This window comes from Populus trichocarpa, chromosome 6, assembly GCF_000002775.5.
Source record: "Populus trichocarpa isolate Nisqually-1 chromosome 6, P.trichocarpa_v4.1, whole genome shotgun sequence".
In the NCBI taxonomy this organism is placed as follows: Eukaryota; Viridiplantae; Streptophyta; class Magnoliopsida; order Malpighiales; family Salicaceae; genus Populus; species Populus trichocarpa.
In genome coordinates this window covers 12,379,478-12,436,951 of record NC_037290.2, presented here as the reverse complement: position 1 = coordinate 12,436,951, position 57,474 = coordinate 12,379,478, and the positions used below count along the sequence as shown (strand labels likewise).

At 31.1% G+C, this 57,474-nt stretch overlaps 2 protein-coding genes across 2 annotated transcripts; both read left to right on the top strand.

Annotated features, from left to right (window-relative positions):
• Window positions 1–35,169: 35,169 nt before the first annotated feature.
• Window positions 35,170–36,813, top strand: LOC7484648 (formin-like protein 14). Its single transcript, XM_002309167.3, has one exon. It carries the CDS (start codon window positions 35,170–35,172, stop codon window positions 36,811–36,813), a length of 1,644 nt encoding a protein of 547 aa, XP_002309203.1.
• An 8,602-nt stretch (window positions 36,814–45,415) lies between these two features.
• Window positions 45,416–48,434, top strand: LOC7484647 (WD repeat-containing protein VIP3). The gene is made up of 2 exons (XM_002309166.4): window positions 45,416–45,883; window positions 47,693–48,434. The coding sequence occupies exons 1-2, from the start codon at window positions 45,545–45,547 to the stop codon at window positions 48,317–48,319; spliced, it is 966 nt and encodes a 321-aa protein (XP_002309202.1). The 5' UTR covers window positions 45,416–45,544; the 3' UTR covers window positions 48,320–48,434.
• Window positions 48,435–57,474: the final 9,040 nt, after the last annotated feature.

Genomic DNA, 57,474 nt, shown 5'->3' with positions numbered 1-57,474 from the left:
AGTAGATTTTTTTTAAACTGTGCAAGAATTGACCTGACTTAATCATCTTGGCGGGTACAAAGACAACTCAAATAACCGTTAAAAACATAGTTTGACTCAAAATAAATATTTAAGATGAGATTTGTTTCATAAACATTGAATGAATAACAAATTGGATCGATACGGTCAACCAGGATTAACATGCCAATCCAAAACTAAGTCATGAAATCATGATAACCCTATAGAAAACAAATCAAAATAAACTATGAATCTCAATTCCAAATTAACTCAATGTTGAAGTATGGAACTGAAAAAATCAATTAAAAAAAGACCTAAAAAAACTCGAGTCAACCGAGGTTAACTTGTCAAATCCGTGACCCGGATCATGAAAACAAGATAACCAAATAAAAAATAAATTAAAACAAATTATGAAATCCAATTCTCAATCAACTTAGTGTTAAAAGATGAAATTGAAAAAATATCGATTAAAAAAAGAGTACAAAAAACAACTCAAGTCAACGAGAGTTAACCTACTAAACCCGTGACCCAAGTCATGAGATGGGCATAAACTCATAGAAAGCAGTCCAAAATAAATCACGAAGCCTAATTCTCAATCAACCCAATATTAAAGGATGAAAATAGTTAATTAGAAAAAGAAAAAAAACTCGAGTCAACCGAGTTAATCCGTCATGAGCCTAAAAAACCTTCATAAAAATTAAATTAAAAAAAATAATAAACCAAATATTAAAGAATAGAATTGAAATTGAAAAAAAAAAGATTAGAGAAAAAGAAAACCGAAGGAGGAGAAAGAAAATATCATTCCAATAAATAGTATTATGTGAGGAACACTACAATAAAACCGCCACCTTTATTATTATTATTATTATTATTATTATTTGTTAATGTATGGTTTATATTTTTCTCATTTGATATTTAAAATCTTTTATTTTAAAAAGGGTAAATTATAAAAACCTCCCTAAAGTATCATGAAATATACTGATAGCCCAAAAGTTTGAAAGTATTACAAAAATTGCTTCAAGTTTAAGTGAATATTACAAAAAAACCTCTTTTTATCCAAAATACCATTAATAATTTTGAATAACTTCCTTAATATTAAAGGCATTTTGGGTATAAAAGGAGGTTTTTCTAATATTTTTAATTTGTTTTGGTGATTTTTATCATTTTATAATATTCTAGAGGGTTATTATAATTTACCCTAAAAAAAAAAAAAAAAAGATGCTAATTTGGTTACTCCGTAAGAGTACAAGGTGGGATTAACAACTCAAGGAGTGTGATAATTGATGGTTTCTTTTTATTGCAACTTCCATCCAAAAAATAAGTTTTAAGTATTCATAAAGTGATAAGTTCGTAATTGTGAAATAATTAATGCATAAATAAACATAAGAAAATAAATTAGTAGCATACCTGGTATTAAAGGAAAATAAATAAAATAAAAATAAGAAAATAAATATACTAAATTAGTATTAAATAAAATTTATAAATAAAAATAAAGGGAAAAAATGGGTTAGAAAGAGCATGCCTGGTATTAAAAAAATATAAGCAACAAATAGAGAATATATATAGCAACCAATTTGTATTACAAAATAATTCTTTTGATATTAAAGTTTTATTAACTTTGTTATAGGATTTTGTATTCTAATATGATTATTATTCAAGTTCTAATTTGTGATAATACCAACTCAAATGACATTAGCTTTTATAATAGAAGTTTGTGTTAAAAGATAATACTTACGCAATTAATTTTATTTTTAAACAATTAATACTAATTTGTGTAAAAAGAATCTCTCACAAAGCACCAGAACAAATATAAATCTCCAGAAACTCTAGGAAAAAAAAAGAAAAAAAAATCACATAAAGCTTATCAAAAAGAACTTAGGTTGGTCTTTTTTTTTATGGTTCTTTAACAATTATTCATTTTGCTACTGAATCTTTTTTTCATTCAATTTTATCTTTTCTTATTACATCAACAAAATTTTAAACCTCAAAATATGATTCTTCTATCATTATACATTGTACTTGTGATGTTAGAAAATGTCTCTGCATTAAATTAATGCTATATTATACAAAATTGTATTTAATTTTATCAATTCTAAATAACTTAAACAATATGGACTAAATTTGATTAAAAAACAATTTATTTCTTTTTTAACGATTCATGAGGCTCAGAAAAAGAACAATTTGGTCCCTGATTTTTTTATTTACTTTTGGTCCCTTTTTTTTTAGAATTTAAGTTTTCAGTCCTAAACTTAATTTATTTTATGTTTCAATATTTGATATTTGAGATGAGAGATAATGTCGTTAGAAAATAGAGGAGAAGAGAGAAAATGATTGTTTGACCACATTTCAACTATGAAAAAATCAATTTTGGTGTTAACAAGTTTCTCTTTTCAATGGTTTTTATCTCCTCTGAAAAAGTAGATCGGAGTTATGAAAATTTTTCTTTTTTAAGTTATTTTTTTGTTTTTTTTAAACCTATTTAGAGGTGTTTTAAGATTAGCAATTGGTTTATTAAGATTCTTAAGCTGTTTTTAGGTGAAAATATATTAAAAATCTTGGATCCAAAAAACCTGATCTCACTTTCCAGCAATCTTTCTAGTTGTCGAGATCTAGACCAATAGACAACACATTGTTTAGGTTTTGTTTTTCAAATAAAAAGGTGGACGGCATATCATCGATCATATTTCCTTAAACATTTAAAAAACATAATCAAGAAGGTCACACACCATGCCCTCTCTGTTGGGCTAGGTATAAGGACACAATCCTGCACGTGCGATCTTTTTATGGTCTTTCTGTTTTTTATTTTTTAAAAATTTTGATTGAAATGAAATATAAATGAAATACTTAATATGATATGTAAATTATTATTCAGTTTGAGCATAATTCTTAAATAATGTTATAGGTTTTATGAAAATGTTAACAATTTCTTTTTCAATATATACCTAATATGTAAAAAATTAAAAATTTGTTCTTGAATATTCAATGAGAATGCAATTTTTGTTTATGTTATATTTAATATATTTTTGAATGATTTTATCTCATTAATTAATATTTTTGACTTCAATCACACATAAAATATTGGGATATTGTTTTAATATTCTTCTTTTTTATTAAAACTTTCTTTTTAGATCCTAATTTGTTTTTATAAAAAAAAAATAATGTTTCTAATTAAAGAACATACTTTCATTAAAATAATAAAGAAATGCATTAATAAGGAATATAGAGATTATATTGAAGATATACAATTTACCAACTTATTTCAAATGATTAAAGCTTTTATCAAGCCTTTATTTTAATTGTGCTACCTTTTATTCAAAAAACATGTTGATAATAAAAAATTATGCTATTTTAAAAATAATATTAGGTATTTTTTTTTATTATGATATCATCAATTTATTTATGAATAATTATGTATTGATCTAATTTGCATAATGCTCAAAATAATTTTCTAATTAATATTAAATGAGAATAAAATATTTATTTTCTTAATGTTTTCATTGTTAATTTTATTCTATTTCTTCATATTTATTGTTCTCGCAATTTTTTTATATGTGTGTGTAAAAATGATCAATTCATAGTTTTTTTAATTGAAACTTACTTTCACGAAAACAATTCTTCTTATAAAAAACTTGCATATTTGTTTTATCAAAATAAAAAAGAAATGCGAGAATAAGAAAAAAAAATTGATCAAAAATATATATTTTATTTTTTTGGTTCATATCATTATATTTTTATCTTAAAGACCTTTTTCTTAATTATGTTTTTTTTTATTAAGTGAACTATGTTGGTAATGGAAAAAACAATTCGTTGTCAAAAGAAAAACTATAACAAGGAACAAGAAAGACAATTTTGATGAAACAAAATACATGTATCCTTTATAAAAAAAATTTGTATCTCCTTCAAAATTTTATTTTTATTGTCATACAATAAAATAAAAAATAAATTCTAAAAAATAAAGTTATTAAACCTGGTCAGACCCATGATCCTGGTAAGGCCCATGATTTAGGTTATAGGTTGGGCGAATTAATCTTGGTTGATCCATGTCAAATCAAAACATTGTTATTTTTCTTATTTTTTTAATAAAAAAATTAAATCGAAGTCATTTTGAATTTCATTTAAAAAAGCCAAATCAAGTTGTGACCGGATTGACTGGGTTAGGAATTCAACCATCAAGTTAATTGAGTGAATCAACTTCTATCTAGTTTAAAAACCTAGCAACTTGCTCCTATGTGGAGCAATCAGACTTGACTAAATTTAATTACACTATAAAAAAAATTTTCATGATAACACGCAACACAACTAATAAGTGTGTGTAGTTTATATGCATTTACGAGTGAACATTTTGTTAATTATGTAACATCATCATGTCTTTGTTCATTTATCATATAATCACTAAAATAAAGATGATTTTTTTTAAAAAAAACAAATATGACTTAGACACTCAAACAAGTATTTAATTTAAATATGAACCTATATATATGTACTTTTCTACTGTTCATGATATTTACATTTTACACCAAATTAATCCTATCTAATTTTGTTTTTATATAAATTCAATGGTAAAAGATATTTTTGGATAATTTATATATCAATTGGGACTGAATTTTCTCTTTGAATGATCTTAAAAAAGCACATTCACATGAATTTATTACAGGTAGTTGTTATCTCAAGGTTTGAATTCAAGAAATCAATGAAAGCAGCATACTAGTAAAAGTTTTATATTTGTGTAGATTTTCTTAAGAAGTTTCTTATTCAGTGCATATTATGTATAAAATCTTTCCATACATGTTTTAATGAAATATATTTTGTGTTGCATGGTAAATGATGGCATAATAGTAATATGACATGATAATGGTGATAAAATAATAACTATGATGATATTTATTGTACTAAAATTAAAGGATTATGATGGTTAGTGATGTTGATAAGGTAGTGATAAGGTAGCCATGGAATAATGATATGGTTAAGTGATTATAGTGGTGTGAAGATAGTGATGACGACAAATGATCATAGTAGCTAGTGGAGGAATGATGATAATGATGGTGATAATGAAGATAATAGAATAAAATGGTGGGTGGTGGTTGCGATAACTAGGAGGAGGTTGTGGACAATGTGGTAATAATTGAATTGGGTAGATCATACTATAAGTGAAAAATTAGGAGTTGATCATTATCTGTAAAATATTTTATGAAATCTAATTTGATTTAAAATATTTTTCTATAAATGAAATTTATTAATAATAGTGAAACATTAATTATTATTTTTTAATTACAAACACAAAAAATATTTCCTTTAAAAAATATTAGCAAAAAAGCCTCTAAGTTAGGTCATCATCTGCGAATAGGAGAAATCTTTAACTTAATTAAACATGAATATAATTAATATAATATATTGATACAAAATATAAATGAGACCTTCCAAACATTTTTTGTTTTGTCAAAACATCTTGCAATTATCCTATTTCTACATTTATTTTAATAAATTGCATTTCTTTAATCCAAATGCAACTTTGTGATTGCATTTTTTTCTCAATTAATGATCATTTGAATCCTCTCTTTCAAAAAATGACTCAATTAATTAGTTTTTATCCTATTTTTGAGAAAACACATTGAACATGCATTTTAACATCCTATATGTCAAACCCCCTCCCTTTTGGTTTACAATGGAAGAGAACTCGTTATAATGTCATATAGATAATGAAAGTGATAGTCATGTATCCAAATAGCCCAAAACACAAAGGTAATGAGTTAGATATTGACTGCCTGAGCCTACCTTCTCTAGGTACGGGTTTGGTCTTGGATCCTATAAGGACCAACCATCCCGAGCTTAGCTTTCTCATGATAGGGCTTGATATTGGGCATTAGGGACCAACTATCCTGATAGTTGGTTCTAGATAACGACGCCAAACCTACCTTCAAATAAAAAGTGATTGGGCTTAAGATATTAAGTCCAAACCCAACTACTAGGTCAACTCGTGCTCATTAACCCTCTATTTGGTATGTAATTAGCATTTAATATTAGCATGACCTCCTTACCATCATTAGTCCTATAAAACAACGTTAAGACGATCATACCAAGACCTGACCTTTTTTTACACTCAATAATGTCATCACTAAAGACTATTACTCATATAATTATCCTTTAATAGATTACACAATTTATTCTCTTATTTTCCTTTCACTCCATGTAAGTTGACATGATTCATGAATACATAAATGTCTATAAATTACTAGGTAAAGTTTTAAGCTCATTAACTCATATAAAAACACACATGAAAGACATTCATTTCCTTTATATCCCTTGCATTTATCACTCTCATTCACTACTTCTGGAACATACAACATATAATCTTTAAGGATACATTCCTTCTATATTTATATTAATTTATGCATTAGAGGGTCTATTGACTACACATAAGATTTATTTTAAGGAGTTTATGGACTACTAGCCAAAACTTTACCTTCAACCTTTAAAGCCTATCAACTAGCTGTGAAAAAAGCCTAAATTTTTTTGAATTCTTCTCTAGAATTCATCAGTGGAGTCGTTTGGGTGGAGTTGAACAATAACTAGTTCATGCTTTTCTCTTTCTACTTATTTTCAAGTTCTTTTCATGACTAACAACCAAGAAATACTAGAACATAAGAGAGAGTCATATATTTATATATAAGATCTCCATCAACACTTTTACATCTTCAACAACTTGCCTAGCAAGTGAGAATGTATATTGTGGCTTTTTTAAGCATATAAGAGCAACCCAGGGCCTTGTCTCTTAGATAGTAGGTGGCATCATTTAGTTCCACCACCTGCTTTATCAAATTCCCATGATAATTCTAGTTTTTAGAAAAGGCAGACTAAGATGATGTGTAGAAGATTCACCAAAAATATCATTGTTCGCAAAGTCCATCCAAAAGCCACTCTCACCATCATAAATAATTCTTTCAAACTAGGTGCTGAAAGAATGACCTCTAAAATCTAAGGAAAAATCATAAGATAGTTGCATGCACAAAATTAATTGTCACTTCTTTTTAGAGCCTTCATCATTAAGCATTGAATAAAACAGGTCATCAAGAGAAGTGAGATTCATGGTTGTACAGTCTTCTAGGGTGAAGGAATCCACCATTAAGTGAGGGATTCTCTATTGCCTAACTAGGTATTAGACATCTGCCTCTCTAAGAACTTTATTTCTACAAAGATAAACCTAACAAACAATGACAGGCTCATAAATATGAGGGAACATATACAAAATATACACATTAGTCTAGAGTTTATCATATAAGATAATGATGCCATGTAAAAAAAACTCTTCTAACCATATTTTGCAAGTCCATCCAGGCATGGCACCATAAATTGGAGCCTAACTCCATTATTGATTTTAATATATTTGTGCTAAGTTTATTGCCCACTTAAGTACTTAGTATCCAAGATAAAAAGAATTGAACTAAACTCTTTATTACACAATAAAAGGATGAAGGCACTAAAAGTTACTTAAAAAAGGTTCAACGAAGAAATGCTCATAGTGACAGGTTTAATTAAACTCATTTCTATTGATTCATTGATCAATAAAGTCTATAATTCAGCCTTGTGGAAATAATTATATGCTCTCCCAAACCAAACTCTTCTTCAAGTCAAGTAGGTAATGGAAAACCACATTTATGTTTAGGAGATAGTGTGGTCAAGCAAGGTCACCTCCAATTTCATAAGAAAAAGTAAAATAAAGAATTCTACAAGTGTGGATGATCTCTTAATAGTTATCGAACACTTAAAAAAAAAACCCTAAAAGGTTAATTCTCTATCTGCTTATGTTTTCCAAACTCATGGTTACTTTTTTAAATACTACCTAAATTGAAGTGTTTGACACCATTAAAAAAAAAGAATTTATATAGTGTTTACCTCCATAAAACTTGATGCCAATACACTCAAATCTAAAACCACTATTTTTTTATATAAAGATATGGGCCACAACACTAAAGACTAATACGACTTTTTTTAAAAAAACTTTTTTTTTTTTAAAAAAAAGACAGGTCACCAATGGTTATCTCCAATAATTTATCAAAAAAGATGCCTAATCGAAACTAATAAGGAAAGAGGCTGGCTTTCCTTATAAGATATTACCTGAGATCAACGTGGTCCTATAGGCTTTCAATAGGTGATAACTTCAATTTAGAGAAAAAAGCTTATAAAAAACAAGTGTTTGTTGCCTTTCATCTTTTAAGCTAATGATATGAGCCCATCATATTCATATTTGAGGATGGTTAGGGGTTGGCTTTCCCTTATAAATATACTTAAAAATCACCACCATTCTCTCTAACCATAAGGCACATAGAGTCCTTGTAGATTATAAGAATATGTTGAACATTCTCTTTAGATAAGTGATGACATAGATGGGTATTGGCCCCTCTAGATTGAATTTAGTGGAGACTCTATTGATTGGGATTGAAGGAAAAAACATGTCATTTAAGGATGTAATAGAAATATTAGTCTCCATCGGTAGTTATCCCAAATGTCATTCTCAAAAAACCTTTATGATAATGAAAATGGATTTGGCCTACATGCCATCATCGATAAACCATGTTCTTATAAGATCAATGCGATAAACAATATTGGAGTACAATGCCAAGTTGATGCAAAACTCTCTATTAAACAAAGAGTGGCTATAATAAGGGGGAGCTCGATGGCTTCTAGGAATGCACCTCTAGTTGCATCCAGGGCAAAAAAGCCTTATTGGTTGACATTGCAGGGTCCCTAAAAGAGATATGGACTAGATTTGTAAAAGATTTAAAAGCAATGAGTCTTTATGAATAAGATGTAAGCATTATTACCAATATTGGGTCCATTTCAGACCCTAATCAAGAGAGATATCTCATAGAGTACATTAACATAAGAAAGTTTTTTTTATTAGGCCATTAGACATGTTAGGTATTATCTTTTATGTGGCCTTCTACATATTGAATATCAGTCCCTCTTTCCTTTTTATCTACTAGAAGAAAAGAGAATTTAGGAGGGAAATATAAAATGCTATATTTAAAGAAGTTCACAAGTTATTAGGAGTTGGATTCATTTCAAAAGTGGTGCGCAGACTAGCTCACTAATATGGTTATAGTAAAGAAGGCTAATGAGAAATGGTGAATATATATGTACTTCAAGACCTTAATAAATCTTTCCCTAATGACAACTTCCATTCCTTAAGATATACTAGTGGACTCTATAGCTAGGTTTGAACTCCTAAGGTCCTAGGATGCTAACTTGAGCTATCATGAGATCCTCATGCATCTTGATGATGAAGATAAGACATTGTTTATCATGGATAGGGGTATAAAATATTTCAAGACCATGCCTTTTGGGCTAAAAAATATTGGGGGTCACTTATCAAAGGATGATAAATAAGGTCTTTAGGGACTAACTAGACAGGAATATGGAAGCCCACATGGATGAAATATTGGTTGAAATCATAACTTTTGAATAATATCTCTAGTACTTATAGGAGATCTTTTATGTTATATACCAATGTAAAATGAAGTTAAACCCTAATAAGTGCGTCTTCTCATAAAAGGGAAGCAATTCTTTATGTTCCTAATTAGTAATAAAAGACAAAACCTAACCCCGATAATGTTCAAGCCATCTTGGGTATGATTTATCCCCAGTCAAAGAAAGATGTTTAAAGGCTAACAAGAAAAACGGTCACCCTTAATAGGTTCATCCTTCACCTAGGGGAACAATGCTTATAATTCTTCAAGATGTTGAAATCATCTTTAATTTTGAATTGACTCTATAACTCTATTAATCTTTTAAAGAACTCAAACCCTCATAATTCTTTTCAAAAGTCCTATCACAACCTAGGGAAGGTGAATACCTTTTTCTTTGGTTGTATATGATAAACCGACAGACAATATCATGTTGGTTTAGGAGAAGGAAATAATACAAAAACTTGTGTACTATACTAGGAAAACTTTCCATTACATTAAGACCATTTACTTCAAAATTTAAAAAATGGGCTTTACCTTGGTAAGTGTTGTTAGGAAGCTAAAAGCTTATTTCTAAGTATACCAAATCATTGTTTTGACCAACCAGCAGTTTGACTTTTAGCACTACCTTAAGCTTGTTATAAAAGACTAGGCCTTAGTTGATTTTATTATAGATTGTCAATTCATCAAAGCACCCAAGCCCGAACAAAACACATCGCTTAAAATCTATAATAAGCTTATCCATGTTAAATTTATATATGGATAGGTCCTTTAATATCCATAGATAAGGGCCAGGGTTATGTTGATGAGTTATGATAGATAAATCTTTAAGTGCGGACTCTATTTTAAGTTCTTCTCATCTAATAATTTGACTGAATATGAGGCTTTCTTATCTGGACCTATCCTATAGAGGCCTTAAATGCATACTTTTCTAAGTGTATGATGACTCTCAATTTGTAGTTAACCAATATGAAGGCTAGTTTGATGCTAAATATTCATCTATGATTAAGTACTAGTAAAAGGTTTTAGCCCACTTTGTCTCCAATAAAGAAGATAGGAAGACAATCTTCATTGCTATGATTCCCCAACTTGAAAATAACAAAACCAATATTTAAAAGATGACTAATTCCATTCTAGTGGAAATCTTATTTGGTGTTTAGTTATAAAAACTTAAAAAGACAAGTATTGAGCAAGAAAAAGGAATTTATTGGCACCATCTAAACCACTATAGGAATAGAAAACTAGATGACTCCACTTAAGTAATACTTACTCATATATAAAAAAAATTTAGACAAAAATAAGACCATTCATTTGGAAGGGCTAGTAAAAGAATATTTTCTTATAGATGGTGTACTTTATAGGAGAATAACAACAACTTCACTACCTATGTGTTTATCCTACGAGGAAAGCAACTATGTGTTAAAGGAGATCTATTAACGAGTTTATGGTATTTATGTGGGTACAAGGGCCTTGGTTGTCCATAACACATGAGTAGGATTCTATTGGCTCACCACTTTTCAAGATGCCATAAACTTAGTGAAAAAAATATGATAAATGGCAAACATTTTCTCTAGTTCCTCACCAACCATATGCTTAGATGACTGCCATTGCATCAATTGATTTTTCCCTCAATTAGGGATGAACATCTTGGGTCTATTTTTTAAGGCTTTAAGAAAAAAAATGGTTTGAATAGGTAAAGGTTGAAGCCATAACTGAGATAACTATCAACAAAGTTATTTTATTCATATAAAAAAATATAATTTATCTATTCAAACAACCATAACTGAGATAACCATCAACAAAGTTATCTCATTCATATAAAAGAATATAATTTATTTATTTAGACTCTCCAAAGTCCTTATCACAAACAATGAAACCTAATTAAAAAAAAAAAGGAAACATTGTTGAACGTTTCATATAGGCTATAAGTTCTCATTCATGTCCAATCCCTAAACCAGCAGGTAAGTAAAAATCACAAACAAGGTCCTCCTAAACAAGCTTAAAATGAAAATACAAGAAGCAAAGAGGGAATAAGTTAATCTTCTTTATAAGATTTTGTAATCTTATAGAATGACATAAAAGTTATTTGTAAGAGAAACACAATTTATCCTCACTTATAATACTGAACTAATTGCCTTGATGAGAAATGATGCATTTAACATTTAGATATAGAATATTCTAACATTATAATACCAGGGTAAAAAAATAGATAGTTCAAAGTGAGGTACTTGGTGTTAAAAAAATTAGAAGCAATAAATAGTTCAAAAGGAATGGTCAAACAAACTTTAAAATAGGATGGGCAATACAAAGTCATAAAAGTTATCAAGCCCAACACTTATCATCTTTAAGACATGAAAGAGAAGAATTTTCCTCATGCATGACATTCAAATCACTTAAAAATATATTATCAATGAAGAATATTTTGTACTCTATGAATATAATAAGTAGTATTTTGTGCTCTATTTAAATCACTTACCATTATGTTTTCTTCATTAAGATTGTCTCTCTATTACTCTCAATAAAAGATTTCTCCATGAAAAATATCTATGTCTTTATTTAGTCTTTTATTTCTAGGATAAAAAGTAGGTTTACATGGATATAAGCTTGCCTGAATACAAATCATTCCTATTTAGGCTAAAAAAAATGAGCTTATCTATATACTCAATAATACAGGGCATCCTCCATTCTCTATAAAAACATTAAGGGCTATCTTGCTCAAACTAGATGACAACACAAACTTAGAAAATTTTCTAATTAAAAGATATACACTTAAATTTGGTAAAAACATGTAAACTTCCCATTCGAGTTAGGTTAAACTCTCCATTTAAAAGAATTCCTATTTATGTAAACTTTCTATTCGGGTTAGGGTAAACTCTCCATTCAAACACACTTCATTCAAGCAAAAAACCATTTAGGTAAAATCCCTTTCAAATAAACTTTCCATTCAGATAAACTCTTCATTCAGATCTAAGAATTATTTTTAAGTACGGGGACTTTAGATCCCTTGCTAAAACACATAAAAAAACTTTGAATCTGAATGCCTAATGTTATAATGCATAGAATGATTTTCCATCTCTTTAAAGGAAAACTTATATTATATAAAAGTCAGTTATAAAGCCTAACTTGAGAAAATGTCCAACATAAAAACTAGATAAATCCTACAAAAATAGGGTGAAAGTTAGCAAAATACTATAAATAAAACAATAAGAACTACATCAGTCTTTATCCTTTACGTTAGAATCACTTATTCCAACAACATTAGGCATATGCCCCGTCTTAGTCTAACTTTGCTCCCCTAGCTCAACGATCCTAAAAACTCCTTATTATTAGATTTCTTTCCCAAATATGCATATCAAGTACTGGTTTCAAGATTCTTTAAAAAAATATCTCTAGATTTAGGAATCACATCCAGGTGGAAGACCTGTATGAAGTTTATTTTAGTACTTTTTGACAGGTTAAGGAAGTTAACATCTCTCATTAACATTATTAAGTTGTCCACTAAATTGGCTTTTATAGTGAATGTCCTTTTGAATATGACTTGGAAACCTTTAGGATTATCTTTTAAAGCCTCAACTAGGAATAATTAACCCAAGCTTGATCAACATCACTCATGTCCTTACCAGGTTTAAGTCCAGCTCCTTAATCTTCCTATAATTGGCAAAAAGCTTCTAGTGGACCCTCTTAATAACATTTCTAACAATATCAAAATGCATAGCCTAAGTGTTTTTTTCCTATAAGACTTTGCGGTAAACCTCTTAGTAGTCATATAATGGGTTCTCTATATGCATTTGTACCTCCATCATTGCTTGAAGAGCCTAATAATTCTCCCTAGCCATCGTCAATGTTCAAGCCATCTATTCATGTTCGACCTTCTAACTTTTCCTATAAGACTTTGTGGTAAACCTCTTAGTAGTCATAAAATGGGTTCTCTATATGCATTTGTACCTCCATCATTGCTTGAAGAGCCTAATAATTCTCCCTAGCCATTGTCAATGTTCAAGCCATTTATTCATGTTTGACCTTCTAACTTTTGGTTATAAGCATCTGTGTATGAAAGGCCTACATAAACAACATTATAAGAGACCAAAGTTTAGAGAAAAATAACAAAAAAAAGTAAAAACACTTATATAGAAGCTCATTTGTATAGTTTGTCTTAAACGATGGGAGAGACTTCCTCCACTCATTTCCTTCAAATCTCCAGGGATCTATGATATTTGCCCAAACATATCAATAGATGGCATCACATATTCCTTAAATGTAGAAAGGTTATTCCCAAATAAGACTTCTATGGCATGCTTTTACTTTTCAGTCCACTCCAACTCAGTAGAAATAATGTGCCTTAATATTGCCTCTTAGAATTGGGTGTTAAGGCTAGAGTACCCACCATTTTTTAAGATGTTTGTTGGGGGTGAAAGAGTTGTGTTCCTATGCATTAGAGTAGTCCTAATAAGAATAACTATAATAAAAGGATGAAGTAGAGTTAGATCCTTCCTCGATAATATAAAGAAACATAAAGTACCCCTACCATATGCATATCTCCTCTTCTATGAGGCTAATATAAAAGTATCTTTATTAAAATTCATCTGTTAAATCAGGTTTCTCTTAGAGACTTGTGGATCGAGCTTCTTTCTAGTTGACGAGCTTGCCTTTCCTACTTCATCACTTAGGTTTCCTTAATCTATTCCTTATAAAGTTGAGCATCGATTTCCTATAAGGACTAAGAAGTCGACTCAGATGATGAGTCTGGGAAAATTCTCTTATGATTTATTGGTAAGTATGTTAAGCCACTATTTTTCAAGAATGTGAAATTCAATAGTATACGCTGCAAGTATCATGCTAATAAATAAGCATAGATGGATGTGACTTTATTCCCATAAATATATTCGACAACTTGATAGAAAATTAGATGGTAGAAAAGTTCTCTTTCTTATTAATAATTTCCCCACTCATCTATAAACTATTGAGGGTTTGACAAATATTGAATTGTTTTTCTAGCCACCCAACACAACATATGCGTCATACGAGCTTTTAAAATACATTAACGTCATTGATTTTATAAAATATTTTGGAGGGTTATGAAATTAGAATCCTAAATCTAGAGATGATAAATGTTTTAGATGCAATAAATTTTACAATCTCGAGTTAGACAACAAATGTTCAAGAAAGTACAATTATAAATTGTTTTTGATATTATAAAATTAGATGTATGGATAAAGAAACTTTAGAGAACTTGGATCAACATTCAAATGATGAAGGAGTTCAACAATTGTATGTTAAGGAATATAAGCTGAAACGTCTCTAGATTGGGTCTCAACTATTGGTAAAGCAGTCATACTTCCTTCACCTAAAGAAGAACTTGGTTTAGCGGCTCTTTCTAAAAGGCGTGAATGCAAATAAAAAACATCTCATGGATAAGCTTCACGTCCAAGCGGTCTTCGTAATAGAAGAGACATTTGATGATAAGCTTACGCTTGTTTGGAAAGATCATCATAAATAATTAAAGTGTGTCGTTCACGGTATACAAAATATTCAGCCAGAGTTGCTCCTGTATAAGGAGCGAGATATTGTAGTGTAGCCTGGGAATCCGCCAGGGTTAAAGTATCATAATACAATTAAAGCTCATACATTTTGAACTACCTAAGAGAAAACAAGGCAAATTCAGAGTTGTTGAAAGAAGAACAAATTATTAAGAACATTATAGGAAATGATAAAGAAGATGAAGTTGAAGACTTGAGTTTTGTACTAGAGTTTATCTTGCACAAAGATGCATTCAAAACAACAATCATTTGCATAATTTTCTTTACAATAAAAGAACACTACACCATAACTTCTTAATTCACTAATAAAAGTTAAAGATGAAGTCGAAAAAGACATCAATTTTTTTAAAAAAATAAAAAACATTGAAATTATATTTTATAAAGACCTCCTAATTGAGTCATTTATATATATATAGTTTTCATGTATAAGAAGATTATTAATTTATATATTAAGTGGGACATTTTTTTTTTTATCAAAATGTAACATCTTATAAATTATTAATTTACCATATTTGTCTCAAGTTAGAACCAACCACAAATATTATTTAATCAAGATTATTAATTTATTAATGATATATTGTGTCTTTTTTTTTTATAACAGGTCTCTTCACTAATCTACTAAATTTAAGACCACCTATATCCATAGAAAAACAAATATGGCCAAATAAATAAAAAATAGATACATTACAGTATAAAACAAACACAAATCTAAAGTAAAGTTTCCTACTTACTCCACATATAATATCCTCCAGGGAGTACTTCTTGGCTAAGAGATTGATGTTGTGTTGTTTTGTACACTATTACAAAACTCTTATAAAAGCTTATCTACATCGTTTAGACTCAATCTATAATTATACAAAACTTATACGGTCCTCTAGATTATGGCACACCCTCATATCTTATAGGCCCTAGCTGAAAAATAGTCATCTTATACTTCACCACACGTCATTCTCCACTCCACTCGTTTACATGAATAACTTTTCCCTAGAAAATCTCTTCCATGAAACTCTTAAGCCTATGAGAGAATGTGTAAAACTAGGTCCCCTTCAGTATATCCCATCAATTAGTAACAACACTAAAATATTCAAGGGACGAATCCTCTCTAAGGTTTCTTATATACTTCTTTAAGGAGGCAAATATTACCTCTTTATTCTGGTATAACTAGCTTACACAAATATTATAATGGATAACTAAGCCAATAAGAAATAACTCATACTTATACATAAAACATGCAAATATATATTGTTATCTTTAACCAATCTATATAAGTCCCCTTCAGTCTGTTTGCTAACACTTTTTATACGAAAAGGAATTTTTGTTATGTATCATATCCCTAATCAAGAATTAACATATGCAACTTGAATTAAAGTGGATGTGGTAGGTTAAATGTCCTTTAAATAATCTCTAGACTATCTAATTGTCCTCTGAGGGTGTCCCCTAGTCTCCATAAGGGTTCCCTACCTTTATCTCTAATATTATTGTGCCTGAACTTGTATGGCCCCTCTTATCTTGTTCTAGTCTTATCTTGCCTAACCTTATCTTTTTCTCTTGGTCTGAGCCTCCAAGGCTTTAATCCATCTCTTCCTAGGGTCGCCCCACTAGTTGACTCTTTAAATCCATTTGCTAGCCTATTTAAATTCATTTTCTCATAAATTAGAAGCTAACATTTTTTTTAACCAAAAGAGAAATTTTTAACTTCATTAGAGTTGTATTCCAATGATCTTCGATCTCCAAATCACACCTTAGAATTTGTTTACATCGAACAATACTAACCTAGATTGTGTTTTATCGAGGTCTAGTGCCTAAACAATAAAGGTCTTAGCTAGAAAACCTCTAACACTAGAGGAGACAAAAAGAAAGTCTTTTGAAATATGAATTTATAATAAAGAAAGGTTTTCATATATTTTATATAGGCCTCCCTTCATTAATCAAGGCTCCATTGATCTATACGCATGGTGTCCCTTTGTTAGTTTAAAATTTAAAATTTCAAAATAGGTAGATTTTCACCTCTTTCCCATGCATGCCTCCCTTTCATGAACACAAATAGCCATTTCTCTTCCCCACTTGTAGTTATGATGGCACAAGAAAATAATATAACCCTTGAATATGTAGACCAAATGTAATCTAAGTTTTTAAGTCACATGAATCTTAAAAACTAAGGGGACTATTGATTAGTACTTAAAAGTGTATTTTTATCAAGGTTTTATATCATCATTTTGCACTTGAAGTATCAATAACTTTTTAACTAGAGCATGTTTTATAATAACAAGTCTAATAATATAAGATACCTTTAATTTATGGTAAATGTTCATTTTAAATGCAGGCCTATCACATAAATCAAATGATTGATTGATGAGTTTAACTACTGAAATTGAGAAGAAAAAGAGATGGTTAAGCTTAGAAAAGAGATGTTGGTTCAGTCCAAACTGGAACATCATTCGGTTATGGGATCATAACTGGAGCTGTATAACTTGGATTTAGGTCTGGTTTATATGTATGGAAAGCTAAGACATAGGCCTAAAACTTTCATGAGAGTCCAAGATTTAAAAGTGTCATTTTCGAGTTCAAATGATAGCAATAACAGAGAAGTCGAAATCTGTCCTACAGCCCAGACATTGTTCAGTGTTCAACCTATATCTCGATTTCTAGAAGTCCAAATGTGTCGATTCTTGTTTTGTTGGAAAGCTGAGATAATTTCCCAGAACATTCATGCAGACTATCTATTCAAATTCTGATTTTAGCAATGACGTTTTGTTCAGACAAGAAGATAAGGATTGTCACCAAGTCAAGATGTGGCCACCCACTTAACAATTAGTCATCAAATCAATAGTTCTGAATTTTAGCCTATAAAATGAGGCATTTGTCATGCATTTAGACATCTTGGTTTTCAGATCAAGATCTTGCTCTTGCTCTCTTTATTTTTATTTTGTAATGTTCAAGTTTTATTCCATGTTATATTTTCTTTAATCTCTTATTTATGCTTTCATTTCCTTTACTATACTTATATAATTATGTTCTTATCTTGTTTATCTATGTTTCTCTTATTTATAATGTTTAGTTAAGTTTATTATGTCAAGGTGAAAAGGTTACACTAATGGTGTAAGAATAAGTATAGTGTAAACTCAACATAAACTTTAATGTTTGATACTAACATGTTTTGTTAAATGGTTAATCTAGATTTATGTTGTATAACCCTTAGTACAACAAATACTTGATCCTTTCATAACCAACTGTATGGTATAACCGATACATGTGTTATGAAAGGAATTTAATTTGTTGTTAACATAAATTAACATCATGAATACCTGACAACATTTACAAGTATTAGCATTATTTGAATAAGATAATTAATATAATCATGTTAATAATTTATAATCCGATTGGAACCTTCTTTGTGTGTGGTTTCCAGTTGAGTAACAAAACAAGTTATATTATACTTGTTTGAAATATCATTAGTGGATCCTCTAACCTTGACAATTGTTTTATCCTTGTTTAATCCTTACATCAATATTACATCTCAAAAGTTCTCTTCAACTCCTTTTCATTTATTGTTTATAATTTTATATAGTTCACCTCCATGTGGTTCGACCCGGTCTTACTGGGTTATTTATTACTTCGACACTCCTGCACTTGGGATAAGACATCAATCTTTTGATCGTGTCAACTATTAATAGGCATAGGCCCAAACAGACCTGAACTCAAAGGATATGGGTTTGGTATAGATTGTCTAAACCTACCTCTTCTAAGTGTGGGCTTGGGCTTGTAATTAGAACTTATAGGGACCTACTATCTAAAAAAAAGCTTCATAATCATAAGGTTTAGGGTTAGACCTTAGGAACCCAATATTCTAATAATGGATTGGGATAATGGTACTTGAACCCAACTTTCATTGATAAATGGTTAGGCTCAAGGTCTCAAGCCAAACCCAACCACTAGGCCAACTCGTGCTCATCAACCCTGTATTTCATAGGTACTTAGCATTTAATGCTAATGTGACCTTCTTATCATCACTAAACCAATAAAATAACATTAAGGTATACTCTTTCTAGAATTTGTCCTATCAAGATGCCTTTTTTACTTTCAATAGTGTCACCATCCACCCTTAAGGGCTATCATTGTATATAATTACTCATACTATAAACTGCATAGTTTATTTTTATAATTTCTTTTCCTTCACTTCATACAAGTTAAAGTGATACATGGATATATAAACATGAATTAATCATCAAATAAAGTTTTAAGCTCATGAACTCTCTCTCACACACACACACAAAATACATTATCTTCCTCTACATCTCCTGCATTTATCATCCGTATTCATTACTTATGCAACATATAACACACAACCTTTAAAGCTACATTCCTTTTATGAATATGTTAACATACACATTGAAGGGTCCTTTATACTACACATATGACTTGTTTTGCAGGAGCTAATTAGCTACTACCCAACCACTTCACCTTTAACCTTTGAAGTCAATTAACTAGATGTTGAAAGGTTCAAATTTGTAAAAGTTTGCTCAATACTTTGTCAAAAAGGTACTCATTCTTAATTTATGATAACTTATTGAGTTTTTGGTAAACAACATGATTGATTGAATTGCAAAGTGAAATTCTCATATGAGAGAAAAGAGCAAATTATCAATCGGTGGTCTTATGACGAGTTAGAGGAGATTAAAGCATAATTTATGGCCTGTAGCTATTATCTCTAAAGTTATCCCTTTTACTTCAAATTTCTTCAAAGAAAGTGAATCCTTATTTGAACATGCAATTAACATAAAATTTAGTCTTTCGTTTATAAAATTGGGGCTATCTTATTTGAAATTATGTGGCATTAAAGAAAAAACAAAACACCCTTTGCCTTGATAATTTGAAACATCAATCGAGTTCATGATTTTTGTTTCAATTTTAGTTACACGTGTGGCCCAAATTCCTCATCATCACAAAAAAAAACTTTTTTCATGAAAGTAGATTAATAGTTAAGAGGCCTTTTATACAGTTTACTTTTGCAAAAGGACTCGTACATAAGTGATAGATGAGTGGGACATGAATAAGATAAGGGTTATGCTTCAAAATTTACGAGAATTTGTCAAACTTGAATGTACATAAGTGGTAGTACAAAATGCTCTATATTGACATGATCTTAAAAGATTAGAATATGTCAAACTTGAACGTATTTTTTTCCAAAACATGTCTACGTACCTAAAAGATGATTGCCTATAATTTAGAGAGAGAGGGAGAGAGAATGGTATGCAAAAAGATGATCATTACTTGTCTAACACTTATAAAAATGTAACATGCATTATACAAAGTTGCTCGTTTTCAGTGTTTATCCTCACTCACCAAAACATGCCTCGAAAAGTTTATGATGGAGCTTTTTATTTTTCTTTTTATAAATTTAAATTTTAGGAATATAAAACATTTCCATTAGGATGTTTCATTGCAATAGCCCATATATTGAGACAATGATGTTTTGAGTTGAAACAGATTAACCTAGGTCATCAACCTTATTAGTTTTAATAAATTTGTTTATTTTTAATCTATTTTTTATTTAGTTATATGATAATAAAAATAGCATGCAAAGGAAAGCCATTGAATAAAATTTATAAAAATAGCATGCAAAGGAAAGCCAATGTACAAAAAATAAATGTTCTCTAATGTTATAAAAAAAGTACTATATTTTCATCCAAAAAAAATATATTTAATAAAATAATATCCCCAACAAATTTTTAGTTGATTAATTTTAATGAATTATAATTAAAAATGAAGAAAAAAAAACATAAAGCCAAAAAAAGAACACGCGTATGGCCCTATGCGGGCTAGTACACCTTACCCATTAAAAAGAACGCCAAGCATGGAGGCGTGTAAGGCTAGGCCCACATGCTTGGGCAATTTTTTTTCTTTCTTAAAATGGACGGACAACAAATCATTTGCCTATTTTTATTTTTTTAAAGAAAGTAGACGATGCATTATTCACTCGTTTTTTTTTTCTAGCCATCTCAAGTAGCTAAAAAAATATGTCTCTAATCTTTTGGACCAAAAATACTCATTTTCAACTTGTTTTCCACTTAAAAATGACCTAAGAAACATTCAATAGATCCATATCTAACCTCAAAACAATCATTAATCAGGAAAAAACCAAAAATCAGCAAAAAAAAAACTCTTAAACCCACAACTACCTTTCTAGCAAGATGGGGCGGGTACTCTTATAAATGGAATCATTAATATTAAGATCGACTTTTTTATTGTCAGAATGTGAACAACCGACAACTTTATCTCCTCTTCGTTGTTTTTCAGCGATTCTCTCTCCTATCTCAAACGCAATGACTAAAATAATGTTTTGAACCAAAACATAAAATCTTCAAAAAAAGACCAAAAATGAAAACAAAAAAGTTCTAGAGGCCAAAATTTTAAAAACATGTCGCATGAACAATTAAAAAAAATCTCCAGTCTTGCCTCAATATCAAATTTGGTCCTTTTAGTTTTAGTTTTTTTAAACAATAAAACTAAATTTTATTTTGTAAAATCAATCATCTACTTAATATCATGATGTTTTTTGACACCACAATAGCCTCATATAAAACAAATAAAAATAAATTGTCAAGCTCAATTTCTAATCAATACGATGTAAAATGATGAAATTGAAAGTTTGGTAGAAAATACTTAAAATACCAAAACAAAATGAAAATAGTGTTGTGTGAGAATAGCTAAAGTGTTTTCCCCACCTCTTTTAAATTCCTTTGTAATTGTAACTAGCTATGGTATTGGAATAGGTAAGGGATGAACAATAAATATGTCCTTTTTTTCCCATTCTATATATATTAAAAAAACTAAACGGGCTTAGTAAAATATTGTTCCTTCTTAGAGGAAACATTATGGATTCGCATAATATTTTATGTTTTTTTTATCCTTTTATTTTTTTTCATTGTGATCCTTCCACATTTAGTTAATCTAAGGTTAGAATTGATTATTTGTTTTGACTAACTTCCTTAAGGGTTTTTCACAATATTTAAAAGATTCCAACATTAAATCATGCTTGATTTGGAAAAATCAAATTTAATTTTCTTGATTAAATATAATTAAAACCCTCTCAACCTATGACCTGGGTCTTGTCCCGGTTGATCACCGAGTCGGTTTTAAAATTACAATGATAACAAATTTTATCCTTACATTGATCCTAGTCAATCCGAATTGACCCACCTAATCCATGACCGGGGCCTTACCCCAGGTTGACTATAAAATCAAGTTTTAAAACAATGATAACAACCACTTTTATTTTATGTTGACTTGGGTCAACTCGGGTTGATCCTCCTAACACGCGACCAGGCCTTACCCCAGGTCGACCCTCAAATCAGGTTTTAAAATTATGATAATAATTATTTTTGTTCTTATGTTAACCCGAGTTAATAATCAATCTCACTTGTGACCCGAGCCTTGCCCCAGATCGATCCCTGAATCGGATTTTAAAACTATTATAATAATTATTTTTATTCTTACGCTAAATTGGGTCAACCTGATTCGTGACCCAGGTCTTGATTAGTGACTCGGGCTTTACTCTAGATTGACCTCCTGAGTTGAGTTTGTAAACTATGATAATAATCATTTTTATTCTTACATGTCTTAGTTGGAAAATTTGGCAATTGAGGGTTTTTTACAATGATATTTTAGGAATAAAAAATAATAGATATTATCTCTAGAGACATGTCCTATTTGTGCCTCTTATTTTGGAACAAGAATTCACTCCAAAACTGTCATAGAGACAAATTTATTTTTATGTCTCTACATTTGTCTCTTCAACCAAACATATTTTTGTCTTCTCTATCTCCATCCTTTTTATTTTTTACTATTGTTGAGGCACCTTTTTAGCATATTTAGTCCCTAATGTTTGTTTTTCAATTTATTTCTTTTTACCTTTTTTAAGGTTTTTATATTTTGATCCAGGACTTTATTTTCTTCGTGTTTTAGTTTCTGAGCTTAAGAAATGAGAGAGAGGGAGGGAGGGAGGGAGGGAGGGAGGGAGAGAGAGAGACAGAGTAATCAAAAAATAGAAGAAAAGAGAAAGAGGTCAGTTTGTCCGATTTAGTTGGAAAAAATGGCAAACTTGGTGTCAAATTGTTCCTCTTAATGAGAGAAATACCATTGAGGTGTTTTTGGCCTTTCATATCGCCTGAAAAACTAGATCAAAGTTAAGAGAGGTTTTTTTATTTTCGATTTGATTTTGTATTTTTGAACCAATTGGATTAGTTTTTTAGGTTATTAAAGCGCTTTTTAGGTGTTTTAGGTGAAAATAGATTGAAAATCGAGCTTTTTTATGTAAAAAATCGAGCTTTTTTATGTAAAAAAATGAATTACCTAATCTCCCTGTAACCTTTGTGGTGGCTATAATGTAAAAAAAAAAAAAAAGCTCATGCACACATTTAATTAAGAAAATTAAATTACCTATTTTTGGGCCCCACGTGCTGGAGATGGTGTGTATCCCTCTTGAACCAAATGCAGGAGTTTAGTTCATGGTTGTTGGAAAATTGACAAAATAAACAGAGAAGAAAGAAAGGTTTTTCAAACCCTGTTTCAGCTGTCTTTTGCTCTCTTTATCTTCCCCCTTTGCTACCAAAATCGTCAGGATTCTTAGGCTAATTAGGAGTCTTCATAATGTTTATATCCGTTCTTTCTTTATCTAGTCTTTTAAGGCTAGATAAATCCCTCAAAATTTGTACTGAAAACTGATTCTGTTGCTGTCACAATTCTGTTATAAACCAACTCTGTTTCAACTTCGACCTTGATTCTGACTTGGTTCGTGTAATATCCAACCATCCCAGCTATATTATTTCATTCATGACATGTTAAATAATTGATTTGCACCTTTATTGGGTCCTAGGGATTACTGTTCTTATGTCAGACTCTCAGTCATAGTGGGATGCTCGACATTGTCAGTTTTCGAATCAAATCAGGAGACCTATTTTGACTAACCAGATTACAGCCAGATTCTATTCTTCAAAACGATTTTATCTGACTTTCAATCCTTCATGAAAGTTGTAGTCTTATACGTGTAGATGAATTTGGGTTTTTAAATCGCCTGATTTTGATATTAGAAGCTCAAGATATTCCCGTTTAAATATCTAGTGTGAAAGTATAGAATCCTACCGCGAGAAGGATTTTGGCCCGAGTTTGCTAGGACACAATTGCAAGATGCTTAAAGTTTGAAGACCAATTGCAGGCCAATTTAAAGGACGTTTTTTAGACCAAAGACTGAATTGAAAAGGTGCTAAAATAAGGAGTTGATTGAAGATGAAATTAGAAGAAATTTTGCTGGATTTGAAGGAATTGAAGAACGGGGATTAAATCAAAAAAGGAAAATTAGCCACGCTGGATTACATTGTTGTTTCTTTATTTGTTTTTGCCTTTCAGCTCAAAAACAAAACGATGTCATCTCTCTTTTAGACATAACTCATGTTTTGCTCTCGTTTTCAAACAAGACGACGTCGTGCAACCCTCGGTCTTGACACAAACCGTACAGCCCCGTCATGGAAATATAATTAACATAGCATTGTTCATTTGCATTTTGAGAACAGTACCTCCCTGTATGCAAGTGCAATTGTTTCCTGCTAATTCTTTCATCCCTGCATCCTCTGCAACCTGGTGTACAAGACAACCCCCATTCATGCCATGTTTTTAGCTGCCAATCACGATTTCGTAAGGGAAACCGTTTTGTACCTCATTGTGCCAGCTATGAAAGAAGACGTAGAGAGAAGTCTCACTATCATCTAATGGCTGAGACTTTATCCCTAACACAAACGACCGGGATGAGTGTGTTAACGTGAAGAATAATTACTGGAATTACGAAATAGGAATAACAGAATATTTTATTTTCCTAATTTGTTTTATTTGATTGTAAATCATTACCATGAGAGGGGGAAGAGAAAACGAGAGGAGAGAGAAAAAAACACAGAGAACATGGAGCTAAAATAACAGGAGAAGAAGAGAAAAAAGAAACAGAGAGGGCTGGACGTAAAAGAAAATGGATACAAAGTGAAGAACAACAAACACACAGACGTGGAGGAGGCACAGAAGAATACCAAAAAAAAAGACAGAAAAGAATAGGGAGGAGAGAGACCGAAAAACCAGTAGAGATAGAGAGGGACGAAGACATAGAGATAAAACTCAGGAGATGGACGTCAACATATAATAGAGGGGAAGAGCTAAAACAGACGAAAGCGCTGACAGACCAGCCAGCACGCCTTCGTCCCTTCGTTTTCGCCTCCAGGTTTGTTCTCCTTATCTGGTATTAAAATACCTGGTTTTCAACAAAATGTTGCAAATATATATATATTTGAAAAAGCAAAAAAAAAAAAGATGTTTTCATGCATACGGCCAATACCCTAAAATATTTTGAACATTCCTCTTAAAAAAAACAAATATTTAAAGTTTAAAAGAAAATGTGTTTTAGAATGGATTTCTTAAACACAAAAATTATTTTCTTGCATTTTGGATTTTACAACATGTTTGTAAATTCCAAAAGGTGTTGGCCAATATTCTAAAAATATAAAAAACTTATTTTTGGGGAACTCATTTGTTATTCACTATTAATAGTTGGATTAAAAAAACCCCAAGTAGTTAATATCAAAAATATTTTTCTATGAATAATAAGTCATGATCCCTTGATAATATAAGGCAAAGAAACCTAAGAAAGGTAAATGTTCAAAATATTGTTGAGAGTAATACAACTTGTTAATTTTATAACATAAGGGCAGATTTACGCCCAAAATGTTATTTTGAACAATTTAATTGTGCATCCTTGAAAGAAGCCTCAATTATAATTAGGGATATTTTAATTTTTTATTCCACGGTTTACAAGCTGCGAAAGTATGAAATACTAAGGTAAAAAAATGAGTTTTTAAAGCGCTAAGAATTTCCTTAGACTTTAAATTTTTTCTTCTCTTTCTCCTTGCGATTTACAAGTCGAGAACACTCGAAATAGCAAGTGAAAAGTAAGCTTTCAAGCATCCTGAATCTCCTTGGATTTCTATCTTAGCCGTTTATTAACTCACAAGTGGTAAATTTAGTTTGAATCAAATACAGATTTCAAGAGATCTGTATTGGTTCTCCTCGTCACTCTATAGACATATCTAAAGATATGATCCATATTGGCCAAGGGTTCTATCTTTTAGACTTTGAGCCCAAATTTATTCATCATAGTAAACCTATCCTAAAAAACTGATGGGATTAGAGAACACCAATACCATAGTAGTTATAAGGCAAACCAAACACCAAACAACTTACCTTAGGTAGGACGTATTAGGAGTGCTAAAACCTTCCATTTACGCAAGCAGTCATTTGCCTTAGAATCTCTAAAGACCAGTTCGGTTTTCCTAGTGACCATAATTACTAGGTGGCGACTCCCTTTTTTTTTTTACAAAACAAAGACCCCCACATCATTCCCCGCTTCCTGAAAGGGTTGCCGCGATGTCGTGCTCTTGAAAGGGTACGACAATAATTATGATTTTTCTTGGTGCTGGAAACATATTAACAACACTTTTGAATATTTATTTTACATTAATTAAAAAAAATAGCACGACCCACTACATAGCTCCGAAAAAAGAATTTTGCTTTCATTAAATTTGGGTGGCTCAAGATTTCTTCATAAATAAAAATATAATTTTTTCTTATATAATTCTAGAATAACAATATTTATTATTTAAAGATTGATAGACTAATGTGTGTATTGAATTTCATCAGAAAATTTTATGGCATTGTAAAATTCACGTATTTTTAAAAACTCAATTGTTAAAAACATATACTTAAAGAGGGATCAAAATCGAAACATATATATGTACGGGAACAGATTAATGTATCCATGTACAAGTCCCATCTCGTTTTTGCGTTGGGAAGAAAATGTCTTTAATATGCATAAAGCTATTCTTTTTTTTTTTACGTATTTAAAGTGTAATAATAATTATTTTTTAAAGTTATTTTATCTGAAAATATATTAAAATAATATTTTTTTTATTTTTAAAAATTATTTTTGATATCAATATATTAAAATTAAAATGATCTGAAAACACCAAAAATATTAATTTCAAATATAAAATAAAATAAAATATTTAAAAAAATACTTTTAAAATATAAAAAAAAGGCTGATAATCATAGAACAAAATAGTGATGTTGAATTATTAACAGACAGTAAAAGTGTTAATTTTATGGAGGGCTTATATATTTACTCTTGATTTCAGGTTTAAAACGTCTTATGTAATTGCGTGCCCATCTCGATAATGCAAATTAAAAAATAAAACAGTGTTGAAAATAAATTTAATGAATTGAGACTCAATCTAGATTAAAATTAAAATTAAAATTAAACTAACCAAACAGAGGTTAAAAAAATAGAGGGAAGAATTTGAAAAGAAAACCGCAGAGACCTTGCAATGCTTGTTAATTAAAATGGCCACCACTAGAAAGCCAAGATGATCATTGCCATGAGAAAAGTTATTCTAACGAGGCTTCAACAAAGAAAAGGCAAGGTTTGCACTTTTGAATTAAAGTTAAGTATAAAAGTAATTAAAATTCAAAATTAATCAGAAAAATTATTAAAATAATAAAAATACAAACTCCATGGTCTAGTTTGAGGGTGTTTTTGGAATTTGATAGATTGCACTATTCTCAACAGTATAACTAAAAAAAATTGTTTTTGTTTTTTAAACAAAAGAAGGTTGTTGATCCAAATTAAATTTGAAATTAAACCAACTAAACAAAAATTAAAAAAAATTAAAAAAAAAAGATTGTGCAGACCTCACAATGTTTGTTTATGAAAATAACTAACACTAAAAAGCCAAGAATGTCCTTTTAATGAGACTTCAAGGACAAAAGACAAGGGTGCACGCTTTTAAATTAAAACTAAATAGCAAAAGTAATTAAAATCCGAGTTTGACTAGAAAATTAATTAAAATAAAAAAATATATATATTTTTAGGCTTAATTTAAGAGTATTTTAGACCATAACAGGCTATAACCCACTAACTTTCATATAGAACTGGGTCTATAGAATCATTTAATAAAATCAAATCTGAGTTTGATATAATAATTAAATCTAAAATTATAATTGTTTTGTGAGATTGTGTCTTTGAGACATCTAAGTTTTTTTTGTGTAGTTTTCCTTATTTATTTGGTTTATAAACATATCTGTAATAAGTTTCCATTAACTTGTTTATATATTTGCATATCATTAATGAGAGAGAAACATTTAATTATCTTCAATATGCTCTCTTTATTGAAATAAATTTGGATATTTTGTTGCGTGAAAGATTTTTTTTTTCAAAAAAATATACAAGTTGTGCTGTTTTTAACAACTCAACATGTATATTTTAATTAATTTATTTATTTTATTGCGTTGTTGGGAACAGCACAATCTAAGAGATTGTGTTGTTCTCTGCAATGCATTTTATTGGGTTACGTTGTTCTCAGTAACACAGACTATCAACTTATGTTATTTTCAAAAATAAATAAATAAATAAATAACCATGCTTAGTTTTTCAAAACATTTTTTTTAAAAAAAAAAAAAACAATTCGTAGTAATAACAAAAATAATAGTACAATGACCCGCAAACATTGCCCCAGCAGTAAAAGGGGAAATGCAAGCGCTTGAATTTCTCTTTTGACATAAAAAGTGCCACCTTTATTTATGTTTTCCTTTTGTTGTTCTTCATGTTTTGTTGTAAAGGACATGATTTCAATCATTACAAGCACGCTCCAATCATAGAGGCAGCTGTCTTAAAAATGGTCTTTGCGTCCAGCTATGGCACTTCTTGGTCGTATGGACTCCACGAACACAAGCTAGCCTGCAATTGTTCAAGAGATCTCTGCAAATCAAATTTATTTTGAGGACGTACAAGCTCAGAATTCGGACAACGAAGACTTACGGTGGAAGATGTTTCCTGTGTTTCTATTATGTCTTCGAGTTATTGTTTGTTGGCAAAGTTCAATCAATTATAAGTTACATAACGAACATGAAGGGGGGGAATCCTAGTTTGATGGCCTTTTTCTATCAACCCTACGAGACATATTAATCAATGGCTAGCTACACGACCACCTACTTTGTTGCGAGTCTTATGGAAATTATTTTGTCTTCCAGTATCATTAGCCTAGCTAGATATTCAATCTTTGAAACGCTACTATTTTCTCTTCAATTTTATTTTTTTTTATCTAACATATTCATGTGTAAGTTAGTTTACATTTCCATATTTCGAATCGATAGTGCTCAGATTTTAATTTTTTTTTAAAAAAAATCAAGCGTTTAGATTAGGTCCAAGCGATTAGTCTTCCTAAATGGCTGAAACTTTTCAATTTCAAACAACGGGAATATCAAACCGAGACTAAAACTAACCCTGATGTATCCAATACTGCCTAGGTACAACTTTCTATGGATTTTTTCAGGTTTCAAAGAGTTGCTCACAGGCTTTTCATGCAAATAATTTTCTATGCACACACAAATTTTGCTATACAAAGTAAACAATGTCCATCATCAATATTTTCACGAATAACACACATGACACAATAATCAACGAAGTCATCATGGCTAGCTAGTGGTAGCACACAAATATCTTCACCAATGATAGAGAGTTTAAGGACTAGGTTTATAAATGCATGTAGTTACCAAGCAAAATCCATATCCCATCATTGGCTAAAGCTCTACTTAGAGATTGAAAACCAAGCATGGTAACATAAACTCATATTATATGCCATCAAAGCTAGCCAAAGTTAGCCGTGTCATTCTAGACTCGGGCCATAATAGTTAGTCATGTCACTCTACTCTTAGACCATAGGTTTTTTTTTCTCTTCATACTGTTATGCACTCAAAATTGGTTATGTGAAATGGGGCTAAGTAAGCTAGGGAATTACTTTAATTGTTAAAGGGTGTTTTAGATTTGCATATTTTTAATTTGTTGGGTATATACTAAATCAGTAGGTTGTTCCAATTGTTACGTGATTTGTTATTTGATAACGCACAATTTGTGCGAAGTGGGTCAATTATTTTCCTATTTCTTTGCAAGTCTATTAAATGCCTATTAAAGGCCAGAGTATTATGAATGAAAGATATCATTTGAATCTTAATTGTGTCGTGAGCATCTGTGGAGGTTTCCTGACTCCTCAAATTGCCAGAATTTATTTATATTAATTTTCTGGTCATAAAAAGTTGGTATTAGAGTCAGCGTTTCTGCAACATGGCTGAGGGAACATGACTATCACAGTTATCTGAAACAGTAAACAATTTGCAAGGGGTAACCACTGCCCTGAAAGAAGAGAAATTCAGGCATGACATGCTAATAGAAGGTGTGCTACAACAACTCAATAATTTGGCATCAACCTATGATAGCTTGGTACAAATTACAACTAAAATCACCTCAAATGAAGGGACTTCTAACAATGTCAAAGCAAATGTTAATCCTCTATTTAATGGACACGGGGGAATTCAGGCTCGATCTCTTCGATTGGATTTTTCTCGTTTTGATGGGGGAGATCCCAACGAATGGGTCTTGAAGGCGCAGCAATTCTTTAATTATGTTGAGACTCCAGAAGACCACAAGTTGGAAATTGCTTCTTTCCACATGGAAGGGGAGGCACTGACTTGGTATTATTAGCTGAAAGAATCAAGCCTAGTGACAAAATAGGATGACTTCTTAGAGGCTCTCGTACCAAATTCGGGCCTTCAGCATATGAGGATCCAGTGGGTTCATTCACCAAATTGAGGCAAACAAGGAGTGTAGAGGATTACCAAATAGACTTTGAGATCCTATCCAATAAAATAAGTGGGGTAAGTGAAGAGTTTCGTATAAGTACTTTTCTAAGTGGTTTAAAAGATAAATTGTGAATTATTGTTACCATGTTCAAACCACATACTCTTGTTGCTGCCTTTGGTTTGGCTCGGCTACAAAAAGAAGAAGTGACCAGAAAACATTCCTCTTATAGAAACACTCGAGGCGAAAATAACCCATATACATTTTCATTCAAGCCCACTCCTCTCAGATTACCAGCTCCAGATCCAACACTTAGACTTCCAACCCCCCAACGACCAAGATCTAACCCACCATCCCCGAGAAGAAACCCATATCCCATAAAGCGTATAAGTCTCAACCAAATGTATAAAAGAAGAGAAAAAAGTTACTCGACGACACAAATGCAACAGACCCAACTATACTTACTCGAGGGAATGGAATTTAAAGAGGAGGGAGAAGAAGAATTAGAAGAAAAGGAGACATTTAATCAATCTGACACAGAGACTATACCTGCAATCCAGCAAGCTGATCTATTGGGCATATCCTTGCATGCCATTGCAGGGGCACCTTCTCCCAAAACTATGAGATTAGTTGGGAAAATTAGGACATGTTCAATTATTGTTCTCATTAATACCAGTAGTACACATAGTTTTATTGATGTGAATGTGGCAAGAAAGGCAAAACTACCAGTAGAGGAAGGCCACTTGGCAGTTTAATGAAAAAGACTCAAATGTAAAATAATGATTGTACAACTTTGTAAGAATGAATATTATCCCTACCAGGTAAGAGCTTTTTACTTTGTCACAAAGCGTTACCCATTCATATATCCAAAGACTATGTTGCCGCAAAGGTCAATTTAGACAATTATAATTGTCTTGTAATCCTAGGAAGTACATAAAAAATGTTAAAAACATTCTAGAACTCATAACAAAAGGAGTGATGCTATGTGCAAAATTCTTCCTATAACTTTTTGTGAATCTACTAGGGTGTGGTATCACAACCTTAAACCTGGCTCTAGTCTTAGCCTTCATGATCTGTACATATAGCTCGTTTCTCATTTTAGCACTAGCATTCCAGCTAAAAAAAGCACAACTGAGCTCTTTACCATCATCTAATAAGGAGATGAAAGCACTATAAATTATCTCTAGAGATCCAATGAGAAAATACAAAACGTAAAAAATCTAATCAAGCCAATTTCCACTAAAGCCTTGATTAGTGGAGTTTAAAAATTATCATTGTGGGAATGATTGTATACACTCCCTAAAAGGAATCTTGTAATGGCCTGCAATTATAAAAGCTTTCGAGCCTTCAACTCATATGAAAAACAGGGAAATTGTTTTTTTTAATTACTCTTATAAGATTATCATTGTTCTTTTCTATCATATTTTCAATCTTTAACCTGTCATTAACAATTCTATTGAAATTTTGGTAGAACTTCCTTTATCCAGGTCACTAACAATTCTTATCTTCTCTTAAAAATCTGTACAGCAAATCAAGGAAATTCCAATTCCTACATATACAACAATTCATTCCCACAACAGGCCTCAGGCCACTTAAGCAAATGAACTAAAAAATAATCTTGTGACAACATGTATTACCCATATTATGCTAACACTTCTAAAATTACATAAATGATCAATTTTACACGAGAAGATTTTACAAATACATGTTTACTAGCTTCCATTAAGCTACTTTATGACCTAATCAAATATTTATTATATCCGTCATCTCACCAAATCTCTTAAGCACTAATTTGCTGACAAGTGACTTACAAAAATGAGTAAGAAAACCCTGCAATCACAACATATATTTATACATATACAAGCTTTATATTTGAAGAACTTACAAGGCAGATCCAGGTATCTGTGAACTCTAGTAAGCAGTAAACCTTACCAAATTTTCATGTATCACATGTAACATCATATAGGCCAATTGACCTCACATTTCATTCCATACCTCAACAAGTATATCTTCTTTTGTATTCTCCTCTCGATATTTACTTCTGTTCTTTGACAACTCTTTACTCGATTCCTCATTTTAAATTTGGAGGCAATTTCTTATCTGACCTTCATCTTAGAAACCTTCCCATCTTGACACATCCTTAAGCTCTAACTTTGATGTAAATCTATCCCATGGTACCACCTCATAGACCAAACTAAAAAAAGAGGTTAATCCCTCTTAAATTTTCATCATGGATACTTTCAAAAACCTGATCACCATAATAGGTAACTTCCTGCCAATTTCCAACTATAACAATTAGTATCCTAATCTCTCATCTAAATGTTTTACTCAATTAGTTATAACTCTAGTATTCTACTTTTATCAATATAATATGTAAATCTATCTATTTATATCTTCACATACTTAATGATCTCATATTTAACAAACATGTTGTACAATTACATGTTTTTAAGTCATAGTGTTTATATTCTTACCATATAGTGGTTTCACATAATCTTACTTCTTTCAGCATATAGAGTTTCCCAATTCACTCATCACCTATCATTTTTAGGTTGTCAATTCAGCTACCTCTCCAACATACTGAAACCACCTTAACAATTCCTAATGGCACCACTCTTCTGTTATTAAAACAACCCACATGCACCCCACCTAATTGTTCAACCAATATCTTATTGTTTCATATCTTACTATTATCGATATCCATAAATTCTTCATATATACACTGCCTGACACAGCATTTAAATGCACCCCATTGTTATCCCTATAGTAGTATTCTAACTCGTACCTTAAGTTCTCCAAAAACATCCTATGAATTGCATTCCAATGTCATCCTAAAATATAGTACATTTAAGTAGTCACGACTACCAAGGGCTTACTATCTAAATGGATTCTATATTAATATCACTAGTTAAACTTCCTCCATCCTAAAGTCAAATATGAATCTTTCATCCATCATTCCACATTTTACTTCCTTTCCTCTCTTTTTTTTTAATTCTATTTTCCGGTTCTTTCTTTTTGTGTTTCATTCCTTTTTCATGATTTTCAATAAAATTCACACCTATTTTATTTCTTACAAATCTTATCTCACACATCAACAATCTTACATATTTGATTATACCTTCCGGTCATCCAGTACAACCTTAAACTATCATCATCAATGATATTATTTAATTCCAGGTAAACCTTCGGCAAACCCCTTTCAGTTTGCAATAACTTTGGCAAATCCTTTTTGGTTATCAATAAATCTAGCAAACACATTTTAATTGCTAATAATCCAACAATCCTTTATGAATGCCTATCAATCTGGTGAACCCTTTTCATTGCTAACAATCCAATTATCTTTTACGAATGCTAATCTATTAGGCGAACCCTTTTGATTGCCAATAATCCAACTATCCTCTACGAATGCCAATTAATTCAGCAAACCTTTTAGTTTTTAATAATATGGTTATCCCTTATGGATGTCAATCAATCCGGCGAACCCTTTCGGTTGCTAAATATCTCTTTTTGTCTTTTTGTTTCATTCTTACTTTCCCTTTATACTTTCAACATTCACTATATGATAATACATTTAAAAGATTTGCAGTTATGAAATTATACGAAACTCTATAAATAGCTCAAAGTGTTGAGCACCTACATGTAGAAAAATAATCTAATTATCAAACACAACACAAATTCCAAATTAAATCAAAACACAAAATTTATTAATTCAATAAGTAAATCCGTCAAACTAACAAACAATGCAAAAGTTTTACCTTACTTTTATGATGTGTAGGTGGCCAGTGGTGGCGGTTGTGGCGGCAATTTGGCTAGACACACAAGTTTGGTCGGCAGTTTAAAGCAAAAAAAGGATAGAAATACTCGTGGAGACAAGGAGAAGATGATTTTGGTGCTTTGATGGAGGATTGAACGATGTTTTGAGTGATTTAAAGGTTGTTTTCTCTTGAGTTTTTTTGGGTTCTAAGGTTTTTTTTTTTTTAAAGAGCAGTGATATATATATATATATCTCGTAACCGTGATTCAGAATTATAGTTTTTTTTATAAAACTATTATTCTAAATTGCAATTATTTTAATAACTATGTTTTAGAATAGTGGTAATGTATAAAAACTATGTAACATTTTAAACTCTAAACCTTTTTTTTGTAGTGTATTAGTTTTTTTAAAAAAAAAATTCCTTTAGTAGCACCTTTTTCGGAGGTCTTTTCTGAACAAGTACCTAATCAATCTTAATAACAGCTTTACTTTTATTTTGTTTAGTTTTTGTTACAAAGTTGTTTAATTATTTACTGGCATTAAAAAAAAAACACATCATTTCGTTTCCTTAATAAAAGCTCAAAAGGTCATATCACACCCTCCTCTCAAGCAAAACCAATACCATACTCCAAGCTAAAAGAAATATAAACACAGGCCACCCACCACCCTTCTGGTCATAACACAACAATCTCTCCCTCCATGCCTCGCCGTGGCTCCCCATCTCCTCTCCTCAACCTACCACTTCTCATCGTGATCTTACCCATAATTGCATTAATTCTCTTGTTCTTTGCTCTCCCTTCTCTGCTCTCCCTCACCTCTCACAAAATTCGACCGATCACTAATACTACTGTTATCAAGAGCAGCTGGGACTCACTCTATATTTTTCTAGTCTTGTTTACAATTCTCTGTGGCATCTTTGCTAGAAGAAACGACGACGAGTCAACCACTAATGAAGACAATCCCAGCAACCACGACAAATCGAAACCACACTCCGTTTCAAATGCTCCATGGTTTGCTGATGACTTCTCTGACCCAAAGATCTATGCTAATACCAACAATAGTACACCACTTGGTGGCACAGCGACAGCCGCCACAGGCGACAGGTTAAAGATGAACAGTAGATCCTACCCTGATTTAATGCAAGACTCCTTTTGGGAAACTCCTGATGATCGATTTCGGTTCTTTGATGATTTTGAAATAAACAAGTACCGCTCACCAATCCACCATCGGAGACATCGGAATGGAGTGTTCGAAGAATCTTGTGTTAAGGATATTCCTGTTGATACTTTTGTAAGTTGCTCCTCATCAAAGTTACAATCGCCACCACCGCTGAAGACTTCTGCGCCTCCGCCTCCTCCTCCACCGCCTCCTCCGCCAACAACAACGAAGTCCAATCACAAACAGAAGCGAACATATAGAACACTTCCAAGCGAAATAGAGAAGGCAAATGAAAATGACCTTGAATCCACAAAAATCAAAACTTCGCCACCAACGCCCCCTCCACCACCACCACGGCATGCAACCCCAGCGCCACCAAAGAAAATGCACGGCAAAAGTGAACGTAAAAGGACGAATGCAACTAAAGAGATAAAGATGGTTTTGGCTTCTTTATATAGGAAAAAAACGAAGAAACAGAAAACACAAGTTTTACCCAAAAACGATACGCTTCGCTCTCCAAGTGAACCGCCTTCCTCTACTAGACCTCCACCGCCTCCTCCTCCGCCTCCTCCTCCTCCACCTCCTCCACCGCCACCATCAGTGTTCCACTTTTTATTTAGAAAAAATAGCAAGAGTAAGAGAATTCATTCCTTTTCTCCACCACCAGCCCCTCCTCCTCCTCCAACGACAAAGAGGTTAGCTAGGCATAAGAGCCAAGTGCCTCTGCCCCCACCGGAACCCCCAAGGAGGCGAAGATCATCCACCACAGGCCAGCCACCGTTGCCGACAGGGGTGAATAATTTATATGTAGATAATGTGAATAACGGAGGACAATCCCCGCTCGTTGCAATGCCTCCTCTACCGCCTCCCCCGCCATGTCAGATGCCAGGTTTTCAATTTGTTCCCAGAGGGGATCTTGTTGAGAAACGAAGTGCACAGGGTTCACGGTGTAGCTCTCCAGATTCGGAGGAGGTTGACAAGGAATCAAGCAGACAGACAGTCAACAAAACGGACGGTAAGGATGGGATTGGTGGGCCCTCTTTTTGTCCCAGCCCTGATGTTAATATGAAAGCAGACACTTTTATTGCCAGGCTAAGAGATGGGTGGAGGCTGGAGAAGATAAATTCTTTGAGAGAGAAAGGAAGTGGGGACCATGGCCCAGGTACAGATCCAACAAAAATCTGAAAATTACTTTGAAGTTGAAGGGTTTCCTTACAATTCACACATTTTTCTCCTTTTCTCTTCGGTTAATTTGGTTTATGATCCTACATAAGAAAAAAAAAAAAATATATATATATATATATATATATATGTGTTGATGGTATGCAGATAGGAGCTTTGAGTAATGTTTTTTATTCACCATTCGGAGCTCCTTTGTAGAGGATTTGATTTGGATTTTCTTCTTCTTCTTCTTCTTCTTCTTCTTTCAAAGTTCGAAGATAAAAAGCACCAAGTTAATTGCTCATGGCTTTGGTTGTGTTTTTTTGCTTACCAACTAGAGCCAGCCATCTTCAGGGTTTAACGAAAGGAGTATGGTGGTTGCATTGGGCTTCTATGGTGTTTTTGCTTAATCTTGTAGACACATTTTTCTTTTACAAATATTGTTTAATTGAAGGTTAACGATTGAAAAACACTGCTTATTATCATCCATCCGGAATATGATTGATATTGATAACGCTTGAAGATTATTCTTGAAGATTCTATATTTTCTTGAGTTCAAGACTTTGTTATTTAGTATTCGTAAAGGATTTGAAATTTTATTTTCTTTTAGTTATTTATTTATGTCTTAACTCAATTTTACCCTAAGTGTGAGCTGAAAAAATTAAAAAAAATAAAAAAACATAAAAAAATGATAAGCGAGTGAGAGAAGAAAAAATCTGAAAATTTGAAAGGAGTGGAAAAATAAAAAGAAGAAATAGATATTCTTATTCAGTTTTTCTGTGTACACTAAAAATAAATATTCATGTGTTAACTAAATAATAATGGTATTGCTCATTACCAAACATAGAAAAGATAGCTAAAATTGATTGTCAACAATAAAATCGACTAGGTTTAGAAAGAATTCAAATTGATTAAGAAATATAGAAAGTAATACAATAAATATTCATGTGTCTACTAAATAAGAATAGTAGTTATTCATTACCAAATACAGAAAGAAAAGCTCAAATGAATTGTTAATAATCAACTAATGGAATTATAAGTCATGATCGATCAAGAAAGCTAGAAGTCATGATCGACCAAAAAAGAAAAATGACTATAGAGATATTAATTAGAAAACTAAGCCCTAACATGATAACAGATATATATCATATTACACTTACAAGGATTACAAATTAGTCATAAAATATATGATTGCCAAGAAGGTGACATGTTGATAGAAATGCAAATTGTAGTAAAATTCATGTTGTGCACTTTTGATATATTATAAACAACTTGTATATAGTTAGAAATTATAGTTCACATAGGATTCTATCTCTATAATAATATAAAAAAATCATCTAGTTAATGGATATGTAATTTATTTTTATAATTTGTCTTTCTTTTTACAATTTATTATTTTCCTTTACAACTTTTATTTTCTTCTGTATTTCATTATTTTTTTATCCAAATCAGATTATTTTTAAATTACTCTTTCTTTTTAATCTGATAGAGCCAAATTAGAAACCTTATATTATATTTGATTTGTAGGTTGTTATCTGCCTAGGCTTAAGATAAAGTTTTTAAATGTAGTTTCTCTTCGTTAGAGATAAGAAACAAAGAACAAATAACATATTGATCAAGAAACCACGTGATTCATCATCAAGATTATCTATAAGATTAACAAATTAACATGCTTGGTGAGACAAATTTGTTAACACAATAATAAATTAGTCGATAAAAATATCATTGTTATGACTAATGAATAGTCGGTATGTGTAACTAACAAAGGCCAATCTTATAACCACGAAGAACTTGATAGTCAGTCACCAATACATAAGCCAATTGATCAACCTCTATTAAAAATGCTACATGATGGCTCATCATCATCTAACTCCCTACAATAGCAAAGAGTGGCATAAGAATAGAGTTATAGTGCTTTTATGTTGTCTATAACTTGTTGTCATTCCCCACTATTATTACTAATTTTTTATTCCATAAAAAGTCAAGAAAAGAAAGAAAAAAAATTCAAAATACAAGAGAATATACATGAAGAAATCTTAGAAGATTACTCAAGTTGGTGGTGAAAAACCAAGACAACAAGTGGAAAAGTTGAAGGATCAAAATGTATAAGATTGACAAAATTGGCAGCTCAATTCTAATTGATAAATGATCCATTTGGTGAAAATATTTTTATTTGGGGTAACAAAATACAAATTTGGATAGGTAAGGACTCAATGATATTTTTGAAAGCTTAATTAATTTTATTAAGGACTTAATTGCAAGAAAAAATAATATTTGAAGTCAATTTGGCTTTAATTAGAAGCAATTAAAGTCTGAAAGTTGATTTGTAATTTTAAAGAGTTAATTTGGTCAAATCAGGGGCTTAACTGCATAAATATTGAAGTTTGATAGGCAATTAGGGACTTGATTGAAGAAATCCAAAATCGAGGACCAAACTGGAAAATACGCGTGAATGCATGAGTTGAAATTGATCAAATGAGGGGATAAATTGAATAAATTAGAACTTTGTTGATCAATTAAGGGTCAAAATACACAATTTCATAATTAAGGACTAAAATGAAACAGGTCGTCAACTCTAGGGTTGACAATTGAGTTTGGCATGAGTGAAATTGCATGAAATTAAGAGTTTATGAGGCAATTATGAGTGCAATTAAAAACAAATGGATTAGATTTCCATTTACCAAAATCCCAAATTAAAAACCCTAATTTTTAGAGTTTAGCTTAGACGACGCATCATTTGGCCACCGTGTATCTTTTTTTTTAGCAGTTTTGGTTGATCAAGTAGGTAGCTTCGGGAGAATGAATGTGGCATTTTTTACCACCTCAAGAGCTGTAATTAACACTATTTGATTGAGAAACATCCCCTCTACAAAATTCAACTACTCCCATCAAACATTTGCATCCTATTTTCTCTAATGATCTTAACAACATCTTGTCTCCGATCAACCTCACTACATTACCTCAATACATTGGTAGATTCTGGGCTGATCGATTTCACACATTCAAGTGAATGGATGTGAAGCTATATGCCTCCAAATCGAGCAAGGTAAGATCCAAACAAAAGGTGTCTTCCCTCTCTACCAACTTCAAGTGGTCTTCAATGACGATGATATCAGAGTTGCACTAACACCTCAAAAGTGGGTAGCTCAGTCATCGATGGATGTAATACCCATTTCTCAAAACCATTAATTTTTTTATGTGTTCACACTTCAAACCTTCTCAATATGTTTTTATCAAAGATCGGACATGTTTCATTCAAGATTAAAAAGCCAGAAACAAACTCCTTGGTCTTCAAGTTTTGGAAAACCACTAAAATCTCCAATACCAAGTTTGTTGCAAAACCATTATTGTAAAACAAATATAGGTACATAGCTTACAGCTGTAAGACATACCCAAAACTCTCCTATTTTGATCAGAGGACCAAGCTTTGATGAAGAAGGATTAATCTTTGATTGAATCCTAGCTTGAAACCTTATAAATACCCCTGAAAAATCAAGACAAAGGAGCATCAAGGAGGAGAGAAAGAAGAGAAAGGAAGATAGGATAAATGAATTCCAAGTGTGAAGGTTTAAGAACCTAGCATAAAAATTTCCTCAACTTTGAGAGAAAGTAGCAAGCTTGGGAAAGAAAAGACAACAACCATTGTTAGAGTTTGGAAGGTATAAAAAAACTCTTCTAATCTAGTAGGTGATGCCCATAAGGCACACCTTTAGCTCTTCATTGCATATTCCAGTGGTGTTTTGATTTTTTTTTGATACATTGTATTGATCTTTTATTTTTTATTAATGTATAAAATGTTGTTTTTCTTTGCTTAATTTTGATCTGAGTTGTTTGTTACTATTTATTGAATGTTTAGGAAATGTTTTGATGTTTATTTTGCTGAAATAAAATGGTTTTTGTATTCTGTCATATATATGGCAGTAAGTGTTTAATGCTTTTTTTTTCTAGTGTATTTTCATGGTTCCTGGGCTTGATTTGGGTCTCAAGTTGTTTATAGAGTCGGTTTTGAATTGAAATTTGACGTTATTGTTGGTTGTTGTTGGGGTTGCATATATGAAGGTGGAATCTAATGCATTATCTTGATGATTTGATTTTTTTTTATTAGTTCTTTTTATTCAACTATGTTTAGTATTGGTAATGTGGTTCGTGAGGACCAAAGGCAATGTGTTTAAAGGTCTAGAAGGCCATTTCTAGGGTTTAACCATGTGCTGAGTTTTTTTGGGTTGCTAGGCAGTGTTCTTCGTATTCTTGGAAAGAACATTACCTTAACTCTATAATTTGGACCAGTTTTGGTTGATTTATTTACACTAAACGCTTTGTGATATTTGACTAGTTAATAATCTAGGGTTTATTGGCATCAATAACAAGTTTTTAATGTGTTTAAATCCTAGGATTTTTGTTTAGAACCGAAACCCATTTGGACCAAATCGTGGTGATTCTTTGATAATCGAAGTGAATAGATGTTAGATTATTAATCCTTGCATGATTCATAAATGTTTGTAGTCTTGTTTTGATCGTATGTGGTTTGGTTAGAGAGTCATGTTGTTGAAACTATGATGAATGTTCTTCGTGTTCTTCATTTTTTATGTGTTTGATTTGTTTTTGGTCAAAAAAATTAGTTTTTTCTATTTTTAAAGTTTGATTCGTTTTAATTTTTTATTTCATTTTTGGTTTAGTTTTCGGGTCAAACCATGTCTTTGGTTTGGTTTATGGTCGGACCAAAGATTTCATATCAACCAAGTGGAGTCAATCAGGTAGGGTCGACTAGGTCGAGTAAACCCGATCAGGTCAAAATTGGGTCAAAGGTTAAGACCCTGTTTGGCTAACAATATTTTTGCTAAAGGTTTTCTTTGGTTTAAGGATGTATTTGGCAAACACTTCATAAGCCTATTTTAACAGTTTTTTTAAGGAAAAATGGGTTTTTGCCAAACATGGCCTAAAAATAATTTTTTTCTTGTTGCATACAACCTAATTCTTACAAAAAGTTGTATTTTATTTATTAAAAAAAATGTTTTAGCATTGTTTTAGGTATTGTTTTGTTTTTCTTTGCATCTTGTGGAATTAACAAGAAGTTTGTAAAATTCCTTAAGGATTTGGCCAATATTTCAATAACCCTAAAGTTAAGGGTTTTTTTTTTCTGAAAATGAATGGTCAATATTCTGGTATAAATGTTGGATCTATAAGTAGATTGATATTTAAATAGCAGGAGTTAAATAGGAAATTCTCAGAATTGTTTTTAATATTCATCAATTTTAATTATGAGTATTTTTCATCACAATATACGAATTATAAAAAATATTTTTGCCTTCCAAGACAGGTGGATCTTTTTAGAGTACCTACATGGTTTCTTCCTATAAGAATTTATCTAGGCATACGAGCCTATAATAAATTTGAAATGTTAATTTTGTTCACGAGCATAAATCTTTGTTCTGATCCATAGACGAACCACTAGCTAGGAACCCATCAACAATTATAAACAACATCAAGACAACTTAATGCATTTTACCTCAGATAAGGTGCGTTAGTGGTGTTAATATCTTTTCTAGCCACAATTAGTCCCTTACTTTTAAACTTCTGATAAGACCAGTCCACTCGAGTCTCCTATTGACCCTAAATCAAACAACCAGGTGGCAACTCCTTGACCTCGATGTCCTGCCACGTTGCATGTACACGTGTGATAAAATAGCAACTCCACTAGGGACTTTCTGTTTTTGACAGTATTGGACAAAGCTTTTGTGTTTTATGTGGTTTATATGATTTGATGTGTTTAAATTTTCTCATTTGACTTATTTTTTTTTTACTTATTTACGCTTTAGCATGTTTTATCATGATCATGCATGTACGTTGTATATGAGTGAATATCTTCATGCATCACTATTCTATTTGTGATATATCACTTTGGAATATATACACATGGAAACTTCAGGTTAGGTGAGGAGAGTAGCGACTTACCCTATAACTTTTAGTTAGAGTTTAAGTTCATGAAATTATTTGACTCTTTATTGAGTGCTTCGACTGATAGATATTGGTATATGTATCATCCTATTACCTATTAAGTATCTTTATTGTTTTTACGAGGATAATCACTATTCTAAACTACTTCTCTTTCTTTCTTTGCTGTTTGGCAAACCTTTTCTTCCATGGTTAAGCCTAGACCCGTAAAAGGTATCCCAACACTCTCTACGTATCCCTAAAATTAGATAACCTTTCAAAGATCTATACCATAATCTTCCTATGCACATGCTCCTCCACCTGATTTTGAGCTTTCAAGGAAAATAAATAAATAAATAATATTTTTTATAATCTTATCTAAACTAACTTGCTCTTTGCTCACATTTATAGTCTATTTTTATTTATTAATTAGTACATTTTTAGATGATGTTTGGTATAAGATTAAAAATGAGGGTGAATTATTATATGAGTAATTATTAAAAGATATTTTTTAAAGAATATTAAAGTTGGTTTTTAAAAATATTTGATGTGTTAATAAATTAAAGGGTTAAATGTTTGTAGAAACAAGGAGAAAATAATTAAATTATTAGCAATCAAATATTAAACATTATTTAGTATGTACTTATATATATATATATATATATATATATATATATATAGACAACGTACATACATATATATCTCTTTAAGGGTAAGATTTACCTTCTAAGGAAAGCATATCGACACCATCCTTAAAATTCCCGTTGCCAAAAAAAGCATAGCAAACTAACTTAAATTTCATAAAGGTAAAATTTACCCTTCATTCACCTCCTATCAAACAAAACATTAACCTCAATCCATAATTATATTTAATAGCTATGTCGGAATATTTGATTCAATTAAATTACCTTTAAAATCTTGTTAGCTTATGACTAAAAATGGAATTTTAATTCATATAAACTTAATTAACTAAAATATGAATTACAATAGCTTTCCCGTTTAAAATTATTAAATTCTTACCCCTTCTAATTAACTCAATTAACTAAAATAGAAAAACTTCTTTCCATATAAACTTAATTATTATCTTAACTAGTACTATCAATGGATTGAATCTTGATTGGAATCTAATCCAAATTTGATGTAATTAAATAGAGCTAGTATATAATTTTTATGATATGAATTCAATAATAATATGAATTTATTAACCCTTTTATTAAATAGATCAATTATGGATCTATCTTGATTTGAGTGGACAATAATTTGATTTGAAATTAATATAAATATTATTTTTAATAAATATAATATTTTTAAAACATGCAAATTTTTAAATATAAAAGATAAGAAGAAAAAAATGGTACTACGTTTAGACTTAGCATTTATCAATAAATAACATTATATATTTTTGTTTCGTATATTCTCTACTTTCATTGCTATTCTTCCAAATAATTATGTGATAAATTTTTATTTATCTTTTTTCAAATATCAAATTATTTTTTTGAAAAAACCTATATATTATATGAAAAAAAAAATCAACGAGTTGTTTCTAGTAATAAAAAAAATCATAACCAGAAAAGGTTCAAAGAGCCGATGAATATTGCTGATGCAGATGATGTGTTACAAATCCTGCAAATGATAGAGTTAGGTTTCTTTGGAGAATCAAATTGCATTACCCTATAACAAAAAGTCTTTTGTTCATTGATTTTTGGTAAAACATGACATTATTTCACATTTTAAATATCTAATGGTATGTTTGATTCAAATGTAATGGATTATGTAATGTAATATATTACATTAATGTGTGGTTATGTTATTTTTTTAAATAATTTAGTTAATTATTATATTTCTAATGATTTATTAGGGGTTTGGAGTCTTAGTATTTGATGTTTGGATTTAGTTTTTTGTTTTTTTGCTGTTAAGGATTATAGGGTTATAGAATATAGGTTTCAATTACAACTAATTTTTGTGGTCAGGAGTTCAAGAGTTAGGAATTAGAGTTTATAGTTTGCACTAAAGTTAATGTTTAGAGTTTGGATTATAGTTAATATTTAATGGTCAAGGAACTTACATTAGTTAGGGTTCAATTTTGGGGTTTGAATTAGAATTAATAAACATTTAGGGTTTGTATTAGAGTTAAAAAAAATTTTTTATCGTTGATGTTTGTTATAAGTGATTAATAAAATTTAAATATTAATTAGGATTAGAAGTTAGGTAGAATTTAATAGATCAAATATGTATTATTTAGGATTTTAATTTAAAATAAATATTTAATGATCAAGGAACTTACACTAGTTAGGGTTAAGGTTTAAATTTTGAATTAGAATTAATAAATATTTAGGGTTTGTATTAGGGTTAAATAAGTTTTTTTGTCATTTTATGATAGTTAGGGTAAGTGGTTGATAATGTTTAGATATTAATTAGGATTAGAGGTTAGTTAAAGTTTAATAGATAAAATATATATTATTTAGAATTTTAATTTAGAATAATTTGGTTTGTTGGATGTCTCATTCTAAACATGATATTTATCAAATATTATGTTTCCAATTATAACTTATTTACAAGTTGTATTTGGAAGTACAAAACTGTTATTTTGTATAGATGTGTTATTTGAATATATATATTTTTTTAATTTTAGATGCTAATAAGCGAAAATACTTTTACATAACAAGGGCCTTTTTTTCCCCCAAAATAACAGGCTGTCTCTGCTTTTTCTAGTTAGTGACGTGTCGTTTCCTCTCCGAAAAATTATCACCATCCCAAAACTTGCAAAGAAACCCTCACTTCACGACTAGGGTTCATCTCAGCTCCTCTCCAAACAGAAAGGAAAATGAAACTAGCAGGTCTAAAATCAATAGAGAATGCTCACGACGAGTCGGTATGGGCAGCCACATGGATCCCGGCCACCGAGACCCGTCCCGCTCTTCTAATGACTGGCTCACTCGACGAGACAGTTAAGCTTTGGAAGCCTGACGAGCTCACCCTGGAGCGCACCAACACTGGTCACTGCCTCGGCGTCGTTTCGGTTGCAGCGCATCCTTCCGGGTCCATCGCCGCGTCGGCATCTCTCGATAGCTTCGTTCGAGTGTTCGATGTGGACTCCAACGCCAGCATTGCTACTCTTGAAGCTCCTCCTTCTGAAGTTTGGCAAATGAAGTTCGATCCCAAGGTAATTTTGTTTCTTTTTTCTTTTTCTTTTGATTTTCATTTTTAAGTTTTTGTATATTTGCACATTAGAGATGAGATGGCCTGGCTTATATAAAAAGAATAGTATATTTTGGAGAATTCTGTTAATTAGATAGATTGTTTTACTTGTTGTCCGTAATTTGATCGATTTTATGGTTGCACGAACTGGAAGTGTTGCCTGCTCTATTAATGTTGGCAACATAGAAGCCATATAAACGAATGGGCTGCTTACGTCTGAGAAGGTGATCTGCCAAATTAGCCGTTACTTAATTAGGTGAAAGTATTTCCCACCTAGCACTTTTGTTTCCCTTCTAGGTGCTTTTTTCATTTCCCAAAGATTGTTAGCCTATTTGCGTTTTGAGAGTGGTTATCTTGGAAAGTTAATTTCTTTTTCTTTTTTCAAGATTAATTTTTTGCGAACTTGTGACAGTGTAAATATAAAGATATGCATTCATTAGAAATAGCTCTATCTCTAGAAAAAGATTTTTTTAAAGATAGCATTTGCAGAGGCAAAGAACGCATCCGTGCCATACAATAAACAGAGAGAAAGATGGAGAGCTTCTTGAACTTCAGTAGAATACATTAATGCTGATCACCTGCTTAGTGCTACTTGGTATAAAATTCTTCAAGCATCATCCATTTTGGGATCTGTAAATAGCTCATGGTTTTCTTTAAAATCACGTGCTGGGACTTTACTTATGTACCATCTTTTACCGAAAGGATTTATTTTAATGCATTTCACTTTCATGGAAAAAAAATCATGAGCAATCAATCTCCTTCGGTGAGTTCAATTAGTTAGATAGTTTGCAATGTTCTTTTCTTGTTGATTAAACTATTGGAGGAGGATGTGGGGGTTGATATCGCAGCCATCCATTACACAATAGGCATTGATGGACTGTAGTGTGACGTACATGACAAACTACCTATTAAAGTAGATCATTTAGGTAGCGATGTTATATGAACTTAGTAATTCAGTGTGACATATTTGTTGATGTTTAAGGTTTTTTTGTTACAGGAATTCAAATCAAATTCCCATAAATTGATTCTAATCCCTTCATAGCATCAAAAGGGTGTTATCTGCTTATAATTCTTCGATTCCCCCCTCCTTCCCCCTCCTTAGTATATTGGCTAATTTCACTTGCCTCATTGCTTTTCATGTTTATGAAGCACATAATTAACTTGGTTTGATTACCTATTTAAGTACAATTGAAGCTAAATTAAACTGTTATGATACCTGTAATGTAGCAGCTCATGCTTCCTTGTCCCATGTAAATTGCAATAAATCGTGCTCTGACCTAAGTTTTTTCTATTCTTTTTCTTTTTCCTTGAGGCCTAAGTTGAAATGACACAATTTATTGAGTATTTAATTTTGAAGCATGCATGCCATAGTGAGCACTGCAATCCCAATCATTCTAAACTTGTTTTGGGTTAATTTACTTATGAACAGCTATACTCTGCAATTTTATCCCCATCAAGCTCCACTCTTCTTCTGTTATCATTGTGTCTGCATACAAATTTGTATTTTTATTTTTAGAGTTTCTGTACTCTTTCAAGGCTGGTTGGAATTGTCTGCATGTAGAACCTGTCTTTAATATTGTCATTCCAAAAAAAAAAAAAAAAAGAACTCATCAGTATGAGCTACATCTTATTTAGAAGGTATGAGGCATAGTTCAACCGAATTGCCAATGTTGGCTCTCCATACATAGATACTTTGTAATTGAAGTAGAAAATTGGAAATTGTCACTTTTTTATGTTTGAATTTAACCAGTGCTAACCATAGCTTTACCTATAGGGTACCACTCTAGCAGTTGCTGGTGGTGGTAGTGCATCAGTCCAGCTCTGGGATACAGAAAAATGGAAGTTGATTGCTACCCTGTCGATTCCCCGTCAAGAAGGACCCAAGCCCACCGATAAGAATAGCAGCAAAAAGTTTGTACTATCAGTGGCATGGAGTCCTGATGGGAAACGGGTTGCATGTGGCTCCATGGATGGCACTATTTCTGTTTTTGACGTAGCTCGAGCCAAATTCTTACACCATCTAGAAGGCCACTTCATGCCTGTGCGGTCTCTTGTGTATTCCCCTGCTGATCCACGGGTGCTCTTTTCTGCATCGGATGATGCCCATGTGCACATGTATGATGCTGAGGGGAAGAGTATGATAGCAGCCTTGTCAGGTCATGCAAGCTGGGTATTAAGTGTTGATGCAAGCCCGGATGGAGCAGCTATTGCAACAGGCTCAAGTGACAAAACTGTAAGGCTATGGGATCTCGGCATGCGGGCTGCTGTGCAAACAATGAGCAACCATGTAGATCAAGTTTGGGGAGTGACATTTCGACCACCAGGCGGTCCTGGTCCCCGTGCAGGCCGGCTTGCAAGTGTGTCAGATGACAAAAGCTTATCACTTTATGATTATTCCTGAATTAACCTTGGTATTTTGGCCGTGTAAAAACATAAAGGATTTGCTGTTTTTACAAGACTTACTGCTGCTCTTGTTATTTATCAAATTATACCAATGAGTTGAATGGTTTTAGGTCTGTCACAGAGTTTTGCTTGATCCCATTTGGTTCATTATATGGTAAATATTGATGATCCGAGGTCCAGTCAGCATTTGAGAATGGATCTTGCGGATCTGACCATGGTAATACATTATTGGGTTGAGCCAATTAGGATTGACATTTTCCAGTTGATCATGTCTCTCCTTGACCACCGGGAATGGCTGCCGCAAGATTAGCATTGCGGCCACATAGTTGCAAGTACCATGTTGCACCTGGTGGCTGATTGTGAACAATTTTGGGGAGAGTGTGTCAGCTTTTAGTCATGATAATGAATTCGATTTAGGCAGCTTTGAAAAATCCATCAAGTGAAATTTTTAGATTTTTGGTTAAATTTTGATAGTCATTGCTGTTAAATTGCTCACTCCTCTCATGTGTCCAGCCAATGCCTGCTTTTTATAATTGTCGTTTGTTTAACAGCTTGATTGACCTTTTTTATGCTAGTCTTATAATGCTTTTATTTGTACAATGTACTTGTTTTGTATTCTTAGTAACAAATCATCAGTGTATTCATAAAAATGTTTCTAACTGTAGTGGTTTTAAAAAATAGGGTGAGTGAAATTATACATTATATATTAAGGCTAGTTTGTGAACGCGATCCAACCCGTGTTCTTAAAAATTTTGATTTTTTTTACTTAAAATTAATATTTTTAAGTGTTTTTGGATCATTTTGATGTGTTAATATCAAAAATAATTTTTTAAAAATAAAAAATATTATCTTAATGTATTTCTAAGCGAAAAACAATTTGAACTGCGACCACTACCACAATTCTAAACAGGTCTTAAAAGCTAAACAGTATGGATAAAACACTCTATATGCACACTATTTATCCTATCATATTTTACCATGGGCTAGCTGTTTTAATTTTTTTTTCAATTTGATTTTAATTTTTTTTTTTTGCGTGATTGCATTCTTTTTAAACTAAATTCAAGAATAATTGAATAAAATTTGTTGACTAATGACAAAATTAAAAGATAGGGATCAAAAAGTAGAAAATGTGCCACAAATGGATGATGGTTTCAAAGTTCACATAAAAAGTTTAATTTAATCCTCAAACTTATAAATTATAAATATTTGGCCCTTTAATATTTTTTCAGTTCAATTTTCATATAAAATTTCATTTTTGTTATTTTTTAGTTATTGGTATTGAGAGAAGAGAGAGGTCGTCTGATCTCGGTGTTAGAGAGAAAAATATTGTTGGTACCGATTTCAACCAGTAAAATGATTGATCTTTGTGTCAACTAGTTTCATTTAATGAGGAGAGTTCGGCTTAAGTGTGTTTTTTACTTTGAAAGTGCCTAAAAATTAAATCTAAGCTTAGTAAGATTTTTAGTTTTGGGTTGATTTTGGGATTTGGAATGATTTTTTAGGTTTCTTTAAGGCCATGAAAAGATTTACAAAAGTGCTCATGTGTTTTTGGTAAAAAAAATAATCTGAAAATTGGTTTTAGGTAAGAAAACCTTCAACCTCGGTTTTTCGACAACCACATTGGCTAAGATTTGAGGAAAATCAGACAACGCGTCTTCTGCCTTAGCACATGACACGTTTTCTGAGTTAATTTTTTTTTCAAAAAAAAAAAGGCAGATGATATGCTACAATAAAGAAAATATTAAGGGCTCAAGCGTAGATCCTTACGAAATGGGCCAAATGGGTTGATCTTACTTATCAAGCTCAGTAGCACCTGACCTTTTCCTCTCTCTTCTTTTTTTCTAAATTTGTTTTTTTTTAATTGTTGATTTTTTTATATGATTTTTTTCAAAATTATTTATTTGTTTGTTTTTGAATTAATATCTCTTCTCTCTTTTATTTTATTTATATAACCTCTTTTAAATATCAATTATTTTTTTAGTTATTTTGTATGCATTTAATTTTTAAAGAGATAATTCTAGTTCATCTATAATATTTTTTATGTTTTATATAAATACAAAAATATTTACTTTTGCATAATATTTCTAATATATATAAACTTACGTAACATTTTATTTTTTTTATTTTATTTAATTAATTTCATGTGTCTTTATTTTTATTATCGTTTGATTAAATAAAAAATTAATTTTGGTAGACAAAGTCATTCAACACAACTAGGTGAAATGACCATGTTGCAATATCAAATATCTTAATATATATAAGTTTTTCAATTTATACTTGTAATTTTTTATATACACATCAAAAAGCTTGAATATGCAATTTTTTTTTATAGAAAAAAGAAATATCTAACTCATGGCTTAGCGATGATCAAATAGCTATTATACTATATAGAAAACAAGCTATAGAATGTAAAATGTTTTTAGTAATTTATCCATATCTCAATTATGCAATTTTAACACTTGGAAGATATATAAATTTGAAGTTTTGGATTTACAAACTCTAAAACTGACTATTTATGTTGAGTTGTATGCTAAAAATGTGGGTGTAAACTCCAAAACTGACTATTTATGTTGAGTTGTATGCTAAAAATGTGGGTGTAGGGGAGAGTTTTCATTTTTTTTTCATTTCATTAAAAAGGGTAGAAATATGATTTCACATGACACCCAATTATTCTCTATGCAATCCACCATATCTCTACAAAAACCATCAAAACTCATTGGTGAAGACAATATTAGATAGGGGTGATCATTTTCGATTCGGTTCGGTTTTTTAGGGTAAAAACCGGTTAAAACCAGTTTGGCTCGGTTTTTCCGGTTTGGCTCGGTTTTTTCCGGTTTTGGTTCGGTTTTTCCGGTTTGGCTCGGTTTTTTTCGGTTCCGGTTTGGTTCGATTCTTTTAGTTTTTTGCTTATAAAACCGAACCGAACCGGCCGGTTTTTTCAAAATTTTAATCGGTTTAATCGGGTTTTTTTTCGGTTCGGTTTTTACAGTTATTTTTTTTTTCAGTTTTCTCGGTTTAATCGGTTTTTTAGTTTTTTTGCTCATCCCTAATAATTGATAACGCTTTGTCCACCTTATTTTAATTTAGCCCTTTGGCTGCTTCCCACATGTCTCAACTCTGGTGTGCCTAGTATTGATTCTACAAGTTATTTGAAAATATGATAATGATTGTAGTTTAAAATATTTTTTATTTAAAAATATATTAAAATAATATTATTTTATTTTTAAAAAATTATTTTTGACATCAACACATTAAAATAATATAAAAATAATTTAATTTTTTAAAAATACGGTTTCAACCGTGTTCCTAAACACTACTTAAATTATCAACTCATGAGCTTGGTTTGACACCGGGATCTTGATTTTTTTTTTTTATGTTCCTTTCCTGTATGATTTTTAAATATAAGTTTTTGTCAAATATTTGTTATTGTATTACAAAATCTTCTTTATGAATATCAAAGAAAATTAATAAAACAAAATAGATTTATAATTCTTTTTTTTTTTTTGTAATGTATATCAATAAGAAGATTAAATAACCAAAGTAATATAAAATTTATTTAATCAATATTGGTTTTAGAAATCAACATAAGAAATTAAAATAAGGGATTTTTTACTAAATTAATATTTTTTTACTTTCATATTATGAAAGGAAAAAGATTTGAAAAATGATTGAATAAGTAAAGTATGCGTGATATAGTGAAATGGAAATGAAAAGAAATAAAATTTCTAGTGTTTTAAATATAATATATACTGACAAGACGATACAAGGATAAAATAAAAGGTTTTTGTTTTTTTACATTCTGCATTGTCTTCTTTAGCATGGATAAGATAGATATATATATGTGTGTGTGTTTATATATATATATATATATATATATATATATATATATAAACACACACACACATATTCTTATTCTATAAATTAAGAGAGGTGATGTATTATTCATTGTAATTGTAATAGTATTTTTAAATTTTTTTCTTTAAGTCTATGCTTTTTCCCCTAATTTTATTCTTTAATATTTAGTTTATTAGAAATTAGGCTTTATAATTTGTTATGGTTTGCTTTCTATATAGTTATTTTAATCTTATGATCCATGTCACGGGTTTGACGAGTTAACTCGATTAACTTGATTTTTTTTGTCTCATTTTTTAATTGGTATTTTTTTTCAATTTTATCCTTCAATATCTTCAACAATTGCTTGGTTAGGAATTGTTCTTTATCAATTGTTTTGGCTTGTTTTTATAAGATTATTTTGGTCTCATAACCTAGATTAAGAGCTTTGCGAGTTAACCAGATTAGACTTAGGTTGTTTTATTGTATCCTTTTTTATATATTTTTTTCAATTTCATCGTTCAAAAATAGATTTATTAGGAATTGGACTTCATAATTTGTTGGATTTGTTTTATATGAGGTTATCTTAATCTCATGATCCTAGTCGCAGGTTTAACAAACTAACCAGGTTGACTCGGCTTGTTTTCTTGATTTACTTTCTATGAGATTATCCTAGTCTCATGACTTGAGTTATGAGTTTGGTGGGTTAATCCGAGTTGACTCAGGTTATTTTCCTGTGTTATTTTTTTAAAATTAATTTTTTTTCAATTTTATCATTCAATAATAGGTTGATTGAGAATTAGACTTCATAATTTATTTTGATTTATTTTCTATGGGGTTATCTTGATCTCATGACTTGGGTCATGAATTTAGCAGGTTAATTCGGGTTGATTTCGGCTGGTTTTTTTTGTCATTTTTTAATTATTATTTTTTTCAATTTCATTTTTCAATGTTGAGTTGATTAAGAATTGAACTTTATAATTTATTTTGATTTGCTTTATATAATGGTTATCATGATCTCGTGACCTTGGTTACTAATTTGGAAGGTTAATCTGGGTTGTCCAGGTTGTATTTGGACCAGTCAAATCGATTGGGTCACTTCTATTCAACTCTCACATGATTTGATTTTTTTTTCCTGCTAAAAAACATTAGCTATGTCTAAATAATTTTTTATAATAAAAAAATAATACAACTCACAACATAGCGTCGATCAATAATCTAGTAACTTCAAAGACTTATGTCTCGCGAGGAGCACTAAAATGATAACTAAACTTTATTCGCGCTAGCACTTGATATTCTCATAAGAAAATTTTAACTAAAATGATTTGATTACTCACAAGATTATTATTATTTTTTATTTAATAACTAAAAAGCTTTTGAATTAAATATTGCAAGTTTTTCATAAAAATAAATAAGTATATTAAATCAAGGGGAAATTGCATACCTAGGGTTAGCCATATAGGAGCTTTTAGGAAATGGATTGATTTAAACAAAAATAAGTCAGCTCTTTGGACGGGGACTTGATTTAAATGAAAAAAATAAGTGAGGTATTTGGACAGAAACTTGATTTAAATGATAAATAAGTTAGTCATTTGGACATGAACTCAATTTAAATGGAGATTAAGTCGACCATTTGGACATGGGCTTGATTAAATGAAGAATATGTTCACCATTATAATGGGGACTCGGATGAATGAATGGAAATAAATAAGTCATCTGTTTGGGACAAGGACTTAATTAATGAATTGAAAAATAATAAGATATGACAGTTAAATTAGATAGGAACTTGATTAAATGAATATCTAAGTCGGTCATCTAGATGAGGATAAAATTATTATTTGCTGCTATAATTTATTTGAAAATTTTAGGAGAAAAATTAAGGATATTTCATTTGTGTGGGATAATGTATTTTTAAGGGCTGTTAATATGATTACGAGTGTTAATCTTTTTATTTATGAAATGTGTAAGTGAATATTCAATATTTCATTTATTGTTATATATGTTACAAGTTCATTCTGATCTCTTGAACAACATTGACTTTGTCCTTCAATTCACTAGTTTTGTTATAGGTATAAATCTCATATATGAGATGTTATAATCTTCATTTTGTTCTTGTATGTAAGTTTGATATAAAAAGACTCTTAATAATCATTTTCGTGCTCCTTTAAGGAATTTATAATATATTATATGTCATATATGTAGTTAAATTAGGGATTATAGAATTATTATAGACTGTTATGAAGTGTTAAGAATTGTTTTAAAAATGTGTTGCAAGATCATTAATTAGAGAAATGCAAAAATTATATAGGGGTATATTTGAGGCTACCTACGTGGTGATAAGGTTATCTTGTAAAGTGGTTTTATGCAAGAAATAACATGATGAAATTTTAGGTAGGGTCCTATATAGGAAAATCTCTACCCTTTTGTACTGATAAACCATTGGTAGGTTGCAATGCATATGAAATGTGTTGTAAGTGTCAACCTTGATATTAAAATTCATTTGGGATAAGATTTAATGTTATATTTGGATGCAAGGGACCTAAATGTGAAATTGATAATCTAATGAAAACAATCCAAAATTTAAACATGTATATATATCATGACATTCCATTTACCGTAGGACTCACATTGAAATATAATATGTACACTATGGGATATTGGAGTAAGAGAAAGGTAAGAGAAAAATTACATTGTTTTCATGTATATGATATTGTTAAATCACTAGAAATGCATCAAAAATTTAGGGATGTTATAGTCGATATTAGAGCATCTAGATGTGATTCAGTAGACTTGTGTGATTAAAAAGTCTAGAAGGGTAACTCAATCTGACCCATCTTCTATTGATAGTAGAGAGGATCATATGGGAGATCCTTTAGGAGATACTACATCTCATTCATCGATTGTGCCATCATAATTAGTCTAGGGGGAGTCTATTACCCCCAAAGATATCTCCCCATCATTGCCATCAGGGATGTCATAGTTTGAGGCATCTAGTAGGATGGGACAATCCAATGGGCCATTGTCTATAGCGCCACCAAGAGCATCTATATCATATCATATCATATCAGGATCTTACACTTTAAAGCAAATTATGAGGCTATTATGTTGGGTATGGCAAGAGTAACAAATGTCGCAAGCAGAGAAAATACCTTTACTTTAGTGCACTAAATAAAGAATATGAGAGAGATGGGGATTTGTCCCATTCATAGAAGAGAAGGATGTAGAGGTAGCCAAACATTGGCTCTAGAAGGTATGAAAATCTCCCACTCAGATTTCTATCTAAAGGAAGTATGGGTCAACTATATGATATGACTACTATTTGATAGTGCATATTCATGATAGGCAGTTATGTGAGAGAGAAAAACCATGAAAGTGTTATCGTTGATGGACTTTTAGACTAAGTTTGAAACCAGGTACTACTCTTGGCAGCATCACAGGAGTAAGGAGCATGGGTTTCTTACTCTTAGTTAGGGAAGTATGACAATATTGGAGTACAAGAGATGATTCTAGAATCTCTTAATTTTTGCTTCTGTTTTGGTTCCCATGAGCAACATCAGATTGAAAGGTTGAGAGATGAGCTTAAAAAAAAGTTAGTTATTTTTTTTTTATTAAGGATAGCTAGGGAACTGATTGAGGTTGCTCGCTATTTGGAGGCAGTGTTTGATGAAGAGCAACCAAAATGGATAAACATGAACAATAAGATGTATGGAAGAGGAAAGAGCTTACGTCTTACACAGGTAAACCACCCCTTCTAAATAAGATAAAGGGTGGTGCAAAATGGCATGGACAATCATTTAAAAGATGGATAAACCTTTCCTAGGAGTACCATTTAGCAGGTTTTCTCAAGCTAGTAGAGGAGCATTCCAAATGGGAAAAATAGTCCAGGAACAGACCGAGAATGGAGTTTATTTAGAACTACCGCTCATGGATTAGTTGTTTCCCATAATATGATATTTGTAATAGAGCACATTCTAGGGATTGTAAGGTGACAATAAGGTGTTTTATTTACTAGCAAAAAGGGCACTATTTGAGGGATTGCAAAAGCCTAGAAAATAGGTGTTACTTGTATGATGAACTGGGACATTTTAGAAGTAATTGTCCAAATCAGACCTCAGTCCAGAGCCAACAATAATCTGTTACTATAAACAGGTTGAGGAGGGATTCATTGAGGCCTACTCAATTAGGAGCAAGCACTAGTAGGGGTCGACCTCAAGTTTAAGGGCATATGACCCATAAAAGAGTTTATAATGTAAATCAAGATGATGTCAAAGCCTCACTAGATGTAATGACAGGTATAATAACACTTAATTCACTAAAAAAATAGATTTTTTATTAGATCCTAGAGCCACACACTCCTTTGTATCATATAAATTTATTATTCAACTAAATATAACTAAATGTGAATTGAACAAGGGACTAGATATTAGTACACATCTAGAAGAAATGATAGATATAAATGATATGTATAAGGAGCGTATTATACTAGTAGGGGGTTAGTGCATGAAAGCAGACATGATGTCATTATAGATGGATGCTTTTGATGGAATAGTAGGAATTGATTGGTTAAGCATGCATCGAGCTAGTATGGATTGCTTTACTAAGACATTAACCTTTAAGGTACCAAGTATGAATGAAATGGAGTTTAGGGGCAAGAAACGTGTTGTGCTCAATTGTATAATATCAATAATGACTACAAGGAGATTAATGAGAAAGATGTGCATTACTTATTTAGCATATGTTGCGGACACTAAAAAAAAAGTATGAAGTTGAATAATATCTCAATATTGAGAGAGTTTCCAGATGTTTTTCTTGGGGAATTACCAAGATTACCTCTTATACAAGATATTGAAGTCTCTATAGAGGTGTTACCAGGAATAATACCTATATCTCAGTCCCTCCCGTATAGGATGGCCCCAATGGAGTTAGCAGATTTGAAATTACAACTTCAGAAATTGCTGGATAAAAGATTTATCCAACCTAACAATTCACCTTGGAGAGCTCCTGTATTATTTGTGAACAAAAAGGATGGGACATTTTAGCTCTGTATAGATTACAGACAACTAAATAGAGTGATAATGAAAAACAAGTATTCACTTTCATCAATTGATGATCTATTTGATCATTTAAAGAGAGTTTAAGTGTTATAAAAAATAGACTTGAGGTCAGAATATCATCACTTAAGAATAAGAGAGCAGGATGTGCAGAAAACTACTTTTAAGACTCGTTACGAGCATTTTAAATTCTTGGTGATGCCTTTTAGATTGACAAATGCTTATGTAATGTTTATAAATCTAATAAACCGAGTTTATCGGCCATACTTGG

Excerpts from the sequence above, each read along its gene's own strand:
- LOC7484648 (XM_002309167.3), top strand. The coding sequence starts at position 35,170 with ATGCCTCGCCGTGGCTCCCCATCTCCTCTCCTCAACCTACCACTTCTC.
- LOC7484647 (XM_002309166.4), top strand. The coding sequence starts at position 45,545 with ATGAAACTAGCAGGTCTAAAATCAATAGAGAATGCTCACGACGAGTCG. Across the intron at positions 45,884-47,692 it reads AAATGAAGTTCGATCCCAAG|GGTACCACTCTAGCAGTTGC; the intron begins GTAATTTTGTTT and ends CTTTACCTATAG.